Source organism: Hipposideros armiger, unplaced genomic scaffold (genome assembly GCF_001890085.2).
Source record: "Hipposideros armiger isolate ML-2016 unplaced genomic scaffold, ASM189008v1 scaffold_144, whole genome shotgun sequence".
In the NCBI taxonomy this organism is placed as follows: Eukaryota; Metazoa; Chordata; class Mammalia; order Chiroptera; family Hipposideridae; genus Hipposideros; species Hipposideros armiger.
In genome coordinates this window covers 1,375,467-1,447,555 of record NW_017731494.1, presented here as the reverse complement: position 1 = coordinate 1,447,555, position 72,089 = coordinate 1,375,467, and positions in this window count along the sequence as shown.

The window sequence follows — 72,089 nt, the reverse complement described above, 5'->3', positions numbered from 1 at the left end:
CTGAACTACTATTACTTAAGTCGAATTCCTTTTTACCTTTCAAATTCTTTACCTGATATCCATGAATCTATTTCCCTCCTCAATTTTGATGAGAAAATGTCTCTGTTCTAATTACAAAATCCTCCCATAATAATATTCTTTAAGAATACTTCTGATTATATTAATTTGTGTTGAAAAGAATTTAATGTTTCTTCTCTGCAAAGAAAATAAAGTACAAAGTCGTTGACCTGATCTTTAAGTCCTTCAATGATACTGGTCCCAAATACTTTGCCAAACTTTTTTTGGAGGGTTGGGGCATTCCCTAATGTGCTCCATGTTGTTTTTGCTTTTTGCATCTCATTTCATGTCTTTTTTCTCTTTCGCCACATTATCATATGATTCAAAACTCAAAGCAAATGTCTCCTTTAAAGTTTCTTTTAAAGTTGCCACATGGAATTAATCTCTCCATCCTGTGAGAGTTCACTATAATTTCATATATATAATTTTTATAACATACATATATATTACAGTTTAGGAGATTATACACACACACACACACATATGTGTGTATATGTGTATATTTATATAATATATATACATATATTTGAATTTATGTATGTATATATGTGTGTGTATAACATCAGATGAATATATATATACATGCTTGTGTGTGTATTATATATATATATATATATATATATATATATATATATATATTTATATGTGTAAACTACAACCTTCTAGAAGAAATGGCCTTGGTCTGATTCTTCTTTCTTATGTCACAAAATCTCTTGCACAAAATAGATGTTTGATAAATATTTGTTTCTTAAATTAATGTGTTAATAAAGTGGGTAAAATACCGGCCAGGCTACGGATTTTTAAGTTGCAATTCCTCTACAGGAATTTTAGCTTAAAAATGATTTATTGTAATGAGCTTTGAGATTTCAGACAAGTATGTATTATTATAATTCTATTTCTGAATTATAATAGTTTTCCAATTGTTAGAGAGCTGGAATTTATTTGACCTAATAGACCCTTCAATGTAAGCCCTCCGCACTTCCAGTGAGCAGAGGTAGAAAGGCACTCGGGGTTTACTACGAGTCCTGGAATCCTCCTGAGAAGTTCAGTGGCAAGGTAGCTAATTCTGTTGTAAGAGCTCATGGACGCCAGATGCTGCAATTGAGATGAGTTTCCAAAGGTTAATGAATTATACACATGACTATAAATAGCATGTTCTCCTTCAGCAACCAGTTTTTCTGGAGTTAGAGAGATTTCAGATCAGTACTTTCCAATGGAGCACTTTTGTGAAAGAACTTTCCCCATGAGTTCGCCTCAAGGGAGGCTGTTGAGTCAGTAAGCATTCGGTGAGAAATGAGTGCAATGCAATGACTGTAAGTTACTGGTGGTGACATGGTAGAGATATCATATCTAGAGATCTTTATTCACCCTGAACATACTTAGGGATTTACCCTACAAAGCTCCAGTTCTTTCATCGTAATGTTACCATTTTTGTTTATTCCATGTTGAGCATAAGGTGTGGGATACTGTAATTTGGTCATCTCAAACTTGACAGTGCATCAGAATTACTCAGAAAGCTCATTAATACACTGCAGGGGAGAGAGTGAGATGGGGGGCTACTCCCTGGGTTTTTGATTCAGCAGGTCTTTGGTGAGGTCTCAGAACTTGCATTTTGTGGCATTCAATAATTTGCCTTTCCAGCATGCTTTCACATGATATTGATGCAGCTGCTCCAGGAAACCACTGTTCCAGTTCCCTTGTCTCCAAACTACCACATATAGAAATTACCTAGAGAGCTTTAACATTACCAGTCCACCCAAGCCCCTGAGATTCTGAATGGTATACAGCGTGGTCTGGTCACAGGGATTTTTAACGGAGCACATTCATAGTTGCAGAAGTCATCCACTGTACTAGCTTCTGGCGGGTTATTTTAGGTAGAGATTAGGAAGTCAATCTCCAGAGTTGAACAGGGACAGGATATGACTCACAGAAATTGAGAGAAGGCTTCGATGGCAGTTTATTGCTATTCCACATCAGAAAAGCCCCAAGTGGGACAATAAAAACTCCCATAAGAAAATCACGCTATCCACATAGAATAGCTACTGCTAACATTTTTCACCCCATACCATCTATTAAAACCAAACATACAGTCATTATCTGGCAGAAATTCACAGAACAAGTTTCTTTAGGTCAGTAGTTCTCTAACCTCGAAGTCTTGTTAAAACATGGAGTGCTGGTTCCTAACCCCAGAGTTCCTGGGGATGAGGCCCAAGAATTTCATTTATTTCAAAGAAGTTCCCTGGTGATGCTGAGGCTGCTGGCTAAGAACCATACTCCTGAGATGAATTACTCTGAAAATGAGAAGTTCAGCAAGACCTCTGATATAAAGGCAGTTCTTAGTGTGTCAAACTACCAGACAAATTATCTTGGAGATCTCACCCAGTTAGTTCTGGGTTAGCCAAGAATCATTAGATAAGGTCACAGGGATATATGCAAATAAGATAAAGACATTGTATACTAACTAATCTTCTATTAAGTAAAGTGAGCACATTAAAAGCTTGGTGTTATATATTACATACTGAAGTTTTTCCTTGGTTAAAGTTGTTTTTGATCAATGTCAAATTACAGGCCTATTTTTTTAAATCAAAATCAATGCATGTAATAGTGACCTTTTTGCAACAAGAATGATTAATTTAGGTTAAGTAGTTTTAGTCTAACAGGTTATACTCATACTCTAAGTATGGTCAGAGATCCCCTAAGCAAGTAATTCATTATTGTACACGAGTACAGCAATCGCTTTTAAAATGGTTAATATGTAACAAGGCAGGTTTACAGTTCCATATTTTTATTCTCCTTTCCCAGTCCATACACTTACTTCATATTTTGTGAAATTTTCATTAAAGTATAATACAGACTGAGAATGGCATGAACGTTAAGGGTATAGGTCAATGAATTGTAACAAATTAAACACAGCCATTTAAAGAGATTTAGAAGATAATGCCAAAGTCTTTCCATTTAGTTATCCCAATTTGTACCCCACACAGCAGTAGATAACCAAGCAGTTCGGGGGTTTCATACTGTTGCAAATTCTTTTTTTTTTTAATGGGGGAATTGGGGGGATGGGAACAGTACTGGGGAATTGGGGGAAGGGGAACAGACAAGTTGCTGTCGCTTTGTTCTTCAGTCTAGTTGTGGAGGACGTTGCTTCACTAGCCCAAGTTGGCACCATCATTGCGCTCTTCCCGGGTGAGGCAGATCAGTCGCCAGCTTCTGGACGGCTGCTCACTGCGGCTGCTGGCCGCTCACTGCGGCTGCTGGCCGCTCACGCTGGCTGCTGGCTACACACGGTAGCCCATGGCAACCCACTGCCACAGGGGCTGCAGCCTAGCTGTCGCTGGGGACTCATGGCATCCCAGCTCCAGGTTGAGCTGTTGTTCAGCATCTTAGCTGTAGAGGGCAGTGTCACTGGCTCTCATATGTGGGAGCCAAACCGGGGCCCTCTGGCGTCCCAAGCCAGTTCTTAACCATCGCGCCACTCGGCCGGCCCCTGTTGCAAATTCTTGATCCTTTCTCCCATGTCAGTCATTCTCATGGAGTATAGTAGCATTGAATTGTGGTTTTAATTTGTTATCTGCCTTTGGGTAGTCTCTTTTTGTGAGTCTTTTACTTTTGCGTTGTCTTTTACTTTTTGTTCGGAAAGTGGTTAATTTGTAGTTTGGTACAAGTACTTTGTCACCCATATGTATTACAAATATTTTCTCCCATTCTGTGGCATCTTTTTATTATGGTGACTCTGCCTTCCCAGTGCTCTATCTTCTATTCTGCTTTTCAGAGATTTACTGGCAAAGCATTGTAGGTTCCCACTTCATGAAGCTTCAAAATCTGGCAAACACATAGAGGGAAAAACACTGCCATTTGTTTGAGGCCCCTGAGTCACCAATTTTGCCACCAGCCCCATAAAGCCAGCAATGGTTTGTAGCTCCCTTAGCCCCATAACCCCAGCAATAATCTTCTGCTCTGAAAAAATCTCTAGTACTCATTGCTTGAGCATGTCTTAGAAGTGATTAATCTTTTAAAAATTTCCCTCAGCTTTTCCATTTGTTCTCAATGAGACTGTTGAGCTTTCAGAGTCCGTACTAACCCACCTGAAAGTGGATGCCCATAATGTATACAAAATCTTAATTATAAAGCACCTCAAATACTGGTTAAAAATAAGTAAATATGTGAGTGGCTAGCTTTACCAACTCAATTTCTGACTTGAAAGTGATGAAGAAACCATGAACTAAACCACATATTAATAGTCAGAAATAAAGAGGGTGATTTGAAAAGGAAACATGTAGGGATTAGATTATAATTTGAATTGTTTATTCTTGTTTCTGCTTGTGATTTCTGCTTTGTTTTTGAGGAGTAAAACAAAGCAGCCACCAGGAAGCCAAGACACTCAGATTTAGAGACTCCCCTGTTAATAAAATTTGTCATTTCATCTCTCAGGACCTCTATCTTTTTAATCTCTGAAATGAGAATTTTAAGCTAAATCCTGGAGGGTCTTTTCACATTCAAAAAGTTGGTTTCTGGGGCCGGCTGAGTGGCTCAGTTGGTTAAGAGCTCGCTCAAGAGTGTGAGCTCTGAGCAACAGGGTCGCCGGTTCAATTCCAGGCCTGAGTTGAGCTGCCACTGAGCTGCCAAAAGGTGGCAAAAAAATTGGTTTCTGCAACATTTCCACTTGTTTCTCGTTGTAACTTATTTTTGAGTATAAAGAACTAGAACCAAATTTAAAATATTAGTTGTCACTTTGGGCAAAAGAAGAATCAAGTAATAATAAAATGAGTAATTTACTGCTGACTTTATGTAACTGATAATCCGGTGTGTTCATTGGGGACATTTTTTATATACAGAGTATAAGTATACTATTATAATTAAGAGCAACACCTCTGGAGCCAAGTTGCTCAGGTTCAAATCCCAGCTTCAAAACTCACTAGATGTGTGAACATGGGCCAGTTGCTTAACTCCATTAGGAACATTTAATTTTTAAATGAGCTAACCTATGTAAAATGCCCACTACTGTATCAGGCAAATAGGAATTAATAGAAAGTGTTTGTTTAAAAATGGAAAAAATTATAAACACACACACACACACACACACACACATTTTTACAAGATACAATTCACTTGAAAACATCTTCTTGCTATTATTTTAAATTGACAATTAGTAAATAATTGTTCTCAGTGAAAATTTCCTTTTTTTGTTTTGTTTTGAGAAAATTGAACATAGCCATGAAAACGCATTGCTACTCAAAGGAGCTTCACTAAATTTGCATATCTGGGGCCAAATTTCCATTAATCATCCGTCGGCTTTTGTTTTCTTAGTTCCGAATATGTCTCCATTAGAGTCACAATGTCAAGGAAAAGAAAAAAGGAAAATAGTCATTCTTCGGAATCGTCTGCTCTCAATATTGAGTAATCCTGAAATAATTTTTCCCCTGAGGGGAAAATGAAAAGTTGAGAGAGCTACTTCCATTATTTTTTCACATTTGTCTTCCTATATTTTTTCATGTCCCAGGCAGACCCTAAATTAAATCCCAGAAATACATCAAGAAAGGTAGATCAGATGTTGAGTAGAAGAAGCCTAAATCCTTACATCTATCTTTACTTCAAAACTCCCTACGATGTTTCCCTTATCACATGGTCTTCTTCAGTCCCTTGAAGAATTTGGCATCACAGTCTGAAGAATGGTAGAGCATAATTGAGAAAGTTTTAGGTAGGACTGAAGCTCAGCCTATATTGTCTCAAGTACATATTAGAAACAAAAGTACTTTATTTGGAACTACCAGGCATTTTTAAGTTTTGGGTTTTTTTAAAGCAGCAAATTACTAAGAACTGTCAAGTTTTCTGTTGTTATTGTTTTGCTTTGCTTTGTTGCAGTTTCTGGATTTATTTTGAAATTTACCACAGGCAGTCTTGGGATCAGTAGATTGAAATTTCATTTATTTGAACCTTATAATCATGAAAGTTGAAACGGCTTGTCAGATCATTTTTGTTTCCCAATTTTTCTTTCTTTTTTTTTTTGAGTCCTGTTTCCCAACATCCCAGCATTTTTGTTACAAAATTTTTTACAGTGCATTTCCATGTTCTTAGTTTCCCCTCTGTTTTACTTTGAACATCAGTCTTTATCCCAGAATGCTATGTGGGTCTCACTTTCCTTCCAGCAAAAAAGCTAAAGTTTGAAACTTCATATATATTGTTAAATTTGAATGCAGTGGTTTTTGAGATCCAGACTACCAGGCTTTTGCCTAGAATCTGATCTTATCATACCAAGTTCATATTACCTTTTGTTTTTCTCTTTGATCAAAATTGTACTCTAACAAATTGAAGCTCCCCCAGAGGAGGGTGTGTAGGAGGTACGCTGAACACAAAACGTGAAACAGTCAAGGGTACTAGAACGTCCAGCCTCTGAACAATATGCAAGCGCAGAATGTAATAATATTTATACTTGACCTCAATCGCTTCAGATCATTTTTCTCTTTTGTCATGCACTCCTACCCCTCAGCTTCTGTGTGCTGCTGCTTTTAACAACCAATACCTATGGCTTTCCTTCAACCGATGGGCCTCAAGCTATTGGAGCCAAGTTGCTTTTTGCTCCTAAGGCACAGAGGGCTGGAAGTGCCCAGGACTCTACTGTCCCTAAGAGGCGTTGACTCTTAACCAATTACTGACACATGCAAGGTCATGAAAACTCAGCTCTCTTGCTTCTGGATGCACAGCTCTTAGCCTAATTTACACTGTAGAGATACCCTGCAAGATCAGACTGAAGCTTCCCCTTCTAGAAGACCTTGCCTGAGATCTCACTCTTAATTGGCTTCCTACCACCTTGTTCAATTTCCCTCACTCTTATTATTTTTCCCTGGATTACTCTCCTAATAAATCGCTTGCAAAGACATCTTCATTTCAAGGACTGCTTCCAGCTTACCCTACCTAAACCAAAGGAGAAGATACTCTAAAATATTAAGTTATTCACACATATTCTTTCAACAAATATTTACTGAAAGCTCTCTATTTACCAGGCACTATGCTAAGGCTGATAAAGTGGTGAAAAGGACAGAAAATGGAGGATATGGACATGAAATCAATAACTTCACATATAATTAGTTAATGGATAATCATAAAAAGTTCTTTGAAAGAGAACATGTCGCTTTCTAAGTGACATTCTTTAGAGAAAAATGGTTTACACCTATTCTGAGAAGTTTCAATGTACAGATCTGGGTGTAATGGATGCAAGCTACAAGAAGACAGATTTCAGCTGAATATAAGAAAGTTTTAGAAATCAGCCCTGTCCAGAGGTGGAAAGGATCAAATAAGAGATGAGGAGTTCTCATCAATAGAGGGTTTTATATTTAAGCCTCAACATCATTGATTATCATTTTCACGAGAATCAAGCCTCTGTTGGACTAAATGAATTAGATGAAGCCTCCAAGCCTCTGACTCTACTCATTATGGTGACACAGGTAGTGGATTAGAGAGAACAAGAGAACAGATCAGATGACACTGAAGGATTTCAGTTTTGAATGTGAAAGTAAATGTGAGGGGGATGTTCAGTGAAAGAGTCGGTTGTCATAAAAGATAAAACAAAGTTGTCTTGTAGTCTTTGCCAAATTCAAAACTGACCTTCTGGCATCATCAAAGACACATTCATAAAATAAAAATGAAACATATACTTATTGGTAGATTTGGTTTCTGTACATTGAAAATATGGACGTGACACTAGTTTATAAGACCCTGATGGAAAGAAGGGCTACCTGAAATCTGAAAGGGCATTTCTCTTACTTTACAAACCCATTCCATCTGAACCACTGTCTTCTCTTGCACTTCCACAGTACGTGACTATGTCTGTCCTATGACATGTCTTCAGTGCTATGGGGAAGACGACCACTCTGGGTCATCAATAAAGAAGCATACTTAAACTAGAAATAACCTGATACATACCCATATTACATACAATATACATAGCACAAATATGTAAATACAAATTATTTATAATAATAAATATTAAGTAACTATTCCCCTTTATTAGTATGTAAGTTTCTTAAGGGAAGAAACCATGTCTACCTCGTTTTTACTATATCTTCAACACCTAGAGTAGTGTCTGGCACAAACTAAGTGAAACGTAATTATTTAGGAATTAATGCAAGATCAATATTTATGAATAAGGTGGTATATGTGTGTGGCATATATATTATACATAATATACGTATACATAATATGTATATGTTATACATAAAGAAGGGTATTCTTGCAAGTGCAGCTCTTCATCATGACTTAATTTTATTCATTTATTTTAAAAGTAATTATTTCTTCAAAATTAGCAAAGACTTTTCCATGCAAGAAAACTAATGTCAGCTTGCTATGTTCATTGATGCCTTACTTTCAGCTTAAATCACAGAAAGAAAAAAACTATTTTGTTACATTGCCCTATATTAAAAAAAAACTATATTAGTACAATGTTTTAGATGCTATAGAGAATTTAAAAAACAAACAAACAAACAAAGTCTTTTGAGTAAGTAATTGAAAAATATTAACCAAATGGTTGCTCTGCCTAAAAGTTCAATATGAGATCATTTCTGCATTAATGAGATTTAGGTGTGTTTTATATCTTTGTCCCCCCACAGTGTCTTTCTATCCCATCCTTTGTCATCACATCTGGACCCAGCATTTTTTTGCTCTAGTATAAATCATCCTCATTAGGTGAACTAGATTATGTTGATGAGTTCAGTTTGAGATAGATTTACGAAGTGACACAAAGCCTGAAATCTCAATTTATTCTAGTCCTATGTATCATGTCCTATGAGCAGTTTTATGATGTGGTAATTGGGCAATAGTTCAGCATTCTAATGGTCTCAGGAGATTCAATTCCATTATAATAAAGGACATTTAAAATAACTATTTTATTAAAGAATACCCTGACTATCAGCGCATTTATTTTACTTTCTTTTAATATGAGAAATTCTTCAATGCCTTTTTTTTTTCTTTTTATTCAATATCGTTCAAGCTTGGAGCCCTGACTCATCAAAGGGTGATCGGGAAGGCGTCAAGCTCCATTGGACTAGATAAGTTCTGTACATCACTGATTACCACCCTGATGACTTCTTTCTTCAGGTCCGGAAGTCAGATTTGCTTCTTTGTAAAGAAACTACAGGACCGACAGCACACAATGAATCATGCCTAACAACATGCTGACAAGCTGGCAAGAGACAGCCTGTACAGTGACAAATACAGCTGACAACAAGTGTACACATCTGTTTGGTAGGATTTATGACAAAGGAATACAAACAAGGGGGAGATGGGCTCTTTGGTTTTATAAGAGAATTTAGAGCCTCTTTTCATTCTATCCAAATAACAGCAACATAAGGATCACATATTAGCCCTCAAGATTTATTTATTACAAGCACAACCAGATTACAAATGATCTGTGCAGATTAGCATTTTGATTATCAAACTGCAGTTCCAAATATCTGATGAACAGGATTTAGAATAGTTCTTAAACATACTGATTAAACACACATTGATGCTGCTATTTTTAATGCTTGCTTATATTCAGGTATGAATCAGTTTCCATATCCTTCCTTAAAACTTAAAGTAAAATATATAAAATGCATATAACGCCACCAGGCTTTTCTCAGGGAGGCAAAGACGCAAGCCCTCATTTTTAGTTCACTTTTGGGGATTAAATAAATTTTAAAAGTAGTTCAACAGATTCAAATGCCCATAAATAGGTATTCGATTATCTTAGGCAGTAATCAAGGTGCTTCTACAAAACTTATTTCACAGCCAGCTGCTGCCTCCCCCATTGTCCTCTGTCTATTACAAAAATGTTCTGCTTTCAACACAATTAGTCAAAAGCACCATCATTTACTCAGATATGGAACATATTTCCAATAAAAAATTATGTATCCTAATAATAATAATAACTACTACTAATAATAATTTTATTCAGTGACTACTAGGAACAACCACTACCAGCACCATCCCCTACCCCTGCAGGAGATTATGTGTCAGACTGAAAAGGACTGGAGCACAGATAAACTTGTACCAATAGTAACGTTGCGCTGTTTAGATGATTTAGAAGGAAAACATTTTTAGAAACTTTGATTTTTCACAATTCGATTTCACCATCCTATGCATCTTAATCTGAGCTACTTATAATTGTAGTGGTTGATTTTTTTTTCCCCTTTTGGCAATATTATCCTAGAAGATCTTTGAGGGTAAAGCTTCTACTTTTCACATAGTCAATGCTTATTAATAATTTGTCAAATAAAACAAAATTAGACTATAATACTATGGGCCTAGATGTGTGTCCCTACCCTGAATGACCACAACTTGAACTTAGCTTCTGATGAAGCTTCTTCATTGTTGGTATCCTCAGAGAATACAACTTGGGAACAGAGAGAGGTTCTGAGTATCCTGAGCTATCAACAAGAGAATCACGGATTTGTGCTCATCCTCATCATTGTTTTAATCTCCAAATTTTGAAAAGAGATGGCAGGAATATTACTCAGAAGCTTGGATAACATAGAAACATGTTTTCAACCATGGGTGATGTTAGCCACCTGAGACCCAATCAGAATTGCTTATATCCTGTTCACGCCTCTCTCCAAGGTAGAGAGAGAGCAAAATAGGTGGGCTGCTTATCAGGGAAAGGTTTATGTGTGAGAGGATATCCTTCCTGTGGTTTCAGGCATTGAACTTTAACAGTCTAGTCATTGCCACTGGTTGAGAATAAGAACTGGTTTATACTCTCACTTATATTTATATTTAAGTTTGCTTAGAATAATAATAATGGCTTTTATGAAATTTCTATCCAGAAGCTATGAGGAAAAAACCCAGAAATCTTCCTAAACAAAAATAGGTACCTCAACTTCAAATCTATTGTCAATGGCACAGTGCTATATTGTTCAATTTTAGAATTAGAGGATTTTAGAGCAAAAATAGATTGTAGAGATCATTTATTTAAGACCTTTCATTTTCCTTCCTTCATTATTGGCACATGGTTTTACCATCCAGTTCATTCTGCTTTTATTGAGTGAATGTCAAAGTAATACTTTATAAAATTTCATGTATTTACATAATTAGCATAATTACATATAAGTGCCTAATTAGTGTAAATACATGTAATTATATTATTATAGTATGCCATAATATTATAAAAAAGCTTTTTCTAACTTGATAAGCCAAACATATGTATCGTGGAGGCAGATAATTTTTGATATCCAGTATCTTGCTCTTCTTAATTGATTTAACCAAATATCAAATCTTAACATGTGTATTTGAAAGATATTATCTTTACTTTTGACAACTATTACATAATTCTCTTTTAAAGAAAAAAACAGACTCTGAAAAATAAAATATTATTCCTCTATCTTTTAGTTTAGATTTTACATATATATATGTAAATTTTTTACATAAAATTATATATATATGTAAATATTTATATGGAGAGAGAGAGAGAGAGAGAGAGAGAGAGAGAAAGAAAGAAAGGAAACAATCTGAATCGAAATAAAAAACAGCTTTATATACAAATTACCTTTGGACAGATATTAATAAACCTGTGAAGTCTGTGACTTTACAAATAATAGGTTGTTAATGACAATGCTGGATAGATGTCATCTTCACTATAGTGGTACTCCTAATGCACCTGATAAAAACATTCAAGTCATTTTAAATACTGCACCAAACAAAGAGAAATAGCCAATAAATAGAAGAACCCACACCTGAAGCACTATAACCTCTTTCTGCCAGTCTCTGCAAACACAGTTCTAAATTGCCAGGAGAATCATATCATTCTTCTACCAACACCCCAGAATGATGCCCATATCAAGTATGTCTCTGAAATTGAAACTTGAATTTCTTTCTTATTAACACCAAAATTCTCAGCCCCTCACATCAACCCTGTCTGAGGATGGTATATATACTGTGGGTGCCAAAAAAATGTATACAAGTGGACACTTTGTTCAACATTGCTCAAGCAGTAGTTTGCTGTAATTATAAGTGTCTGGACACTGACAGTAACCACTTGGAGCTCCTCTTGCAATTGCAGAAATCAAATGTGACTTGTGTTCACCTTTTGTTGTCAGTATATATTGAGTATTACAATTTTAACACAATTTTCCTTTCTTAAAATGTGTATACATTTTTTTGGCACCCTCTGTATATATTTATCTTTGTTATATTTACATGTCTTTGCTTGGTATTGGCAACTGTTAGAATTATTACGACAAGATAATATGTAGAGGTATTTTCTTATCATAGTCTCTTGAAAATCACCTGAAATATCAAGAAAAATATAAAATGTAAAGTAGAATATACTTAATCCCAAATCATAACATATACTGTTGAAAAGAGAAGGTAAAATAGAAAACTCACAAAAGAAAGAAATAATTATTTAATCTTATTGTTTGAAGTCAGGTGGGTACTGAAAGGCTAGAGGTTACTTTGCCCCCTAAAAAATTACACAGAAACTAGTGGCATCAACAGATCACTGAAAATAAGGATAGTGTTAATATCTGTAACATCACCAATTAATCTCCAGGTCCCCAACCTTACAGCTTTTACAATTGGAGAACTGTTCATTGCCAAGCTAGTATGGAGGTTTGAGGTCTAGTTATCCTTGCTGAAATTAACCCAAAAGTTCTGAGCACTAGAACTCCAGGCACAGAAGTGACTAAGGCTGAGATACTGTATAAAAAATAAGAGTATTAAGGAAAACTTTACATACTAAGTCATGCAACATCGAACTCTCTTCCTTTATAGAGTTCCAAAATAATTCCTTAGGCAGAAGACAGGTGGATCCTCTAGGTAAAATTAAATAATCTCAGTGAGAAAACCTAAAATTGTGACATTAGTGCATTGCTGAAACAGAGAGCTGGCCATCCAGTCGGACTTCAAACTATTAGGTAGGACAGTCAGGAAGCCACTCTCCCAACTCTGTCCCAACACACAGAGAATTTGTTATATCACTCTGAAATATCAATGGAAAGCCACATAAGTCATTGAGGAAAGCTTTTAATATGAAGGTGGAGACCAAATCAAAGAAAACCCTACTACACTCCTAAAAAAAAAGGTAAGTCAGTGAAAAATAAGACAGTCCAGGAGCAGCAACTTGCTCGAAAACATTAAATAATATACTCAAGGAGCTAGAGTAGATATTGCATATTGCATCTATGAAACAAGAATAGGTCACAATGCAAAAGGGCACATCAGAGAAAAATAAAAAGATATTGAGAAAAAAATCCACAGGGAGATGCAATATCAAAATACTAAAAAGTACCAGTGATAAAGAAAAACAATTGATTATAAACAAAGGATAAACATCAAAGTCATACTGAATTTCTCAATAGCAAAAATAAGATAGGATATAATAACTGTTGAGTCAAAATGACACCTGCAGAGAATTTCTGTCCAGGTAATCAAGTGTGAGACTAAACTTAAGGCATTTTAATTTAAGCAGAGCCTCAAAAACACACACATTTATGTATTTTCAGAGAGCTTCTCAGAAACGTACAACCAGAAACAAAAGCAAAACCCAAGAAAGAGGAAGACATCGGATCCAAAAACCACAGAGATAGGAAGAAGATTTATTGACAAATGCCACATAAAGTCCCAGAACGACAGTTGTACAATTGATGTACAGATCAATTGGACCATATTAGAGTAAGCCACTAGAGGACACCAATAGAAATAACTCCAGGTCCATGTTTGGCAATGTAAAAATTTGTATTAAGAGATATTTTGCCAAATTATTAGAGGATTTATAGAATTCAATCAGGCACTTTTTTTTGTAGATAAAATAATAAAGCAAATATGAACCAGAAAAATGAAAAGTTGTAAAAGAAAAATAGGAAATGTAAATATAATATAGAATTATAATTCAATAGTAATCAATGCTATCAGAGTTCTAAAATTGAAATGGGCTAATAGGGACTTAACCAAATAATCAATACATAGTCATACTGGCAGGTAAATAAGAAAAAGGGGTGTAAGTTAGCTAAAAATCATCACTTACAATATAAAGTATTAGGTATTGTCTCTAGTTGAGGAATCTATAGATAGAAATATATCCATATCATATAGAAATATGTAGTTGAACTCTAGTAGTAATAACTAAAAAATGTGTAACTGATTGCCACTGGGAGGCGTGGATATATTTATTTATAAGCTTTTTTATATTATCTGACTTTTTAATTTATTTACATAAAATACTTTCATAATATTTTGAAACAATTAAATTCATATCACATTAAAAATAAAAGTCAATAAAATCCTTGAGAATATGATAATTTACATTAGAAATGCTTAACTTAGTATTGGGAAATTAAATTAAATATTACTAAATCATTAGGAAAGATCCTGGAAATTAAAAAGAGTGTGACAGTTACAGTGAAAAATTAAGTAGAAAGGCTGAAATATAAAGACAATCTCACTGAAAGTAAGACAAAAAACATGGATTAATATACCGGGGTGCCAAAAAAATGTATACACATTTTAAGCGGTATTATCTATGTATAACTTTTCGAAGTTGAATTGAATTATGGTAGCAATGTGCAGTATGACGTTCGCTCAAAAGATGGCATTAATAAAATGAATGCTACTGTCACCATGCAACAGGCAGGATAAAGAGAATGGCGGAAGCATGGTTGTCATTTGAGGAACACAAGACCATTTTGAAGTGCTATTTGAAATTCAAGAATGTTGTGGAAGTACAAGAGTGGAGGTGTGAGTATACAACAGAACCTCCAACTTAACACCACTTGACTTTTACCTATGGGGGACCTTAAAGGATGTGGTGCGCCATAGAAAACTGGCTACAGTGGCAGTTCTTCCCGAAGAAATTGAAACAGCATGGGCAGTGATACAAGTGGACACTTTGGTCAACGTTGCTAAGCAGTAGTTCACTGTAATCAGAAGTGTCTGGACGCTGATGGTAACCACTTTGAGCACCTCTTGTAATTGCAGAAGTCAAATGTGACTTGTATTCATCTTTTATTATCATTATATATTGAGCATTACAATTTTAATAAGGTTTTTTTTTCCTTTTTTAAAATGTGTATCCATTTTTTGGCACCCTCTGTATTATTTACTAAAGCTCCTAATATCAGTTTAGACTCTACCATCACATCTAACTAGTCTCCCTCCATAGCAAACTACTCTCAAGTTTCTGCAATAAGCCCCATCTAGTTTCCTACCCTTTCACACTTAGCAGATAAACTTTACTTTTTCACAGAGAAAACAAAATCCACAAATGGGGTCTCTATTTACAATTCTACTTAACAACAGCTCCTCCCTTCACTCCCCCCCCCCTTTCTTACTGTCTCAAAGGAATGGTTATTGATTCTTTCTAGTCCAAAGCATTCCATTTGTGACCAGGATGACAACCAAACCCAGATCCCTTGATCTCTTTACTTTCCTGTACTTCAAGTTCTCCTTCCTCTCAGTTGCCCTTCCGTCTCTTTGCAGACATTGCCACATATCTTAGTTTGGGTTCCACCACAAGCAAACATTGGAACAAAGATTTAACTGCCAGTAGTTTATTTGGGAGATGATGCCAAGAAATACCTGTAGGAGAGTTAGGCAGGGAAAGGCAGAAAGCAAATAAAGGGCTTGCTATCCAGCCAGTTACCATTGTGGGTGACTGGAGCTCAGCCCCACTGGGAAACTCTGGGACTCAGTGTATCACATGCCATGGAGCTAACCAAAGAGGCGTGAATAAACTGGGATACTCATCTGCCATGTCCTTTATTGACACTGGATGAGAGCTGTTTCTGAAGGCTGTGGCACTTCCAACTTTCCCTCACAGTTGAGACCAAAATGCTCCTTCTTGCATTCAAACAAAAGAACACAGAGTTGCAGGTGCCCCAGGAAGCACCTTCAGTGTGTAGAGGTGAATGCCAAAGGGATTTAGGTAGACCTCCAACAGCAAGTGATATGCATGTGTTCCCAGGACTAAGCTAAAAACCTCAGAGCTATTCCTGGCTTGCTTCTTTTCACCTTCTACAACCAGACAGTCATGAAATCCCATTAACTCACCTCTAAAATATCTCCAATCTCCCTCACCCATATTCTTAATCTCTTCATTAGTTCATCAGATCTTCTTTGGAATCTACTCAATATTTTCTCTGACTTTTTATTGCTATCATATCTACAACACAATATAATTCACTCTCAATTTCCTGCTGTAACTCCCCATCTCCCACAGGACCCATGGGAGTTAGAATATTCTAAAAACAAGGGCTCTGGGATCATATAAAACTAGATTTGAATCCTGTCTTTGTTCCTTACCAGCTTTATCATGTTTGGCATGGTACTTATATTCTCTCAGTTTCATTTTCATCATTTGTACATGAGGGATGTTTATAACTATCTTGTAGGATTATTTTGAATATAAAAAATAATATTTTAAATTTGTTTTACTTTGGGAGCTCATTGAATGGTAATTGACTTTAATTACTATGATCAGGATCAAGGCCCTTTATAACATCACCCCTACTTCTATATCTAGATTCTGCTCCACTTTCCAATACACAATATATTTCAACCACTCTAAAATCTCTCTATAATTTGGCCATATCCTTTCTTCCAACTCTAATCTTGTTTGCATTCCTAAAATGCCCAGACTTAAAGAGTCAGCTCAACGCCATGCATGCCGGTTTTGATGTTTCCTTGTTCTCCTAGGCAGATTTAGTCACTCCTTCTTATGCTACCACAGAAGTAAATACAAAATGTATTTTAGAAACATTTTTTTAAACATATGCCTCCCTGATTAGACTATAAGGTTTTCCAAGGCAAGAACAAAATGATGTTTACTTTGTATCGCTAGCACCAAATATAGTGTCTCTACAAGAAATGTCTGTTCAATGAAGAGATGGATAAATAGATGGATAGATGATTAATAGGTTGTAGACAAACAAACACGATAGATAGATCTAGACAGACAGAGATAGATAGATAGATAGATAGATAGATAGATAGATAGATAAATAGATAGATAATAGATGATGTTCATATTCTTACTGTGGACTACATAGTTAAGATGTTATGACTAGTGTTTGTTCTAATATAGAGCTAAAATGAATACTGATTTTCCAAGGCAGGTTTTTAATGTAAAATGCAGACTTTTCAATGTGGCAGGTTATATGTGAAGTATTTTTAAAATCTGAATATGATTGAGTTGGCTTAGTTTCATATGTGCAATTAGCTTCTACTTTCAAATATGTCAAATTATTCAGTGATTGCCAAGATCACACTTAGTAACATGCCCTATAGTAAAGATTAAGAACTCTTACAACATGCATTCCTCTACAGCCAATGAGCATGGCAGTGCAAAGTTAAATTCCATGTGTGCATCCAAGAAAAAAATGGCATAAGGGCAATGCTAATTACTTCGTAATCCGACCAAGGATGTATAAATACACACTAGCTAAGATCTCGTATATATGAAAATGTGAAAGTTTTGACCTTTACTATATCAGAAAGTAGAGCTAAAGGGAAACTCTCAGAAATCTTTTGGAGACTTGTAAAAGCAAACAACCTATTAAAAGTAGCCAATGTATTTATATCGTGTAGGAATATGGACCTTTTAGTGAATTAAGCACAGAAATATTTAGAACTTTCTATAGGAAACTGCAGAGAGATGGTAGTACGAACACTCCATTCATGAAAAACAATATTCTACTAGCCCTACAAAATAGTCTTGCTTTGGTAGAGCCTTGGTTTGTGAGATAATCTAGATATCTGTATTCCCGATGATCAAGAGCTTGCTGGTGAATTTAGAGGCTCAGAGACAATTTGGCTCATTTGAGGAAGGAACATTTTTTTGTGTTTTGAGCATTTTAAAATGAAACAAAATTAAAATATAAACTTTCTCTGTTTTAAGAGTCACTTATATTTAGTACCAAGAAACAATTTTGAAAACCACTGTTTTGTAGTATAAAAGTATCATCAACACAGGAACTGCCATTTAGAGTGATAATGAACTCTGTTTTCACACAATGGGAGTTATTTTAGTTTCTTCCCTTAGTTGCTTGCTGTTTCTAGCAGTTCACATTGTCAGCAAAGTTAGTGCTGGATGAGGAACCTTATTCCTGCTTTTAAAATTAAGTTCATGAAGAGACAATGACTTAGAGAATAAGCCTTGCTCAAAAAAGTGGGGAGCTGTGACTTCAACGAAATTTTTTAAACATATTAAAGGCAATTTGATGATTTAAAGTGATCCTCCTCATCCAATCTAACTTTTCTCTGACCTATATAACTATTTCAGAAGCACAGCAAAATATCCATTAATAATTTAAGTCCTAAAATCACCACACACTAAATCCTAAGTAAAATTACACTTTTCACATCTAAGGTTAGGTCAAGATGATGGGGAAAAAAGAGATTTTTGTGCCCATGTCTCTCTCCCTTTGAAATAATAGTTGATTTAAACAGTTTAATTGTTTGTCTATTTAAAAATATAGTACAATAAATAATATGCTCTCCCACTGCTTTACACACACCTACCTAATATCCAATTTTTAAAAGTTACTAGCAATAAGAATTGTGACTTTTGAAATAATACCATGAACTTTTGCTGTACCAAACGCACCATAAATTTTACAGTGAATATCCTTACCTGCAAAGTTATATACTGATATTACTATGATTTTTTTTTTTAAAGAGGGACATTTTCTTTTGAAATTTGCTTTGAGCAAGTTTAAAAGACACATTTAGCCTTGCTACATTAAAGAACTAAGATTCTTTGGAGTCAAAGCCATGTTACTTGCATTTTTACCCACTTTATTCAGGAAACTTGGCTCTCAATGGCTAATGTCTGTTTCCAAAAAACAAATCCAACTTTAAATCATGATTTTTCCATCAATCTGAGACATCCAAAAAATGCACCATGGAATCTTGAAGGCATTAACATAAGAGATACTTTCCAAAATATCTTCAGCAGTGAGAGAATCATTGAAATAATTCCCCACATTCCAAAATAACTATCTTAATGAGGTCAATGTTTATTAGAAAATCTTAAATCTGGTACATTTGAAAAATAGCTGCATTATGTAATAGTCACAGGCTCATGTGAATAGGCTGTCTGTTCCTTCCTTCACTTACTCTGAGCTTTTAAAATCTAAATTCCTTAACTATGGTCTAGAATACTAGACCACCGGGCCTGGACACGGCGTCCTTCTCTGACCTCTATTAACTTCCTCTATTCCAGATACACTGGCCATCTTCAAAACCACATCAAACGCACTGCTTACTCTGGCGTCTGCTTGCTCTTTCCTCAAAATGGAATGCCCTATTAACAAATGTTCTCTCAAAGCTTGATTTCTTACTACAGTCAGATCACTAACCATCACCAGATTAGAGAGGCCTCCCATGATCACCCCATCGAAATACTTGTACTCCCTTATCTAACTTTATTTTCTTCTTATAACCACATGGAATGACATTGTCTATTTATTTATTATTTGACTCCTACACAGGAATGTAAGATCCATGAGGGAAAGGGGTTTACATGTTTTGTTTACCACCGAATTCACAGTGCCAAAACAGTGCATAGTATATAGTAAATGCACAAGAAATATTTGTCAAATACTGAGTGATAAACTGAATATGGCATTTAATCACCCTACTCACCCTGTTCTAGATGAGGAGAGGGGAACAAATAGTCACAACAAGTACTGTTAAGGGTAATAAAAGTCACATATATATATATATATATATATATATATATATATATTCAAGTAGATGGCACATACCCACAAAAAAAGATTTCTGAAAAGTCAATAAAGTTTCCACAGAGAAGGTTAATTTTGAGCTGAGTCAAGAACCAACTGGATTTTAACTGTTGGACAAAAATGAAAAAAAAAAAATTCCAGGAAAAGCAAGTGGGTAAATACACTTTAACAAATATATAGAGTGCTTTGCAGATAGAAGGTACTCTGCTAAATACTAACAAGACACAATAAGTAATAATGATGCTCCTATAATGATGGATCAATAGATAAATAATTTCATAAATGGAAGGGCTATTTTGATAGCAATATGTATGATGAGCTCATAGAGAAGAACCAGACGTTTCTTTGTCAGGTGCCAGATAGATGGGAAAATCTATGTTTACCTTAAGGAGCTCCACATATTTCATTAACTGTCTATTTCCACACGCCAGAGAAATTCTCTTCCGTGAAACCATCTTAAATGGCAAAAGAGTCAAGTCCCATGGGGGAAGAGGTCTCAGGTACTAAATAAGAATAAAGATATGATATATAAAATTTTAGGCTAGGCTATCCTGCATATGAAAAACAATTATTATTCATCAAAAAATTTGAGGCCTTAAAAAAATAAATGTTTTATGCTAACTATATAATGGTATTAAATATACCAATAGTTTGCATTAAATCTATGCATAATTAACTTGGGGAGAAGAAAAATAATAGGTCATATTTTATTTCTTTCCAATTTTTGTTAAAAATATCTATATCTATATCTATATCTATCTATCTATCTATCTATCTATCTATCTATCTATATACATATATATGTATATATATATACTATATATATATACTGATATATAGATATATATAGATATATATATATACTGGTCTCTATTCCTTTGTGCTACTCACAAAGAACTGTAGGGGAAAAAAATCTTGATGCTAAATAATAACTGTATGGCATTTAAAATGGGGAACTGCAAAAAGCTTTCAATATATCTTTTCAAAAAAGTGATTGTGTTTATTTAAATACAGAAAACAGAGATGAATGAAAAGATCATTGTGGTATAATTTTTATTAGAAAAGAAATATTCTTCATAGCATTTTTAAAATAATTTTATAACCATATGATATATAATAGCATTACACCTGGATTAATAAAGATAAAACACTGACAAACTTCACAACAAATGTGCTCCATGTAGAATAATTGGTCATGGCTATGAAGTGCAGAATAAAACTGACTTTGTAACACACTGGGGTCCTGTTCAGAAGCAGATTATGTCAAATGAAATTATGCATTTCATGAATATGGTCTCATTGATGAATCCATAGTTTAAAAATCAGAATTCTAAGACACCATGTTGCTTTAGCTTTAATTTTGGTGATGAACAGTAAAAAAAAAACCTTTCAGTTACTCCTTTAATTAGTTAACTCATCTATAAAAATTTGATGAAACAATTTGTCAAAAACCTCTATTTAATTGAAATCACTGTTCTATTCGATTAGTATCAGTTGTATGCAGAATCACTTTGCCCATCCTTATGAGTATTTCTCAAGTCTGGAGAAAAATGTACTCTCCATGAGAGTGTCAATTGTGCATGAATTTGCGCTGCTTACTTATAAATTTCTTTATAAGTAATATTCAACATATTCAACATATGCAGTGTTATAATATATGTTGTAAATTATTAAAAAAAGTAATTAAATGCCTATCATGTTTTTGCAGAGAAGAAAATGTCTTTAATGAGAATATGTTTCTGTAGAGGAATTTACTACAAGAATAATTTTATCTCACCTTTCAATAAAGGAAAATGAATGAAGGTAGAAAGTTAAAAATGTTTATAAATCATTTAATTTTTGTATAAAAGATCAAACTTGTCCTTTCTGTTTGTTTGTTTTAGTGAAAATAACTGAGCAAGACATAGCAATTGAACTAATACAAACCAAAAGAGCCAGATTTAGGCATAAATAAGACAAACAGAAACGAGGCTTTACTTTGTGAAGTGAGGAAAAATGGACCAGTGTTGAAAAGGTTCCTACTTATAGAAAAAAGAAGAAGTATGAAGGTCATGGGAGGGATGAGAGGAAGCTATTAAAGATGGAAACTTGGTTTCTAGCTGGTACTGTAAGGATACATATCCTGATAATTCAGATGGTGCTTCAACATCAGCCTTGACCCTGATCTTTCTTCATGAACAAGTCACTGACTTCAACAAACCAGGCATTGCCAGTCCATTTTCTAAAAGGAGTTACTAATACCATGTCTGTCACCGACCTCATTCATGCCAAGGAAGAACACTCATTCTGTAGGTATCTACTTCCTGCAACAAAGGTTATGAATGGACACAGGCAGCTATGTCTAATCGTTTCCTCTCTGTTCATTGTGCTTCTTGTTTCTAGGACCTCTTCCTCAAGATCCTAGGTTACATGAGCACGTAATATCATTCAACCATATGGATAAATTAGAGAAGCAGAAATAGAACAGGCCTAGACCTCAGTGGCGATAACATCCTAGGCTTCCCTATGAATCTGAGCAGAAACCAGTGACTACAGAGTAATTCTTGGCCCACCAAGACAGAAGCCTGAGAACATAACTTCCATTATCCAAACATGCATTATGCCTGGAAAAAGGCTTCAGATGAATAGACTTTTTGAGTGTCACATATGGCTTGCCCAAGGTCTCATTGGGAAATAGTTTATGTCACTCAGGTCTTGCCTAGTCCTCCAGACTTGCTCTTGTGCTGCTCTAGCCAATTTGGAGCCAGTGTGGATAAATCTGTTTCATGTCAATAGGTCTTCAACAGGCTCACTTAGGAAAGCTTTGCACAAGAATGAGAAAAGTAAAAACAAATAATACTCAAAACAAGTTTCCATTGTCCTATGATCGTTGTCTTTGTGTTGGGACTGTATCTGTTAATCTACAGACCTTCCCAGGCTCCTCCATTCCTATCTATCTCTTGCTAAGCGATTTTTCTGTCTGGTACTGTGACTACCTACTGTCCCTTCAACTTCTGACAATGTCTTAATTGCTCATTAATTTCACAGAATTTAATCCTCTAGTTTCCCTCATGTGGATTTTTTCCCCCACAGTATCCCTGGCAGGTTATTTTTAAAAACGACACCCCAGTTATCATGTTTTTGATTTGCCTCCATGATCTCTAACTCATGACTATATTCACCATCTTCCCATCCAATCCTTTAAACACCCAAGCCTCATCTAAGCAGGACTTAATGAATATTGTCCGATGTTAGATCAAACTGTTGTCAATGATCAGTACCAATACTTGTTTAAGGTCTTACCTTCTTCTGCTTTTTATGTTCATGGTATCTTTTGGTGCTTAACCTCTTCTAAATGAATCTGTCACATCAAGAAAATGTTGATGCCAATTGGCTGTCCTTAACACATAATCGCCACCACATGGGCATCTGACCCAAGAGTAACCATTCCTAAACTGGCTAGTGGCTTATTATGGTCTTTGGCTCAAGAGATAGGACCCCCAAACTGATGATGGTTGACTTTTCAATAGGTAAGTAGAAAGAGATACATGGATGTAGCTAACTCACATTAATGATTAAGCACTTGAGAGAAAATTCACTAACTCCTTCTGCTGAAGTTTATGGAGCTCAAGTTCAATTAAGGCTGACCCTAGTTTCAGGGAGGCCCTTCTCTGTTGCCTAACTTTTCCAGAGATTCTGCATTCCCTATCCTTCCACAAGCATATTTCTCCAAAATCCACTTTAACTGATCTGACATGACGGCTTCTGCCTCTTGCAGCCAAAAAGCCTCGATAAAACATTTCTGAAATGAGAATGTATAGCATATTGAAATCCTCACTTTGAATTGAAAAATGAAAAGAATGTTTAAATTAACAAATAAAACCTGGTTGTAATGGCAATAAATAGGGATGGTAGCCAAATTCATAATCCGGTTCTGGATTATGTGACATTAGATAAAAAATGTTCTTTTCTTAATTACACGAGTGTACAGGGGATCCTTATTGCCTCCCTTAAGTTGTCTAGTCAATGTTTAAGTTCCCTATGATTTCTCTTTTACTTTTACAATTAGAAATTTTGCTCTGATCATAAATGCATCACCCATGGTACCATATAACAGTTGCACTTCTTTCGCAAACCATGCTGAACAAGAAAAATCCAGAATCTAGACAGTATGGACTGTCACCAGCATTTGTCCAGAACTAATCTTTCACTGGTTCTAAGTCAGTCACTTTCCAATAGTGACTCCTTGTTCTTTGGTCTCTCATAAAAATATCCAGCTTGTTGTATTTACTAGTGGCTGTATTCTTCAGTTTGCTATCATGTGTCACATTCTTTTCTGGTCTGGTCTCCACTTGGATCTCAACTCTGCCATTTCCATAATTTTAAAGTCTTGTGTAACTTGGGGCCAAAGACCCTCATTCAGGCAGCCATGGTACCGAAGCCCTTTCTCAGACTAAACCAGCACCCGCTGCCCTTACCACTAGGGAAATGGATTTGATAATTTCCTACTTAGTGAATAAACTATGTAAAAAAAGTCTATTGACAGAATAAGTATACAAATTGTGGTACATCTACAGAGGGTGCCAAAAAAATGTATACACATTTTAAGCTAACATCTCTTAAAATATGTATACATTTTTTTATCACCCCTTTTGGCACCCCCGGAATATGACAGAATACCACTCTGCAATAAAAATGAGTAAGTTATTGATAAATGCAACAACACAGATAGATAGCAAAAACAGTTTTTTGTATTAAAGAAACCAACCTAAATGTTTCTATTTATAGGAAAGTCGAGATCAGAAAAAATAAATGTATGGTCATATCCATCAAGTTGCCTTTGGTCCTGAGGGAGAAGAAGGCACTGAAATCGACTGAATATGGCATGAGGGGACACTGGGGAATGAAGGAATGTGCTATATCTTGGTAGAGGTGGGGTTAACTATGAATATGTATTTGTCAAAAGTCATTAAATGGTGTATATATATATATATATCCAATCTGCATTTTGTTGAATTTAAGTTGCATCTCAATAATGCAGGGGCAAATTATAACAAAAATCCATGGAAATGAATTTTGCTGTTATATTCAGTTTTTAAAACAATATGTCTAGCCTGTTTACCAAACTGAGAAAGTGTCAGTCATTCCTATGTGCAACAAATGGAAGTATTTTACCAGAGGTATCCTGGGAGATACATCTTTTATATAACTTTTTGTAGTTTTACATTTTTGTTGCAAAAAGTTATATATACATATAATGAATACATGATAATATAAAGCTAAGAATAGCGGGCTTCTGTTAAATATATATATAATAGTTTAATGTACATAATATATTTATAATAAAATATATTATGTAAATTAATATATAATATATTCACATATATTTAACAGAANATATATATCGGTATATGATGATTTATTTTATTAAAAGTTAATTTTATCACTGTATTGGGCTGGACTAAAACTAAACCATTGACAAAGTTACAATTCACATATATTTAACAGAAGTCTCTATTAAATATACATATATATATATATATATATATATATATATATATATATATCATGGTATATATTTAACAGAATTCTCTATTCTTAACTTTATATTATTGTGCATTCATTCTTAAATCATCAATTTTGCAGTTATTGTCTAATATCCAGCCAGTAAGCATACCATATCCTAATTTGTATTTCATTTGGGAACTTCTTTAAAGGGTCTTTTTTTTTTCTTCTTTTTAAGAGGAGGAAGAATTCGATCTTAGAAGTTTTCATGCTGAGAGATTTACTGAGACAGATCAGACTGCAAAATAATATTTTAATTTAGAACACAGAGACTTTTTAAACCAGTCACTTCAAAGTAGTCCCTTTTCTTGCTTCATAGCAGTGCTAATAAGGGATGTGTCAAAGCAGGTGGGGAGCAGTAATAGGCATGTTTTCAAATGGCATCTTTAATTCCTGCATAGGACTCACTTTAGCCATTGGAGGGATTCTCACAGTACTAAGCTACAACTCAGTAGGCATTAGTATTGGAGGTCTTAATCTAGGCCTTTAAAAAATAATGTATAATAATCCCCCCTTTCCTCTTTGCATGTAGTAAATCATTAACTAACTGGTCATGGTGGGAAATAGTCTCATGATATTACAATAAAAAATGTATATCATTGCAAGGCAAAAATAGCTTTTAAAACTGCTTTCTTTTTCTATAACAATTGAAAATGAGCCTGTATATTGCTCTCTAGAGTATTCGCGCATGACATCTGCCTTTAGGTTATTAGCAGCATATATCGTTAGCCGTTAAGATGGTGATATTATGGTTGTCCAAATGTCAGAATGAGATTGGCGATATGAACTTATTGTTCTAACAGGCTGAGTCCAGTACAATCTTTGAACTTTTATAGTAAAAACAACAACTTGTGCTTATCCACATCTCTTAGTCAATGGTTCTCTTCTAGGCATTTTTGCATGTAAGTGAAAAATCTTTTAATTTGAGCTGAATTATAGACCGGGGTCAAGTGCATGGGAGGACTTGATCACTGGGGGTGCATGCAACCCCTTGCCAGTGCTAAATGACCTCTCTCTACAAAACACTACAAAAATGACCAGTTGATCTTATCTTCCTTCTATAAACATTCAGAGAGCTGTGTTTATCCCAATTTTAGTATTTATCACACTGTATTGTAATCATCTACTTTTTGGATTTTCCTTATTTTCCTCAGTTAGACTTTTATACTTTCTGAGGTCAGTGTCAACCTCTCATTTTAGTCCAATACCTCCACGCTGTCTTTCTTTCTTGGCCTCACTTAAGGACTATACATGAGATTATGAAATATTCTAAATACTTTTCATTGAAATCAGCATTTATAAAAATGTGGAGGACACTGGAGCTCCATGTGCCTGGGGTGTTTCAGGCTGCCTTGGGGTGTGTAGAGGGAGATGCTTTGGATAGTCTCTGGATCGACAAAAGCTCTGTATCTTATCTTTCTCCAGTGACATTTCGACTAACAAGCATTTCCACTGATGATGTTTATTTGAAATCACTACAGTAAAACTGTAACAGGAGCTCTTAAAGTTTGGGGAACTGTGATTTAATTCTCCAAAGTTATCATTCGTATCCCCTGCATTAGTTTTCTATGGCTGCTATAACTAATTATTACAAACTTGGTGCCTAAAACAACACACATTTATTTTCTCACCATTCTAGAGGCCAGAGATCTGAAGTTATTTTTGTAGGGCGAAAGTCAGGATCGCGGCAGGGGCACTGCCCTCTGGTAGGGCACAATTCATTCTCTGCCTCTCCCAGCTGCTGGTGGCTGCTGGCATTCCTTGGCTTCCAGCCACATCACTCCAACATCTACCTCCTGGTCAAACTGCCTTCTTCTCTTATGTGTCAAATACCAACCACTCTGTGTTCTTATAGGGGCACTTGTGATTATATTTAGGGTTCATCTGGGTGATCCACAATAATCTTCCAATTTTATAATCCTTTACTAAATCACATCTGCAAAGTTCCTTTTGCAATATAAGGAAACATTCACAGATTCCAGAGATTAGAATGCAGATATCTTTGGGGGCCATTATTCAGCCTACCATATCCCTAAAGCTAATTAATTGCCTTAAACACATAGCAGTATACATTTAGGAAGTGGAAAGGGGTTGCTAACGGTAGTGGCAACAATGGTAGAAATAGTAGTAGTGACAATTGTAATAAAAATCATAGTGGTTGTTCCAATAGTAGAAATGGTATTAGTAATAATAGCTGGTGCAGCCTCTGCCAGTGTTGAGCACCTACAGATGTCATGCCCTCACGAGCTCCCTAAACATGTAAGTCACTTAATCTTCAACAGAGCTGTAAGAGAAAGGTACTGCATTATTTTATTATTATCACCATTGTCCAGATGGGGAAACTGAGGCTGAGGTCATTAAATAGGTTTCATAAAAATCACATGCCTAGAGGTTAAGCAAGCCTGATTTCAAAACCAAACCAAACAAAACAAAACGATACAGGACTTTGAAATCCAGACAATCCATTGCATCCTTCTAACACTCATGGTAGAAATAATAACATATATTCTAGGGTAATCTGGACCCTATTATTTCTAACTGTGAAAGGTAAATTTTACAGCTTTGGTATATTAAAAACTTAGCCAAAACACACATCAGTATTGCCCTGTGTACAATGTGTTGCTTTTCTCTAGCTGCCTTTAGATGCTTTCTCTATTTTTGGTTCTCAACAGTTGGACTATGTACACTATGACACGTTATAGTTTACACCAATACTTTCTATTGTTACTTTTCATTTGTACATTGAGAAAATTTACCAAATGACAAAGTTTTTTCATCTCTTCGCCTGTTCTATTTTCCACTGCCATTCTCCATCTTTCTCGTGCTTCCTACTTCATGCCAGTTTTCCTGACATAACTTGCTTTTTTTCCATTTTAAATGATCTCCTCTCATTAATCATACACCTTTGGTCTTATAGTCCTTGGCTCTGATGCCCCCCATTTCTGCTCCCTGTTTGGCAGAATTACCTCTATACCATTATGTAACCTGAGTGCCCTGTGGCAGTGAAGACTTCGGATTAGTTGTATTTATTGTGAAGATCAATGATATGTGGCCACATTTGTTTCTGGAGTTGGGCAAGTGGTTTTCCTCTCAGACACTCTGAAGTAACCACAGATAAGTACTTTATTAACTTGGCATTTATGAAACCTTTTTTTTTTCTTTTTTTAACTTAGTGTCTACTTCTTGCCAGACAGAGGTACTCTGGCACACAAGGACAAGTAGTTCAATCTCTTCAGAATTTTACATTGTATTTGGAAAGAAAGACTAGGAAAGAAACATGACAATCCAATGCTATAAACTTTCTAAAAGACTTAAAGCAGTATGACAAGGAACAACTTAACTTGTGACTGAGAATTCCATGTGGGGTGTATATAATTGTTCAAAGAGATACCATTTGCACTAGGTCTTAATAAACTGAGGTGGAGGTCAGCAGATGGTGAAGACAGAGAGGATTTCAGAGGCAAAAGAAACAGAATGTTAAAAGATACACAACTTGAAAAATAATGTTGTTATTTGACAAAGTCAGTAGTTCCATGTGCTGACTGGATCCTGGAGTGGATCAACTGGGGCTGGAAAGAGGCAGGAGATGAGTTAGAAAACAGAAGAACTAAATAGTGAAGTGATCTGTCCGTCATGCTAAAGCATGTTTATTTATCCCTTGTGGTAGACAGATAACGTGCCTGGGAATGGTAAATATAAACATAAAGAATATCAATATAAAGAATATAAATATAAGTATAAATATAAATATATAATATTGATTATAAATATTAATACATATTATATATTTATTATATATAATTATTATATGACCTTTTTCTTGATTTTTTAAGCATGTTTATCTGCTAAAAGCAGAAAATATTTTCTGAAACTTATAAAACATGTAGATGTAAAATGCACATTAATAGTGGCACACAGGGTAGGGGGGAGGTAAATGGAATAAATAACAAGAAATAGGGGAAATGAAGAATGTTTGCTTTCCTGTGTATGGAAGCAGAACAAACCTATTGTAAAGAATGGGAGCATCACACTTAACTAAAATGCTAGGATAGAGCTAGCAATGGTTTTGTATGTTATTGCCACTGAGAACACCATGTGCCTTTCTGGCTGTGAGTTGGCAGACAGATTTACGCTATCCCAGTAATATGGCCACTCCATGAATAGTTAGAAGTAGATTGGGCAATTAGAGTAAGAGAGGCTATGTTTGACACGCAGCTCTGTTTACGGTGTATCCTTGAATAATCACTTAAATGCTGCCACTTCTACAAAATAGGAAGAAACATGCCTAACACGAATGCTTTCTTTAGGCATTAGGAATGATATCTCTAAATGCCCAGCACAGTACCTGGAATATAATAGGGTGATTTGCAATGTGCATAATAAATACTCAAAGGTAAGATGACATTGAAGAAGGAAGGCTTGTGTACCTTTTAGTGAAGTCACATTTAAAATGAGTAGGGTTGATTTAAAGTCAAATTAAAGCATCAACTCCCATTTCTTCTCCTTTGATGACTTAGCATCAGCCCAACCAGATGACTTCAGAACAGCTCTGGCTATGGAAGGACGTGTATCAGATCCTGCAGCAGCCAGACCCAGTCGCAGATGTTTCTTGCTGAAGAACGATCCAAAAGGGCAGTAGAGGGCAAGGGCTGCCAAGTCCCCTCTCTGGTCACTCAAACATGAAAAAGGGAAACCAGAGCATGATGACAGAAGGACCCAGGTGCTACTTTGTGTGTGGAATGGGGGAGGAAGGGAAAGGAGGCCTAAAAAGCCACCTGAGTCCTCAGATTTCCAAGTAGTCACCCTGTGGCTTGAGTAGCCATGTTTGCAGGGCAAAAGCTAAAGAAAGAGAAAGGCTGAGGGAGACCATGTGCTTTGGAATAATCGATAACAAAATCCAGTGCCAAGTGAGGAGCGTGCAGATGTTTGAAAATTGTTTTGTTCTTCAAAAAAATAAAACTTGGGTTTACTAAAACCTAAATTTATATTTACCTGCATGTCACTCATCTTTTTGTAAAACAAAGATAGTTTGTCAAACTAAGATCTTGATTGCTCACAGGTGTGACTTTTAGAATATTTTATTGGTTTTGTAAACAGGTAAAATGTTAAACTAATAGATAGATGCAACATTGCATGTAAAAAAAATAATAAGCAAAAGCCCTACCACGCAGCTCCACACTACGGAATATACAGTAATACCTTGGTTTGGGAGCATAATTCGTTCTGGAAACAAACTACTCGTATTGCAAGACATCGCTCGTTTACCAAGTTAAAATGTATTAGAAATGTTTGCTTGTTTTGCAGAACACTCACAGACCAAGTTACTCGCAATCTAAGGTTTTACTGTATTATTATTTTTCCTGATCTTCCAATTCTGTGAAAACCGCTTATGATGACAATTTGAATGAAAATCTCACTTTAAGAAAATGTTCATTACATCAATTTCTTCTTCCGAAATCAGTATTATCCATGATGTATAAACCCCAAATGGCTAAAGTTTCTCTATGTTTAGCTGTCTTTCCATTTTCCATTTACTTCCACAGAACTTTCAGGCAGACCACACATACTTTTGTATGAGTAAAACTCAAATTCTGAAATCAGGGCAGTGGTTATTATTTTGCATTTGTCTATGTTTTTTGGTCTCCAACTAGTTGCTTTTAAGATGCATCAAGTTATTTACAAATGCATTATTTTTCACCTCCTCATTGGTAGCTTTAATTATAATGCATGCATACTTGAATTGGCGAAAAATGTTTTCAGTTTTCCTTTCAGAAAACATTCATTGTGCAACTCAGCTTTCAGGGAATATGCTCCAATGTCAGAATTTTATGCAAACATCATCATATTGCATATTTTAGTTTTTTTTCTTTTGTTAACTGCAATCTTACTTAAATATTGTGCCTTATAAAATATCTCTGAGACATGTCCTCACTTGAATAGGGTCAGAAACGAGTTTTCAGCTAAAACATTCTGAGCCAAAGTGTCCTACTAGCAAAGCTATTTTCTCAAAATTAGTTAAGCATCTGAAGAAGTCATTTTGACTCTTTTAGGTAGATGGAGCAAAATCTCTAAGCATAGACTTTTTTTGCAAGGAGAGTTTACATAAGCTGCTTGGAAATTGTAAATGTTTATTATTTTATTCTAATGTTTTTTAAAGGCAAGTATGCCCAAAGAATAGATTTTTAAAAAGATAAAATAATTTACTTTTATACAATTAAGAAGAGGGACCCCTTCACCCACATTAAAGTCAAGGGGATCCCAATGTCTGACTTTCCTTCCTTCCGCTAAACAGTTCTGAACTCCTTCCCATCATGTATTAGCTCAGGGTAGCACATAATTTGCTTAATCCAATATTTCTTTGCCTAAGTAAAAGTGACACTAACTTTTCATAAACTCACCTTGAGGATTAAAGAGAAAATTTACTTTATTCTTAGATCTTTCACAAGCTTAGTAAATACAAGACTTACTAGTTAAATAGTAAAATACATTTTAAAGTAACTTGATTGTAAATGTACCAGCCTAGTGGGGAAAAAGCAACAAGGCATGGAAGCTTGTTACCTGAGATCAGAAATACAGCTTTCCTTCTCTTCAGTTTCGTGGTAAAATGTCTTCATTTTTGAATTGTTTCATTAGTCAGTTTGTCATTGTTTCCCCAAATGTACATTTCCTCTTGTCAGTGCTAATTCTTAATGATATTTCACTTCCACTGAAGTTTAAAGAGGCTGCACAGGGTTTATAGCAAGTCTTCCCCAGTGCAATGTTCAACATTTCTTCTTCTCTCCAATCTTAGACCAAGGCTTTGTTGGTATTGTCTGTGAAAAGGCATGAACCTTAAAGATCCTTTCTCATAAAATCAATTACAGGGCTCCACTCCAACCTCACAAAGCTTTTATACCATTTTACTTTGTTACATGAATGATATAAAATTTTTAAATTTTGAACCTTGTTGCTTACATATAAATTAAGATAGTGAGCTGAGTGATTACCAAAATATTTTGTATGGATTATTCAAACAGTGAGTCAACAATTATTCTGAGTATTTTTGTTTTGAACATAAGAACACCTGCCTCCACTTCACTTTATATAGATATCTGAGGTCTGAGACTACTTAATAAAAATAATCAAAATACTTTGCAACTCAGTTAAGTATGTCAGATTGGGATTTCAGTATCCCCAGCCATGCATATGGATGACTTAGTTTGGATGTGTGATAATCCTCTTGTTCATCTTTAAACAATCACAGTAAAAGCTTTCAGCCCAAGGTACACAGGCTTCCCAGGCAAGAAAAAGCTAAAGGAATTCACTATCAAGCCATTATTATGAAAAAAATGTTAAAGGAACTTCTTTAAGAAGAAGAGGGAAAACAAACAAACAAACAAAGAAGATCGACAAGACAAATAATAAAATGGCAATAACTATGTACCTATCAATAATCACTTTAAATGTAAATGAATTAAATGTTCCAATCAAAAGACATGGGGTAGTTGAATAGATAAGAAACAGGAACCATGCATATGCTGTCTACAAGAGATCCATCTCAGAGCAAAGACACACATAGACATAGGAGCACCTAAATATATAAAACAAATATTGACTGACCTAAAGGCTGAGATTGACAGTAACACAATCAAAGCAGGGGACTTTATCTTGGTTGTCAAAAATTCTGCTCGATTTTATTTTATTGTAATAAATACTCTGAGCAAGTTGGAAAATAAGTAAGTAACTAAGTAACTAAATAAGTAAGTAGGTAAGTAAATAAATAACTTGTAAATGAATGTGTCATTCTCAACTCTCCAATAGTATGAAAACTTTACACAAGTCTAAAAGAGAGCTTAAAAATTAGTATTTTTTCAGAATAACCAAGAGTAGTATTTTATACTCCTCTGTTTCAACATGGCCACTTTGTCTCATGACCTACCTTGCCCCTCCTTCAAAGCTCATAAATTTCTGACTGTGAGGGCAAAGATGCCTGTCTCATTGAGACTCTGTGGAGCTGTGTTCTATGAAGTAGTCTTCATGTGCGTCTGCACATGTTACTCTGTAAATTGTATTCTCAAAGGAGGAGGGAAAGGGGCCCTTTAAATTCCATCTCTGCAAGTGGAAAACACCAGGCTCAGCAAACCCAACTACAGAATTCACAATTTCTCCTCACTCTAAAATCAGTGTAATGAACTTTATGACAATTATGACTCTGACAAAGGCCATGCATGTCTACAACTTGGGAAATAGGAAAATGGTGGAAGTCATGCTGTTCCTATCTTTACCCTTCTTAACCAACCAAGTGAAGCCAAGAAAAATTTTTCAAGAGTTGCAAAACAGACAACAGTCAATTACCTTTATAGGAAGGCTGAATTGTTTCATACGGCTTCTTTACAAAGTATTTACTCAACATGATTAATTGCTGATTGAAAATAATTGTATGTAAAAGCAATTGCTTATTCTGGAAAGCAGAGGGGATACAGACAGTAGCTTCTATTTTGTCCACTTCTTTTGCTTACAGGTAAGTGGTTATTTGCTTGTTAACAAGGCTAATGTAACTAAGATGAAATATGGTTCCCCTTTGGGGCATCATACCTTTCTATAAAGAAATATCAAAGAAATTTAAATGTGGTCTCAATTAAATGCACTGGCCCAGATTCCAGGGCTGAACTGGATTCCTCAAATCATAGTTCAAATGTTTCAATTTTCCCATGCCGCCTATTGTTCTGCAGGGGAATGGGCTAAGCTAAACTCCAACACTGGTGGACTTTAAAGATGCAGAAATAGCTCCTGAATGATCATCATAATAGAGAACAGTTTGACGTGCAGAAGGAATTGGACTTAAACTTCTTCAATATGCACAAGCCAGATGTTTCTGCACAGGTTCCTTTGAAAGAACAATCCCAACAAAAGGATAATAATAAAACACTCACATGAGAATGATGGCTGGCAAATTTCACCCAGGAAATACTATGAAGTTGAAACCCTCTTTTTGATTAAAATAGCAGCCTTCAATAAACACCACATTATATCTTCAAGCTGCTGCTGTTATTCTTAATTAATGTTGTTTACTTCTGTGTTTTAAATTCACTGTGATCAGTATGCTTTGTCTTTTTTGCCTAACATTTCCACTTTTCCAGGCCACAATGCCAATGCTGCTTCCCTAATTATTTGAGATAGTGTTATTTAACATCAACTTTAAAAATGGAGGCACATAGGCTGTGTGTGTCTTGGTTCCAGAGCCTTACAGGGTTGATTTGTATAGAAATACAAACCATAGGAATAACATTTCAGTGAGAAAAAGATGTAGAAAAATATTTATTGATGATTAGAGGGTGAAGTCATTGCCTTCACATTCATCCTGCTGCAAATGAAGTTCACAATTTAAAAAAAACAACCCTATAAATTTAGCCATGAGGATAGATAGGCACATTCGAGCTGTCCCTCTGGGTGGGGCAGATATTTGAATTCCTGAGTTGTTTTCTACCCACAGAGAGCACACCATAATATCAGCCTTCACATATCATGGTACGTTAAGAGGATACCATATGTGGCTAAACTAGAAGTGTCTTCATGGGCAGATATAAGCAGTAGGTATGTTAATACTTCTCTACATGTTATTCATAGGAAAAAAATCATCAGTGTTCCGAAGTGTCTCTGTCTTTTATGCTTCCATGTAGCAGTTAATATAAATATTTAGACCTTTACCTAAGGTGCTTATTTCTACAATGTGATAATGTGTAAACTAGTTCGTGATTGTGCAGTTTGATTGCGACTCCTCTTTAAAATTGACTGAAACAAGCTATTACTCTTAAGGAAGGCTCTTAAAAGGCAGACATTTCTAAAATGCAAACTAATGGGAGGATTACTAGGCAAAGTGAAACATTATTTGTATAGGTATGTCCTGTACTATTAGTGAGAACATGAGCATGTAGTTGATCTCCTCGAGTCTTCACATTACTTCATATAGTTACCCGCTTGAATTGTAAATATCTTTTCATTCTGGTTGAAAACCTCTTAGCAAAACAGTAAATCATGTTCAAGGTAAACATGTCACTTTCTTACCTCGGTTTGTCATTTTGAATATTTGTCATCAGGGAGGCTACAGTTTCCCTTATAGTACTCACACTTAGAAAATTCTGTGTTTTAATGCTGTCCCTCCTCAATAAACTATTTTTTTTTCTGAAATGAATGCCTGCAAAAGTCACTCTAGTATACTTACTAGATGGCTCATAGTGATATGAAATCTCCGTTTTTCAAAAACACACACATGCGATTCAAACCAACTTTTTTCTGTCTTTTCAACATCTTAGAAGCTTAAGCATAAGAGGGAAGCAGCAATAAAATAAAAGTAGCTTCTGGACCAAGAGGTGTCACTTGGGGTTTATTATTTCCCTAATGATCAGCCTTATATTTCCCTAGTCAAGTGCATGCAAACATAAACAAGCTTAATTTTCTTGGCAACTTCTGAAATTTTGCATATTACTTCTCCCTAGGTTTTAAGCCAATCTACCATGGTGAAAGGAGCATTGAGGAGTCAAATAACTTTCCAAAATCAGTAGAATACACCTAATCTTATTAGAGCAAAAGAAGACCAACTTTATTCAATGTTGGATTGATTAATTAGACAAGAATGGATTGCCATTTAATTAACTTATCATATCTGCCTCCTATCGGACATGACAATATTTCTTGACATATAGAAATTAGAGATTCTCTAATTTATTTTCCAAAAGGAAAAAACTAACAAAAAATGTGTATTTACTGAGTAATTATAATTTGGAAGACAGATTATATTCAGTTGCACTTGGGAAAACATAATGGGCTCCCACGTGTTGAACATCTACAAGGTGAAAACCACTGTTCCCAATTCCTAAGGATGTAGAAGAGAAAAGATTAAGCAATGCAACAAAAAGATGCTAAATGACGCAGGCTGTAAGCCAGTTCTTTCCAATTGAAGCTTCTGTGATGATGAAAATGTTTGACATTTGCACTGTCCAATGTTATGTATGAGCCACATGCTATTGCTATTGAGCTCTTGAAATGTAGTTAGTGCAACTGAAGAACTGAAATTTTATTTTATTTTACTTATATTTAAATAGTCACATATGGCTCATGGCTGCCATCGTAAATAGTGAAGTTCTGAGTATTTCAGGAGTAGACAGGATAATTTTCATCCAGAGGTTTGGGAAGAGCATTCCAGGGTAAGTTTCCATACACAAGCATAAAAGTGAGACCAAGGAAACAGAAAAATAGCCAACTTGAGTAGAACAAACATTACACACACACACACACACACACACACACACACACACACACACACACACACACACACACAAAGTTTCAGAGGAAGAAAAAAGGAATAAAAGCTGGGTTTGGGTGCTTTTCAAGTTCAGCCTGGCTACAGATTTTTCAAGCAGATTGTTAATTCCAGATAAAAGTTTAAACAGTGTCATCAAATTTCCAAGCTCCCATCAAAAGTGTGTTTTAACTTGACACGGTTAATAAGTTGTATAAGTTGGAACAATTAAGTTCTCAAACTCATCCAAGAAAAAGTGCTACATACCTCATTGCTGAATATCACTACAGTCACATTCAAAGTACTCCCCTTGGAAAGCTATACAACAATGCCAGCACCTAGTCTACCCTTCAAAGCAATTTTGGAACTCTTTTTCTGGTATGGTCATCAGAGCTATCATTGTATTATCCTTGATGTCCTGAATATCATCAAAATATCTTCCTTTCAATAATTCCTTTATCTTCTGGTAAAGAAAGAAGTCTTCGGGGCCAGATCCAGTGAATAGAGAGGGTGTTCCAATACAGTTATTTGTTTACTGGTTAAAAACTCCCTCACAGACCATGCCATGTGAGCTGGTGCATTGTTGTGATGCAAGAGCCATGAATTGTTGGTGAAAAGTTCAGGTCGTCTAACTTTTTCACACAGCATTTTCAGCACTTCCAAATAATAAATGTGGTTAATTGTTTGTCCAGTTGGTACAAATTCATAATGAATAATCCCTCATATATCAAAAAAAGTTAGCAACATCGTTTCAACAAGTTCACGAACTTAATTGTCAAACCTTATATGTATATCAGTCTTTAGAATATCTTAGTTTATAATTTCAATATATATATATATATATATATATATATGTTATTCAATATTATTCAAACTCTAATATTATTGAAGCAAATATAGCTATAGTTGGAAGAAAGAAGGAAGTTTTAAATACAAAACAGTTTCCTAGGGTTAATCAAATAAATCAAAGGGAATATTAACAATGAAAGCCTTTGGTTTTTAAAATATCAGATGATAAGTGATCTAATAAAAATCAAAAGTTTTTAGACTACCCTAATTTAAGAGTCCTTAATTGTTGAAATACAGTTAACTGTATTATTTTTAATGCAACATACCTGTGCAAACAGGATTGTCATACAACATTAAAATTGAAAGAAATCATACCAAAAGACTCAATATTCAACCCAACATAAAAACTTAATTCAGTAAAATTATTTATACTGTTAATTATAAAAGAAAGGAATGACTCAAAAGTACTGATATAATTAAGATGCTCTTGGTGTTACGTTTCATATCAATATATAAAGTAAAGTATTTTATTTTGACACTTTTATTCATAATGAAAATGACAATTCTTCTAATTGTTTTTTATAATGTTTCTTAAAAAGCATATAAATCAGGGTTCAGTTATTTCTTATAGCAAATGATTCATCTGTGAGATCATTTATGTTGTCCATTTTAATCCAAACGGACATTACATCTCATGAGCTTTGCTTGATATTTTGCCAAAGTTTAAGTATGTTCTGTAGTTAAACAAGCTTAGGAAATGATTCCCCGCAGCATGAAGCCTGAGGCATAGTTATGGGATTTTGGCTACGTGTTTGGTCACCACAAAACAGCACTGGAATAATTCAGGTATAGAATTTTGTTAGGACTGAGTGCTTGATTGCCAAAACATTAAAAACCAATCAGACATATCATCATTGCAATACACTTGCATAATGTCGATAGATGAATAAGATATTCAAGGAATTAATTAACTTTAATACATGTGTGCACACACACACACACATTCAGGGGACATAGGCAACAGTAAATTCTTAATTGCAATGAAGAATAGAATTTATAATTATGATAAATGTATATCTAGAGAAAACCCCAAACTTAGTGGATGTTATTTATATAAATAAATATATTTAATATTTATAAAAGCAGTTTAGCACTTACTATTTTCAGTCACTATGCCAGGCACTGGGGATACCAAGATGAGCTTTTCCGATTATCACCTAGGTCCAATGGCTCTCAATGTACAGTTCTCAGACCAGCAGAATCAGTATCGCCTGGGAAATTTTTAGAAGTGCACATTTTTAAGCAATACCAAGAATCACTGAATCAAAAAGTCTCAGAATGGTACCCAGTAATTGGTGTTATAATGAACCTTCCAGGTGATTTCGACGCATGAGCACCAATGACCTAGCACATCATTCTAAACTCCCAGGTGAAGAAATGTAGGAGGTGATTTGGGAGTATCTATTAAACTAAGGCTTGCTAGCCATCAGTCTCCACTACATCAGTAATTCTGCTTGGAGCCCTCTCATGGGCACATTTGTTTGCCTAGTCAGCATGCATTTACTTGTTTTTATTTCTATCAGACTAATGGTTATTTTAAAGAATCCTCTCCATAGTTATATGGCTCAAAGAAAAAATGGACTTACTCTAAGCTTCTGTGCCAGCTCATAATTTTTATTGAAAAATCATGTTAATTTTGTCTTTCATAGTGATGGGTATAGAAAAAGGTATGTGGTCAAATTCTGGTCAATTAGATAAAAGGAAAACTTTGGGAAAAGATTTTCTCACTCCTGAGAAGAATTTATGAGAAGATAGAGTATCTCTTCTTGTGGCTCTGCCAGTTTTGGATAAGATGTCTGGGACTCCTTCAGCCATTTTGTGACTGGGTAAGTCCTGAGGACAAATCCAAAATGCTGAGAATGTTACAATAATTAAATGTAAAGAAATCATAACATCCATGATATCGCTAAGCTGCGAAGACAATTTGCAACAGCCAACCAAGTATATAAGGTCCCTTTCTTGTTGTCCTTCCTCCCTAGGGACTTTGGGATAGTTGAGATAACAAACGTCCTTATGGTTTAAGACACTGAGTTAAAGTTCCTTTTACTTAGATTTGAAAATGCCCTTGACACAGGACTTTTAACATTGCCCTATTTGGACTCCTTAATATCTGTTTACACCCCATATTTACACATCATAACAGAAGTAAATATATTTCAAAAAATACTAAAAGAGTAAAATCTTTCATTTCACCCTACTTCCCTTATTATTCTTTAAATGCAATCACTTTTAACTCTTTCTGTTTTAGGTTTTTGATGGTCATTATAATAATTCTAAATAATATTCTTAGCATTTATTGATAGAGGAATTTCATATATCTTATGATTTCCTGCTATAAACTATAATTATCCCCCTTATACATCTTCAATTTTCCTTTGACTCATCTACCTCCATATTTTTATATTGCATTTTAATTTTTTTCAAGTAAAATTCTGTGTTCCTTCTATGGTTTTGGATCTGATATTTACCTTTTTGTTGGGTTTCTCTTATTGTTGTTTTGCTAGGCCAGAACATTAAATAATGTTCTAAAGATTTGTATAGAACTAAACATCTACTTTTCATAAGTAAAACAATTACTTTTTGTGGCCTCATCTATGATTTATAGTTTCTAGATTCACTTGCCTCCCTTCATTAGTTTCTGGAATTTAGTATCACTCTTAGAAGTCTAATGCCAATGCGAACATTTTGTCTTTCTAGGTATGTGGATTTCTTCTCTAGAAGATTTTAGAATATCTTTTTACACTGGAAGGTCAGAAATTTTTAATGTACCTAATTGTGAAGTTTTCTTCATGTATCCATTGATGCCTTTCTTCATTTCTTCTACAACAGACCTCAGTTATCTATTATATAAGTCAGACTTTCCACATTTTACTTGCTTTGGTAATCATATTTTTAATTAGCAAGGACTGCTTCCTCTTGTTCTATACTTGCTTCTTATTCATTGTAGCCTGGTCTTGTATTACAGGTATAATTTTCTCTTAACTATTTCTGAGAATATTTATTGTAGTTGGTAGTATGCTCACTTAGCATTTATTTCTTGTATTTCTTCCAGTCAAATGTTTTATTATCTAAGATCTATACCTTTCAACTCTACACAAAATATCTTTCTATCAAATAGGAGGCACAAAAGTGGGCCATGGTATGAGAGTGATTCCTTTTGTGAATTGGGCTTCCCTTTATGCAGCATGGGATGAGAGAAGGCAGGCCCTAGGCTCAGGGCTCCCATAATTCCCTAAATTAAGAAGGACTTCACTCCAAGGGGAGTGGCTTTCTTGTGCTTTACCTCTGAGTGAGCTGCGGGGCTGCCTTTATTGATTTATTTTTCTATGTTGAATACTGCTACTCTACTCTTCCTGCTCCAAGCCCAACATCTATACAATGTGTCTCCCCCTCTCTTCAAAAAGCAGCTTTCTGTTGTCTTATTTAGGTCAGGACAAGTGCTGTAGCCAGAGCCCTGTAAACTTGGATGACAGAGAAGAAAATTGGGAGGATTTACATTCCCAGTATTCACTATGTGCTTTGGGCAGCCCTCCAATTAGCTATGCTAACTGCTGCCCAGCAGACAACCTCTATTATTACTCTGGTAGGACTGGCTCACTCTGAACTTAATGCATTTCAGAAACAATGGCTTTCACCTCCATTTACAGCTTTCTCACCTGGATATTTAATCTCTTTTTTCCTCTACCCCCATAAATGCAACAATGCAATCTTATCTTTTTTTCTGCCTTTCAAAAATCTGCAAAATCTGTCATCTGCTGGTACTACTCATGGTTTTCAGGGCTGACATGAATTATTTCTTGAAAAAAATATTTATAATATTGTCACTTGTATATTAGGAGAAATTATAAAAGAATATGTGCTATCAATACATGATGTTGAAATGTGCATATACACATACACACATGTATATATGAGGTCTGACAATTAAGTTTGTGAACTTGTTGCAATGATGTTGCTAACATTTTTTTGATATCAGAGGGATTATTCATTATGAATTTGTACCAATTGGACAAATGGTTAACAAAGTTTACTATTTGGAAGTGCTGGAAAGGCTGCATGAAAAAGTTGGATGACCTGAACTTATTGCCAATTCATGGCTCTTGCATCAGGACAATGCACCAGCTCACACAGCACTGTCTATGAGAGAGTTTTTAGCCAGTAAGCAAATAACTGTATTGGAACACCCTCCCTACTCCTCTTATCTGGCCCCCAATGACTTCTTTCTTTACCTGAAGATAAAGGAAATATCGAAAGGAAGACATTTAATGACATTCAGGACATTGAGGGTAATATGACGACAGCTCTGGTGGCCATTCCAGAGAAAGAGCTCCAAAATTGCTTTGAAGGGTAGACTAGGCGCTGGTGTCAGTGCATAGCTTCACAAGGGGAGTACTTTGAAGGTGACCATAGTGATATTCAGCAATTCAGTAGCGCTTTTTCTAGGATGAGTTCACAAACTTAATTGTCCAACCTCATATACACATGTATGTATAATATATGCATATAAATACATGTACATTACAGATCATTTGAACTAATTTATCACATTAAGTGAATTTTCCTTAGGTAATTATAGTATTATTAGGTATGATTAGATAATTACATCAGGGGCAAAATTCTCAAATTTGTTAGACATGGAATCATTTTTTACATATCATTTTAAGTAAAGGAGTATATAAATCAGGGTGATGAGATCAAAGTGATGACACAATATAAACCAAGGTAGATTAGCACAAAACCAGTAATTTTTAAGAGATATTCTGGACAATCCTGCAAAAGTTAAGCAAACTTTAATAATAGAGAAAAAAAGAAATACCAAACTGTGATAATACCATGTTTTTCCATATGCATTAAGTTCAATCCCAAAAAAGATTATCAACATTTTTTTAAAGTTTGTTTTCCCTATTCAGAAAAATTTTTTTTTCAAAATTCTCTAAAATACAAAATATATAAGTATAATGGAAAGAGGCCAGTTAATCCCTCATGTCTAGAAACCCCAGCACTACATGCAGCTGTATAGAACTGTGTGTACATGAAGGCATAGTTCAGTGCCAAGAACAACCAGAGAACACCAGGAGCTGTTGCAAACCTGGGCCATGTTGCAAAGCAAATGTGGTCAAATTTTTTGGTGTCACTGGTTGCTAAGCATCTTGTAGAGTAAATTAGCCATGAAAGTTTATTTAATACACTAATTGACAGCAGATAAGAAACTCGAAGTGAGCCCATTCCATTCCCTTCTCAACTAGGGCTTGAAAGCTGTCATAGAAGGCACCAGAATTCTGTGGACCATATGTGTCTGAAGACACAGAGCAAATATTGGATTGTCAGAAAAGTCATGACTCATTTTTGCAATGAAAAACATAGAAAAAAATACGTCATGACTTTTCCAACAACCCAATACTTAGATGTTCACACCTGAAGCCTTTTTGCTAACAGTCTTGACAAAGTCATACATTAAGACTCAGCTATCTTTTTTATTTTCTAAGGGGCCCCTCAGGTGACTTAAACAGATGGATGCATGTGCACATGGTTACATAAAGTTAACTTTAACCTAAAGTAACTGGTACATACTCTGAGGCAATTTTCAAGTTTATGTATTATTATATACTTTACGTTAAATTTTGTTTATTTTTGTTTTGTTCTTATAAAATCATACGTAAGACTAAGAGGCTTGCCCTACTAAAACATACGTAAGACAAGAAATTTCAAAAAATGGAACAAAAAATGGTATGGCAATAAAGGCCAGAAGTACCTGATAATTTAAACTGGCAAGGATATAAAAATTGGAACTTATTTTTCCCAAATATTTGCTTGTTAATTATTGTACTGTTTAAATTATATGTGAAGTGAACTGGGCAGCAGGAGCCAGGTTTCACATTAATCCAAAAGTACATTCCTCAGCACTTCATGACTTTAAATAGCCCATTCATTATAGGCAAGGTTAGATTTATAAGAACTGGGAGAACCATTTTCTTGCCCCATATTCCTTCCTTGCCCTATAAATAGAAACTTTTTCAGTGCTTTCATCCTGTCAGGGAAGTACTGGGAAGGAAACTTCCACTACTTTTCCCATCCTTCTTACTCCCCCCCCCCCCCCCCTGGAAGAAGAGCGACCTTTCTAATTGGTACACTGGCAAAGGTTCCAGCAGCGCTGCCCCTCGTCCTGTGTCCCAGCTTTCGCTCTCATTCCGCCAGTTTTCTACTTGTGAGGTGTGTTCCGCCCCTCCACTCCTGCTTTCATGCGCGAAGCCCCATGAATTCGAATAAGGTCGAAGCCCCATGAATTCGAATAAGGTCGAGGCTCTCTTAGCTCTGACCTGCTGGGTTCTGGGGTATGCGAAGGGGCACTGATTCTCTGTGTGGTTTAGTAGGTAGCTTTCTGTTCAAAATAGCCAACATTCCCAACAAACGGGCCCCAGGCTAGATGGGAAAGCAGATGAAACAGGAAATCTCACTGCTCTCAAAGTCCAAATTTCTTCACCTAATATACAATTAACAATATTAAGGGGGATATTATATTTTAATTCTCATCCTTTTTTTTAATGTTTTTTTCTCAATTTAACTACAACTCAGAAGAAAGGAGTAGGGATAAATAATAACACCTCACCAATCTCTAACAATCAATAAGAAAAAAACATTTTTAATCAGTGGCATTGACAAAGATCCTTTGCAAACTCACAAAGAAAGATTGTCTTCGACAACTAATGGTGTATTCAAACTAAAAAGCTTGTGTAATTTAAATAAAAAATAGGCAAACATCTCTACTCAATTTTAACTTTCAGAATATATTAATAAAACTACAGGTGCCTGTGTTTCAAAGGGTCATTGAGTGGCAGAATTGTCTCTTATTTGAATTACTACAGGCCAACAGGATCACCTCCTTGCAAATTTGTTATGGGAAAACATAACTTGGTTTAGAAGTACAATTGTGTTTCCCTTTTGGGGTATAAAAGGAGCTGCATATAGCATTTTGAGGGTTAAAACTCTAATGCTCATTTTGCTGGGCAAGCTGAAAGAGCCTTCGGGAAGCCTCTGCCCATAGGCCAGTATTTGATAGAAAACCTTGTGCTTTAGGGAGTTTTAAATGTCTCCAGTAACTTTCTGCAATTATCCCTTGTTGAATTAGCAGAATCAACAGGGCACCCAAAGAGGCCCCTGTGAATTTCTGCTTGCTAACTTGGGTTTTTGGTGGGTTTTTTTGTTTGTTTGTTTGTTTTTAATTTTTTAAACCTTCCAGGGTTGTTAATCCTGCAATGTTAAAGCTAAAATGGCTGTTGTATGTAATGCAATGTTGTACAATGCTTTCCAGGTCCGATAGCTGACTATCTGCAATGTTCTTTGTTTTACTAACCAGACCACTGGGGCAATCCCACATCCTCCCTATATTTGGTATGTTTTCCCTGTAGGCTCAAAGGCAGCCATTTAAGACACCCTTAAAAGTTTCAATTACATACAAGACCCACTTTATCTCTGAGATTGCAGGACCATCAGCCATTCCAAGAGTTGACATACCTAGAGACCAATCAGGCAGTCACAGGAGATATTAATTGTGGCTCTGCTATTTCAGCAAGAAACAACTGTACATAACTGGGAGATATTCTCTTTATACGCTGGTCAACTCCATCCACTGCCTTGAGTTATACCTTTCCACTTACCTAGACATTCTTAATTTAGTGGCAAATGTCAGTTTTCTAAGCATTAATTTATGATTTAGTAAACATTATGGGCCAAAAAATAATCTTAGGATTTATACATTTATTAGAAGATTCTGATACTTTGTCAGAAAAATTCTGAAGCTTTATTTTTAATGCCCATCCTATTGATTCTGTAGGGGTTTTTTTATTGCTTTCCAGAGAAATATAAAAATCTCTGATAATTGCAAGGTATTAAGTCAGTCCTGAAGCAGAGAATGATGGGAGAATGCATTAATCACATACATTCCTTCCTAATGTATTTTATTTGCTCTTATTCTAAGCTGCACCTGTGAGTCAGAAGGAACTTAGGGGAAAATTATTACTCTCAGATTTTGCCTTTGTAAATAATTTTCTACAGAGAAAACACCATCAAGAGAGCATGCTCCATGATACTTCATACTCATAACTTATAACAGAAAAATATATTTGAATGATTAGTTGCTAGGGAAAATATATTAAGAGGGAGGAAAACTCTCCATTTAGCTCCCTGAACTCATGGCAACCCAGCTCTTTTTCCAAAAATTCTTTCCAAACTTCAAGAAAACAAAAGCAATGTTGTCATTATTTACCTAATTTTACCTCAGCTCGCATACTAGTTTAGAGAGACAAAACTTGAACTACAGCAGTATTTTGTGTTACAACAGTCAGGTGTTATGCTCTGCATAGCCTTTGAGACCTTTAGTACTCATTGAGTCAATGTGTAAAGCATGTACATGCATTCATGGTGAAATAGTTGCTCTTCTAAGTGATTATGGATGTTTCTGGTTGATATAACTTTTCACATCTATGAAATTTTCTTTTTCTGAGTATTACCTCTGACTAATTTCATGTGTGTGCTACATAACTGGCAATAAGACACAATCAGTTTTATAATTATTGTAATTATGTTGAAGTTTTCATAAATTAATTATGGAGGGAAAAAAACCAAAAGATTTTTGGGGCGGGTACAATTTTTAATGTAATCGTAGGTCTTCTAGGATCATTTTATCAATTTCTTTTTATAAAATTAATTAATCATTAGAACCAAATCACCATTTACAGAAATTTACAATGTGCAAAATCCCAAGTACCATATTAGTTTTTACTGAATACCTCAAACATGTCCTGGACTATAATAATAATATATATGCCACTTATGACCAAATCCACCCTACCACCACAGCAATCTTTTTTACATTGGTTAGCATTTTTTTGTTACTTTGTGTTGTAATTATCTTTTTACATACCTGTCTGACCCATTAGACTCAGAGATCAGATGTAAAAAGGTTTACCACCTAATAATAGCCTTTTTCAAAGGTTTCTTTGGTTAATGAATAAATGAAATATCAAATATATGCATCATTTTACTTCCTATTGAAATAAATAAAATTTGTATTTATTGCATATGTTACACTGTATTGAGTTCACATTGAAATACAATGTTATTTCCTCCACTAGTGACTTCTGGAAGTAAGGAAAGCATACATATTCTCAAAGATATTAAGATTATTTGGCAAAATGCTTTGTCATTGATGTTTCACTCAATACTTGACCCTTCTATTCTCTTACCTCATCCTTAGTCTGATCACACATTTGTTCTTTGCCCTAGAACTTGCTCTCACAATTTGAGAGTAGCCTTAGAAAGCCTTTTCTGGTTCATGCCTATTACAGATAATGACTCAATGATTACACTTAAAAAAAAAATCCCATTATCTTTTCAGCAAATTCTCCCTTACTTCTCTCATTTGAATTTTAATATATATGAAACACAGATTTTTGTGTTAATTCTTAGAGCTCATCATTTTAGTCAATTATTAATATTCTCTAAGTATCCATTCCTTCTATAAATCTCCAAATACCCCTTGCCAAAATCATGGGAAACCAGTATATTTTTATATAGAAGAGTATGACTTTGCTTTGTTCTAAATAATGTATCTATGATTATAAAAAATATATATTAATGCTTCAAGCACAGAGAAAATAAGACAGATACATTTCCAAGGACTATTTTAATAGTGGTAGAATAACAGTTAATTCTCTCTGAACCACTTTCTGTCCTCTCAAGTTTTAGAAATTTGATTAATTATAATTTTTTCTGAGAAGCTCAATAAGGATGTATACAACAAACTTTAGTAACTATCTTCTATTTTCTTGATCATTATTATTTTAAAACATTTTTTAAAAGGAAATACAAAACATTATTTTGAAATCCATTATCTAGTCCATCACAGATATTAAGCTTTGCATAAAATCCTCTTTGTACAATCACAACACATTCCTATCTTGACATAAAGCTTTACAATTCATTTAAATAACCTGACTCCATTTTAATAATAGCTGTTCAATTGATTTTGGAAAGAAATTATAATTTAACTTAATTGAAATAATATTTTTCCTATTCAATAGTTAACAATAAGTCTAAATACTTGTACTGGTGGAATATATCTGTACATTCACATCAATTTCAGTTTTTTTATGATTAAACTATACAAAGACAATAGCAAGTCTAAACTATAGAACTCTTTGCTATAGATGGAATGGGAAGTTGCACTCTCATATACCTTCCAATAAAGATTCCAACTTGTGGAGAAAAGAATCATGCACACACACACACACACACACACACACACACACACACACACACACACACTTAATTTACAGTATAATATAATCTGTTTAGAAAGAAGCAAATCTATAAAGATGAAAACAAAAATGGTTTGGGATGTGAGGATTTTTTTTTTCACTTTCTCTATTGGTACTTTTTTCTCTATGAAATCCATATTGTAAACAATTATAAAAAAAAGATATGCCAAGAAGATGACAAGAATGTTGAGTTCTCTCCTGCATGAGATTATTTAACCTAAGCCACCTCAACTGTGAAAACTGGGGATGCAACTTTGACAAAACATTCTGAATGTGACAGCAAAATTACTTTGTGATGTTTATACATTTTTCATAATGTTGTTCCCAGTAGAACTGATTTCTATATTTCTTACAGCAATGGTATAAAGAATCAGCCTTTTAAAAGAATCAGGATTTGCTGACACTGCTTTTGGAGAGCCCTGTTAGCTCAGAACAATGCTGTGGTTAAATGCAGCATAGTAATAACTTTGAGGAATTAGGAGGTATCAAGAAAGGGAGTCGTATGGCCCTATGTGTTTATATTTGTGTAAAAGGAAAGGAGAGAAAAGAAAAGAGGAAAACACTGGGGTAGACAGAAATGAAATGAGACAGCCTGAGCAGAGGACTCAAACAATGTGCCACTGAGTTCAATAAATCTATACTTATTTTTCACATCCTGCAAGGTCATACATGACGCTGACATTGGTCTCCTAGCAACCCATTCTACTAACCTACTTTTGTCCCAATCACTAGAGAATGGGTTTGGTGCTTTGAGCTATGTTTCATCATGAAGAAGAAAGAATCAAAGTGATGCTAGGTAACTAGTGATGGGTGGAATAAAAAAGGTGTGTGTACACACATAGACACATACCACTTCTGGTCTCTTTCCTATCTAAGTCTACAAAGTTCCAAATCGTCTTTCTACAAATTTCCAGAATTTAAAATAAACTTCTAATTGTCACAAAATCACTGCAATTTTTAAATCCAAAATAGTAATTTTGATGTAGCACACATAATAACTTTAAGACATTAATATGTGAGACACATAAAGTAAAATATATGTTGATATAACTAGAACCAGGATATAATTGTAAAAATAAACTAAGCAAAAATAAACTAAATTCTAATATAGACATTATGATTTTTAAATTTGAAATTATAAAAGTAATTCTTTTATAAATATGTATAATTATAAATTGCCAACTTCTCACATTTTGTGCAAGTTCAGAGGCAATATTTTCAGAACCAGTTTCTTTGATGCTAAATTTTATAGGCTATGTTTTCTCCTGAGTTATATTTCTTCTTCCTTTTTTAATCCATATTTTTATATAATCCTTTGGTTCTGTGATTCCAAGTTTTCACATAACTTTCCTATCGCTGCAATTCTATTGTTATCTTTCTTAATTATCTTTGATGTCTTCTTCTTAGCTCTGTGAAAGATGACGAATATATTTTATCATATTTTGTCCATTTGATTCCTTAAGAGGGCAAATAACATTGATCAGTAGTTCTTAGTGAGAGCTGATCTAGTTCAACATGAATTTCAACTCAGGAACCTCTTCTCCAAAGTCACTAAAGCTTAGACAGTATGCACATTGGAGGACAGCTCATTCATGTTTGCTTTATTTGACATGATTTATGCCTTTAGAAATCATGCCATGATATATTTTGAGTTATTCAAGGGATTGCTTCCACAGTTTCAATGCTTTGTTTTTCAGAGATGTTTCCTCTTTAAGATTAAAATTTACCCAATGTTTATATTTTTAATCTCTTGATTTTAGAGTCTGATTGTCAACCACAGCCACATTTTCTCAGAGCATTTTGACATTTGCTTTCCCCAATGTAGAGTATACATATCTAATGAATGTTCTCCCTTTTATTACTATAACTCAGTATGACCAGCCCTTAGAAAGATTAGCCACATGTGTTCTTTATATAAGAATCTCTATATTGCTATGAGAAGAAGGGGAAAATGGTGAAGGGTGTAGCAACATTTAAATGACAGTAGTAGTCAGGATGGCCTGATAATGAGTACACACCAAATTACGTGTACTCATTTATTACTCCTTTTAATTGGTTGTTTGTGGAATATTACTTGGTAAGCTAAATGAAGAAATACAGTCATAAAAAGGCATCACAGAAGAAGAAGTTCCTTTTGGTTCCTAAGTCAAGAGTCTATGACTTTGAATGGACAGTCCTGGAATTTAATCACAAGTGAAAGTCACCCTCAGATGTTTTATCTTAGAGGGAATAATGATGAAATTGTAAAAGCTAAGAATGAGCAAAAAATGTAAGTGAGCTTCATTACTTATAGTAGAACTGTCATTAAAAAAGGTGGAATCCAGTTTAGGTCTGCAAGATGGCACACAAGGAAGCTAAAGGCCCTCTTCCCCGCACTGAGACACCAAGTTAATAACAATGTATAAGCCAGAATGCCTCTTTGTAGAAACAAGTTGAGAAGCTATGGTATGCAGGCTGCTGTAAAACCAAGACAAGATTCTAGTGAAAAAAAAACCAAGAAAATTTGTGGCATTTGCTGTGCTTGTCCACGGCCCTATCCCTATGCAGCATAACAGGAAGCAATGAGAGGAAATCACATATACTGGGGCTTCTCTTAGGATGGAAACAAAAGAGTGGATCGTAGTTCAAAGCTCTGGCTGCCTGAGAGATTCAAGGATTCTCTCAGAGAATATGTGGTTCTTTTTGTATGAAGGGCTTGAAAGAGGAACATGGAATAGACAAATGGAGTGGAGGCCACACAGGTGGTCAGTGGAGATGGTGGAGCAGAGGAATGGAAATGCAAATAGGAAAATAAGGGAGTTAGGATGAAGGAATAGCATTGTTGAGAACCAAAGTTAGAATCTCTGACTTTAAATGTAATGTCAGAATGAGTCTGTGATTGTGAAGATGGTGACAATACTAATGATGATGAAGCATAAAGTGTGAATGTAATTAAGGGACACATTGCATGTAATATTGACCTGTGACTGTATACCTAGTAACTGGAGAAAGAAAAAGAATGAGCCATGCAAGATTCATAATGATAAAGCAATCATTAACATTTCAACTTTGGAGTTGGTCAGACATGGATTTGCACTCCATTCTTTCTCTTCCCAGTTGTGCAACCTTAGCAAATTACTCAATCTCTTTAAACCTAAGTTTCTTCACCTACAAAACAGATGTATATTAATGGTCACAATAAATTTACCTTGCTCATAGTATTGAGACAATTACACAGAAAGTATTAAGAACAAATTAAATGCTTGATAAAAATTAGCTATTCTTTTTTACTAGTAAATGCATTACTATTTAGGATATTTACATAACATTCTGTTGTTAATTTTTTATTATCAATATAGCAAATGAGATGAAATATGTGAAACTGCTTTGTTAACTATAAAATTCGTAGTGTCACTTTTCATTAGTACATTAAGAGGTTTCCCAACCCGGTTCTTGAAAGAATGGAAAGACAAATTAGCCTCCTTTGCAACTAGAGATGACTGTGTGACCTAGTTCTGACTGATAAAATATAAAGCAAGTGTACTTAGGGGCTCTGGAAAAGCTTTTTTTCTTATACCCTCCCAAAATATCATGAGAATTAAGCCCATTCTGCTTCTCTCTTCCTTGCCCTCTGTAGTGTGACAAAATAATGCTGAAGCTGTGCCAAACAACTTGTGACCATGGGGAAAAGGCCACGAGAATAAGACCAGGTGCTGGTCAAGGAACTTGACTTCACTGAGTCACTGAAACGCCCCCACTATGACGAGAGGACCAACCTCATGTCTTCTCGTCATGGGAGGAATTGCCATTGGTTAGGTCACTATTAGTAAGGTTTTCTATTAACTGTAGCCAAATCCATTTCCAACAAGTACGACATTTTTACAATAACATTTAGCCTCCAAAGCTTATAATTTATATAATAGTCCTTGGTTATTACTTACACATTGTTCTGAGTTTGTAATCATTACTAATCTGGGTTATTCTCTACCAGCCCAGACAGTAAAATAGCTCTTCTCTGAAAATATAGTAAGTGATCACATACTGTTAGAAACAGCATTGCTTTGTAGCCAGGCACATTTAGGATATAAACCCAGTCTGCTACTGATCAGCTCTGTGATATTTTGTCATATTTGTTAAGCTTTGTTTTCCATAAGAAAAGGAGGCAAGATAATATCTATTTTAAAGGGTATTAGCAAGAGTTAAAGGAAATATTTTTTAAATGCATAAAAATGTACATAGAACAAGACAAATGCTCAAAAGTTAATTCTTTTCTAGCCTGATAATGATCCTTAGGGAGTCATTGTGACAGTCCATTCCTTCCCTGGCTGGAAACATAGCTAGTTGGTGAATTATCTGCTTTCCTATATTATTCATATCTAGTTGCAAAAGTAAGGTAAGTGTGATATTACCATGACTTACAGCATGTGGCTGAAATTCCAATAGTTCTGTTATTAGTGTAATATTGGTTTTAAATGAAGTGATTGATGATTATTAATACTTTCTATCTGAGATATAACCAATTTCCTAATATGTGTATAAAATAATTATAATAGTACTTACCTTGGGTTTTATGAAGATTAAATTAGGAGAGGCAAATAGAATACCCCTAATGATTGCTGGAATCAGCTAGTTATTATTGTTAATTGAACTATAGTTAGGTATCTGTATCATCTTTCAAAATAGACTGTATGCAGTGTTTTTCAATATGGGCAATATCAACATTTTGGACTGGATAATTCTTTGTTGGGGTGGGGGTCTGTCCTGCATAATCTAAGATATTCAGCAACATCCCTGTCCTCTAACCACTAGATGCCAGTAATATCTCCTACCTCAGTTGTGAAAACTAAAAATGTTTCCAGGCCTTGCCAAAATGGTCCCAAGGGTACAAAATTTCCCCCTGCTGTAAGAGAACTGCTGTAATTCATCAAAATGCATAAAAACAATACCGTGGATCTATGGGGCTTACAGGAAAAAAAAATGTTAGTTGAATTGATTTGAATATGTGTAAGAATAAGCATTTAAAATCTATATTAGTGATTCCACTAATACTAACTATTTTCTTTTTTGGCACCATTAGCAAGTTCTTGTTGATTCATAGATCTCAGAATTGAATAATGAAGTTTTGAACATTGAAATTTAATTAGACATTAAAATTTATAAGCACTTACAGAAATGTTTAATCGACATCGAAAGCTGAAGACATAACATTTAAGTAACATAACTAAAATAGAAAAGAACTATTTTAGAAATGATTATATACCATTTTATACTATTGACAAAGCAACCACAGGATGATTTCATGTAAATTCTCTAATCTACTAACTGATTTTTAAATACTCAAAAAATACAAGTATCCTTGTTAAGTGAGACTACCCATTGTATAATTTTAAAAATTCTAATTTAGCTTCTGTTTAGTCAAAAGGCAAAGATAGAAAATCTCCGAGAAACTAAAATATGCAGTTTTATTGAATTGATATGTATTCATCGCAAAGATTATAAGTGAACATTCTAAAATGATAGTGGCTACTGAACATATCTGCAATTTAGATAAATGCACAACTAGTTTAGGCATGTTTAATTGGTACATCTAGAAAAAAAATTTTTATATCCTCAAATACAGAATTGATTTTTTTTCTGTCTAATTTTCTATTTTTATCAAAATGGAGTATAAAATGTATCCTAAAGGTGATCAAATATATGGTGATGAAGAGAGAACTGACTCTGGGTGGTGAGCACACAATGTGATATATAAATGATGTATTACAGAACTGTACACCTGAAATCTACGTAACTTTGCTAACAATTGTCACCCCAATAAAGTTTAATAAAAAAAAATTAGAGAGGAAAACAGTCTTTTGTGTTAACTTTTAAAAACAAATACAGTGATGTTTCTCTGACTTGACCTCTATTATCATTAAATATTCAGATGATCTCTTCACCACAGGAAAGAGAAAAAAAATGTCTGAGTGTGAGTGTTTGTGTGTGTGTGTGTCCCCGTCACCTTCCAGGTCTAACCGGTAATTAATTAGCTCAGTGTCTCCAAACCCATTTCAAGATCTAAGTACTGAAAACCTGTTTAAAATAAAACCTTCCCTTTTAAAAAACTATGAAAATTTCCATGTAGGGTAGAAAACAGTGTTTTACACCAAAATATAAATTAAATCATTTTCTTCTCTCTAAGGTGGGAGAAGTTGAGAGAGTATGCAGGAAGAGAGTTTTTTGAAGATTAGGCATATTGGGGATGGAACACTTGAGCAAATCAATGAAATGACAGATTTTTGAGCCAAATGTTGTTTGAGATCCTATAGAAAACAAACAGAAGTTAAGAGTGTGGCACTGTAAATTCTACTTATTTATATAATTCTTAATTTAGCTAAGGAAAGAAGAAAATAGAACTAATATTTAATGAATGTGTAGTATGAATGCATTATGTAATGTAATCTCCTGCAATCTAGTTATTGGTACATTTTCTGAATTTTACCGTTTAAGAAATTATAAGAAATTATGACTTCAACTTCAACTAATTTGAGCAAGACAATAATCCAAGCTATTTACACTATACCATGGTAGTTAAGAATACTGTAAAAATCTCACCATAACTTTTTTGGGAAGATAAAGGTTTTTAAAAACATATCCACCAATTTTCATTAGAGTCACAGATATGGTGCTGGATAAACGTATAGATTTTTATTTTAAAAATAATAATATCATGTTTAGCATTCTGAACATTTTGCTAATTAAGAATTATTCAATTATTAGTTTCTGGAAGAGATTATACATACATATTATGGTTAGATAGGTTCCTGTTTGACTCTAATTTGCTTATAAATCATTGAAGACAGTATACCACTTTTAATTATGGGATCAAATAATACTTATTTTTAATAAACAAAATGCTTAATAATTAACAATGTATTTCACTTATATCTACTCATGTGCTTCTCATAACAGCTCTGGGTAAGCCAAAAATATTGATTAATTTAATGATTGACAAAGTCTCATAACTTCAAAAATTATTCAGAGGGACTTGTAGTAACATACAATATACTATGATGACCAGGATTACTGTAAATATAAAGTGAAGATGAATATAGAGAAAATACAGAGGGTGCCAAAAAAATGTATACACATTTTTAAGAAAGGGGAAAAAAGTATTAAAATTGTAATACTCAATATATACCACTAACAAAAGATGAATACAAGTGATGTTTGACTTCCGCAGTTGCAAGAGGTGCTCAAAGTGGTTACTATTGGCATAATTTTAATACAGTACTTTCTTTTCTTAAAATGTGTATACATTTTTTGGGCACCCCCTGTAATATTAAAGGGTAAAGCTAACAAACAAAATCCATGCCAGAAAGCCCAACACACCTCCTAGAAATTAGTCACACATTCAAAATTGGAATTTTGAGAAAATAAAACAAAGGGAAAACAGCTAATATATGATTCAGAGGTTATAAGGTATAACAACAAGTTATTCATGATGAATTAATTATTCTTGTTTAAAAAGCAGAATTTTTTGCCTTTCTTTTTCTCAAATAGGATATCAAGTAAAGCAGTAAACAACAATCTCAAAAGCCACCTTTCACTAGATACAAATTGGGTTTCTTAAAGATATTTCTCGTAATGCTTCTCGGGGTAGGAAGATGCTACATATTTAACATATATTTTAGTGGAAGTGAGTGTTCAGTTTTCTGTGGATGATAAATGTAAAGATTAATGTGACCAAAATTTAGATTTGGCCAAAGCTAGAGTAAATGGTAATATAAAGAACTCAAAGTGTATTGTTTTACCCCAATTACAAAATAGTTCCATATAATATGCTATTTCTGTCTAGATATACATTATCAATGACTGTGCCACAGCATTTTTTATTTACCTGCCTGTATACTAATTGCTATACCCTAGGGATATGCAGAATACTCTCCTCATTCTTAAGAATAGCTTTATCAGTAAGGCAAAATAGGCACATAAAAAAATTAACTCTAAAACAATGAACTATAATAACAGGGCATAAAAATGGCTTGGAGTGTTTGGAAGAAGAGGGAAGAATAGCATTTATTTTTCTTCTAGAGGGAAAATTAGATAAGTTTTCACAGTGGTGTAAATACTTGTGCAAGATTTTGAAGGATAAAACAAATGCATCTGATTTTCAATAGAAGAAGAGACTTGTAGAGGAAATACCAAGAACAATAGCTGTTGAAAGATTACAGCATATTCTGTGGAACCTAGAATGTTCTGGTGTAACCCAACTGGAGGTTGGATAGAAAAGTAGAAGATTATGTTTAAGAAGATAGACTGAAAACAGACAATGAAAGGACTTGAATGCCTGCTGAAGAGCTTGAATTTTATTTTGCAAGCAAGGGCGAGATCAATATAGATTTTAATTAGGATTAAAACAAAAATCAATTTTCTCATTTGCATCATGTGAAAGATATATCCTAGTGGTGAGAAGACTAGTTAAGAAATTTATTAAAAATAAGTTCAGATCATATTTTGAATTTTAGCAATTAGTACATAAAGATTATACTAACTGGTGTAGGTTATGCTTGCAAGTCTAGAATAACTATTCCTGATCTACAACAATTAGATTCCCAGATTGAACACACTCTGGATAGCATTACTGGTCTCCCCATATATCCTGAAACAACAAACAATTAAGTGTTTGTGGGTGTGGTGGGGGATAATGTTGGACAGAAACCCAAATGTCTGTGACCTAAAGGCAAAGTAGAAACATCCAGGACCAGGAATAGGAATAGGCCTGTGGGAGTTGAGCCTCAAAAATAAATTAATTAAATAATAAAAGGAGTTAGGGCTTAGGGCTCAAAGCAAAGTCAAACTCTCTTTCCGAATTGTCTTCAAATTAAGTAACAGAACTGCCAGTGATTAAAATCTTGCATGATCTCACACATAGAGCGAGAGAGACAGGCAGAGAGAGAGAGAGAGAGAGACAGACAGACAGACAGACAGACAGAGAGACGCACATACAAACAGCATCAACAAACTGATACAGAAATGACTGAAAATCAAGATAGACAAACAGCATATTTGATTGCTCATGACTTTTCAATAGTGTTATTTATTATCCAATACAGAATATAGGATTATATGAAATGTTTAAAGATATAATGAAATAAATTATAGAGATGAGAATAGTTGACCATGATAAACATACTTCAGAAATATTAATTTTCATAATTAAAAATATAAGTGGTGAAATAAAAACCCCAGTAGAAATAAAATAGAAAATTAGTGACTTAGACTATGTATCCAAACAATTTACCATAATGAGGTAATGCGATAAATAAAAATGGCAAGTTAAAAGAAATAGAACATAGAGAGGGAAGGCTTATCATAGAACTACATGGAATACTTAAATAATTCATAAGTTAAAAAGGAAGAAATTTATGGATCATGGAAAGTTATAATATATTTTGAACTGAAATAAAAATAAAAAGAATGTACCACAAAATTTGTTGAATGCATCTTAAGCAATGCTTAGAAATTTATGGTATTATATGTTTATATTAGAAAAGAAGAAAGGTTCAAATAATAATCTATTTTAAGAATGTATAAAAAGAAGAGCAAATTAAACACAACATAAGCATAGGGAAGGAAATTAACAAAAACAGAAACAGAGGTCAATGAGGATACAAAGCCAAAAATTAATAGAGAATATCAATAAAACTAAAAACTAGTTATTTGAAAGGATCAATATAATTGAATATTTTTAAACCAGAATGACTAAGAAATAAATGAGAAAATATAAATTACTTATCACAGAAAAAAAGAGGAAATCATTACAAATTCTATAGACTTTAAAGAATAAAAAGAAAATATTACAAACAATTCTATGCCTAGTAATTCACCAACAATTTCATATAACTGAATTACTCAATTATATGAAATGGACTACGTTTTCTAAAAATGAAACTACCAAAACTCACTCAAGATGAAATAGCTAACCTGAAGAGTACTCTAGCTATTAAGGAAATTGTATTTGTAATTGTTGAATTTGGTTTTCTTGCATTTCTAACTTGGAGAGAGGCACTGATTAGCCTCTTTATCTGCATAATATTTTCAAAGATCTTTGTACAGCAAATAATATTGGAAGATAGAGATGATGTCTCCCTCCAGACCAAAGGAAAAGCATGTTTACTGCCTATTATAAAGATTTAAATTCCCTAAACTCAGTATCCATCTCCTATAATGCAATCCACTACACACACAGGTCTCATCTGGATCTTTTTGTTTCACCTTGTAGGAAATGGGGTTCAGGGAACTGAGGGGAAAATGCTGATAGTATGGCATTCTATTGTGAGAAATAAACTATGCTTCATTTGTGAACCAAGATTCTCATGTCTCCTACCAGCATCCATGAAACAGTCAATGTAACTTATTAACTTGCAAGTAGTACAAAATCTCAGACCTTTCATAAAACTTGAAACTTAAAATCTACATCATTTCACTTGAATTTGCAAGATATTTAAGAAATAATATTACCAATTCTTCGCAAAGTTCTCCTGAAAATAGAATAGAATGGACATTACTAAGCCCCTCTATGAGGCCAGCAGTATCTTGATGTCAAAATAAGTCAAGGATATTACTAGTAAAGAAAATGGCAGACAAATATTTCTCATGAACATAGACACAAAAATTATTAACCAAACATGAACAAATCAAATTCAGCAATATGTAAAGCAAATAATATATCAAGACCAAGAATCATTTATCTTTGGAATGCAATGCTGGTTTAACATTCAGAAGTCACTTAATTAATGTAATTCTCTACATTAACAGATTAAAGCCAACCAAATATATCATCTCAATCATAGCAGAAAAAGCTTTTGACAAAATTCAATGCCCATTCAAGACAAAAGGTTTAGAAAACTAGAAATAAAAGGAACTCCCTTTACTTGATAAAAAGCCTACAAAGAAATCTTTACCTGGCATCATATTGAACAGTGAAAGACTGAATGCTATTTCTATAAGATTGGGAAGAGGTAAGGATATACACTCTCATTCCTAATGAAGAATTCTATAATTTTATTATTAAATATTGGTGGTTTTGTTTGTTTGTTTGTTTGTTTGTTTATTTCTTTTTCAAGAGGGTGAGTGCTTGGGCTGTGACCTGAAGAAGCACTTCCTAGCCTTTTCTCCCTTCCCTTACATGAGAAAGAAAGGCTAGAGCAATATGGCGGTTCCTAATTGCCTTTTCCTCTAGGTCAAAAGAATTGGAATAGCCAGAATCAGTTTGAAAAGATAAACAAAATTATAAGATTCACATTGCCTTATTCAAGACTATAAAGCTACAAAAATCAAGACAGTGTGGTATCATAAAAGAATAAGATATAAGTAAATGGAACAGAATAGAAAAGCCTGGGATAGCCTCGAGAGTTGCAAAGGTAATTCAGAGAAGAAATTATATAGTCTTTTCAACAAGTGGTACTGAAACAATTAGGAACCCATATACAAAGAAAAGAAAATAACCTTAATTATTACCTCATGCTAAATAAAAATTAATATTAAATGGATAATAAACCTAAATGCAAAGACTAGAACTGACCTTTAAGAAGAAAACTAAGAGAAAATTATTTTGACTTTGGGGTAGTCAAAGATTTCTTGGATAGACAGCAGAACCATAATAAATATTCAACGTCATCAAAACCATATTGTCAAAAAAAAAAACCCAAAAAAACCTGAAAGACTTTGGAAGACACATAAAAAAAAATAAAACGACAATCCCAAGAACTCCAGTTTCAGCTGAGCCAAGTAAAACAAGCTTGAAAGTCGTCACTTTTATCCTCAAAATAAGAAAAAAGCTAAACAAACTGAAAAGCCAATGACTTCTTAGATCCAGCAGGTAACTGAGAATACAAGGCAAACTGCCACCTCAAAACGAGAGACAAAGACAAATACAGAGAAGCATAGCTGACATCAGCTTACCAGAAATAGAAGCTGCTGGAAGCAGTAATTTGTAGAAACACTTAAATGGTAATTGATGAATTGCTAAAGGCTGAGGGTGAACAAGCTTGAGAGTTATAAACTACTGGGGAGCCAGTCCTAAGAGAGCTCCCCTACTTTTATGGGTTTTACCATCAGAAACCCCACCAGGTCCTCAAGGTGAAATTCAGAGAAAAAGTCCCTTTTGTATCTGGTAGGGGAGATGAATATTAACTATTTTGAGATAAGCCCAGAGTAATCATACCAAAGGCATTCCCTCCAGGTAAAACGACTTTCCCAGAGCTTAACTGGCCTGGAGGAAGGGCATGTAGAAAATTCCATAGTGTTGTAGCTTTCCTCTCTCATGTAAACAGAGGGGGTAAAATGGCTAAGACACACTGTATTAGGTCACAGCCCATATATTCACCCATTGAAAAAGATCTGAGATTTAGTTATGAGATTATAGAATGATTCTGCTCCCCAACATCTTACACCGACTACAGTGTAACAACAGTGAATTATAACTGAGTGGGCTACAAGACACAGACCCTATTTAAGAATATATTCATAGATTCATAGGAAATCCTAAGGCAACAGAGGAGAAAAAAAAAAAGCAGAAAGAAAGAAAGAAAAGGAAACTAGAGGGAACACCTGTATCTATAAGAAACATTAAAAACAGCCAAAGCTCTTAGACAGATTAACATAAACCTCACACTAAATGCCTGATCATATTACCAGAAACAACATGTACAGATTTCAGTAAAAAATTAAAGGTATCCTAAAAGGCAAGAAAAAACATGGTCTGAAGAGACAAAGAAAGCATCAGAACCAGACTCATATATGACATAGATTTTGAATTCCCAGATAAGGAATTTAAAATAATTATGACTAATATGTTCTGACCTGTAATGGAAAAAGAAGACAAGATGCAATAACAAATAATATAAGTAGAATGATGTAAGCTCTAAGAAAAAATCAAAAGGAAATGCTAGAAATCACAACACTGTAACAGAAATGAAGAATGCCTTTAATGGGCTCATTAGATATGGCCAATAAAAGGATCAGTGACTTTGAATAGAGGGCAATTAAAACTTCCAAAACTGAAATGCAAATAAAAAATAAAAATTAAAAAAATATTTAAGAACTGTAGACCAATCCTATTATTTAACATACACTTAATGGAAATACCACAAGGAGATGAGAAAAAGAAAACCAGAAGAAAATTGGAAAAAATATTGATGAAAATTTCCCAAAATTATTGATGGATATCAAACCACAGATCTAAGGTTCAGAAAACATCAGGCATAATAAATACAAAAAAATAAATAAAATAACTAACTCTATATCATATTAAAATTTCAGAAAAACCAAAGACAAAGGGAAAATCTTGAAAAAATGCCAGAGAGAAAAACTTGAAACACAAACTGACTTATAAAGGGACAAGGATAAAAATTATGAGACTTCTCATCAGAAACCATGCCAACAGGAAAACAATGGAATGAAAAAATTAGTGTTGAAAGAAAAAAATCTCACCAACCTAGAACTCTGTCAGTGAGATTATCTTTCAAAGGTGAAGAAGTAATAAAGATTTTCTCAGATAAACAAAGGAAATTTTTCACCAATAGGCCTACCTTGGAAGAAAAGTTAAAGGCTTTTTTCAGGGATAAAGAAAAGGATATAAGTCAGAAACTCAGCTCTACTAAAAGAAAGGAAGCATGTCAAAAAATAAATGAAAGTAAAATAAAATAACATTTATTTTTCTCATTCTTGTACTTGTATTTATCTAACACAAAACTGTAGGTTCAGAGTAATAATAGTAACTATGTTTTGGATAATTATAGCTTATGGATAATTGAAATGAACAATAAAATATTATAATGGGCAGAAGAGAGGAGTTAGGAATACTCTTTTAGCAGGTACATTCATTACCTTTGAAGTGGTAGAGTGTTATTTGAAAATGAATTTAGATTAGTTGTAAATATATATTATAAATTCTAACTCAACCACTATATTTTTAAAAGTGTAGTTGATATTCAAAGAGAGGGAATAAAAGAAAATCATATAAAATGCCCAATGAAAACTAAGAAGACAAAAAAAGAGTCAATATTAAAAAGAAAAAAGAGACAAAAAAAGTACAACAGATCGAAAACACTGAAAAACATGTTAGTTATCAATCCAACCATAATAATCACCATAAATGTGAATGGTCCAAATATACTAACTAAAAGAGATTGTCCGAGTAAATAAAAAAAAATAAAAAAAAACAAAGCAGACTAAACTACATGTTTGTTTATAAGAAAGCCATTTTAAATGTAAAAATGCAGATAAATTAAAAGTAAAGGGATGGATAAACATATACCATGCTAACACTAATCCCTAAAAAAATCTACATTAATTCAGACAAAGCAGACTTCAGAAAAAGAAAAACTATCAGGAGCAAATTGGGGCATTACATAAGGATAAAGGGATTCATTCTTCAAGAATACATAACAAACCTTAATGTGTATGCACAGAACACTATATCATCAAATACATAATGGAAAAACTGATAGTACTAAAGGAAGAAATAGACACATCTAAGACTATATAGTTAGAGACTTCAATAACCCTCTATCAATAATTACAAATCCAGCAGGTTTGAAAATCAGTAAAGATATATTTGAACTGGACAGCACTATCAATCAACTGGATCTAATTAACATTTATAGAACACTTCACACAACAGCAGAACCACACATTCTTCTCAGGCTCACATGGAATATTCACCAAGGTAAAATCTACCAATCTAGAATCATGTATTCAGTGAATTTTCCTTCAAAGGTGAAGGAATAATAAAGACTGGCCATAAAATACACCTTAACAAATTTAAAGCAATGAAAATATAAAGTATATTCTCAGACCACAATGGATTTAATTAGAAATCAATCACAGAACAATGGCCTAAAATCCCAAAATATTTGGACATTAAACAACACACTTTTAAATACCACATGAATCCAAACAGAAGTCTCAGGATAAATTTGAAATATTTTGAACTAAAATAAAATAAAAATAAAATTACCAAAATTTGTGGAAGCAGCAAAAGCGGCCCTCAAAAAAAAAATCTATAGCATCGAATGCATACATTAGAGAATCAATAACCTAAGTTTCCACTTTAGAAATCTAGGGAGAAAAAAAAATCAATTTAAGGCTAAAGCAAGCAGAAGAAAACAAATAATAAAATTAGCACAGAAATCAATGAAATAAAAAACAGGAACTGAGAGAAAAACCAATGAAACCAAAAAATTGTCCTTTGAAAAGAACAATAAATTGATAAACCTCTAGCCAGGGTAACCAAGAGAAAAAGAGAGAAGAAACTAACTGCTAATATCAGGGGGAAAAAAGGGTCATCATTACTGATCCCATGGACATTAAAAGGGTAATAAGGGAATATTATGGACAACTCTTTGCCCAGAAATAAAACTTAGGGGGGAAAAAAATGGAACAATTTCATTAGCACCCTCCAAAAATAAAAGTCAGGTATAAATTTAACAAAATATGTACAAGATCAATATGAGGAAAAACTACAAATTTCTTCTGAAAGAGATCAAAGAATTTCTAAGTAAACTGAGAGATATTCCATGTCCATGGACAGGAAGATTCAATATTGCTCAGATGTTATTTCTTCCCAGCTTGAACTATGGATTCTAAGAAACCCCAATCAAAATCCCAGATGTTTTTATGGATATCATCAAACTGATTCTAAAATTTATGCCAGAACAACAACAAAACAAAACAAAAAAACTAAAAACAAAAGTCAACACACAGTACTGAAAAAGATTAAAGTTAAAGTACTAACACTAAGCAGCTTCCAGACTTGCTATAAAGATACAATAATCAAGATACTACAGTACTGGTGAAAGAATAGAAAAGATTAGAAACAGATCCATATGAAACTGATCTTTGCCAAAAGAGCAAAGGGAACGCAATAGTTTTTCACAAATGGTGCTGTAACAACTGGACATTCAGATGAGAAAAAGAACAAATCTAGACAAAGACCTTACACCTTGTATAAAAATTAACTCAAATTGGCCATATAACTAATTTCAGGTAAAGTGCAAAACTATTATTTTGGAGAATAACATAGGAGAAAGTATATGTGCCCTTGGGTTTGAAGAAAAGTTTTCAGTTACGATACCAAAAGCACAGTCCATTAAAGAAAATAAATTGTAGTTGGACATCATTAAAATTAAAAACTTTTGTTCTTCCAAAAACACTGTTAAAAGAATGAAAAGACAAGACACAGACTGGCAGAGATTGTTTGCAAAACAGTTATCTGATAAAGGACTTGTATCTAAACTATACAAAGAATCTTTTAACTCAATAATAAGGAAACAACCCAATTTAAAAAGGACAAGAGATCTGAACAGACACCTCACTAAAGAAGATATAAGGATGGCTACTAAGCATATGAAAAGATGCTCAACATTGTTAGGTCATAAGGGAATTGTATATTGAAACAACAATAAAATCTACTGAGGACTCTGGCTTTCGACCCAAAAAACCTAGTAGTGATTTTTTAGGCCCAACCCTACACAAAGATGAAGACTTTACCTGGAAGGCAGCACAGGGGAGAGCTGCTCTCCCAGCACCAGTCACTGCCATCTCTGAAGGCAGTTGCAGTCAAGGATTCAGGCTCCTCTAGTCGGCCATGTTTTTATGGATATTTGCACTGTTAACCCAGGTGCCTTCATCCTGACATCCTTTTATCTTGGCCCTGGGCCAAGGACCTTCTCAGGCACCTCCACAGAGAGAAACTTAAAGACACTTTTCTCCACTAACTCGTACTCAGTATTTTTTCACTCCCAGCCCTCCTCCCTGTCTACCCCCACCAACCTCCAGGTCCATAAAACTATAGGGCCTTTCATTTAGGGTTCCCTGAGCCCTGAGAGGATTCCCACACCTGTGCCAATCCATCTGACCCTTGATGCCTAGTGTTAAGTGAAACAAGACAATTTTAAAAGGCTATACTACAGCTGGTAGTAGGCTGTTTCATCTCTCTTGATGAAATTTGTGTGTATCTGGAAAACAAAAAAAAACAAACAAAAAAAAAACAGCATTTGCCAGGGATTCAGGGATATTGGGGTGAGGTAAATAAATGCAATGGAATTTTAGAATAGTGATACCATTCTGCTTAATACTGTAATGATAAATAAATGATATTATGCACTTGTCAAAACCTATAGACTATACAACACAAAGATCAAACCTTAATATAAACTATGGAATGTATTTAATAATGTATTAAGTTTGGTTAATTAATTATAATAAACAAATGTACAATATTTCACGAATGATGTAAGATACTACTAGAGGAATTGTGTGGGTAGTATATGGGGTGTTATCTTAATATATGACTAATTTTTCTACAAACTGACAACTGTTTTAAAAAATAAACTGTGTTTGTATATGTGTGTATACATGTGTTTATATATACCTATACATATAAAGCCATAGGCTGGGAAAAGTATTTGCAAGACACGTATCTTATAAAACACTTGTATTCAGACTCTACCAAGGACTCTCACAACTCACTAGAAAAACTAACAGCCCAACATTATATGTGCAAATTTTTTTTATCTTTTACCAAATCAGATGTATGAATGGCAAAAAAAGGACATGAAAACATGACCAACATCATTCATCATTATTTAAAGACAAAAGCCAATTAAAACCACAATCAGTCATCATCACACACCTGTTGGAAATGTTAATATGAAACCAAACTTATTTCAGCAATGCTAAGTACTGATGATGGTATAGAAAAGCTGAATTCTCTTTCACCGAAAAATAACTGTAATAAAAGCTAAGTAATATTCTTTTTCACTAACCTGCTTATGGGAAAGCAATATGGTACAGCCACATTAGTAAAGTTTGGCCACTTGTAATAAAGTTAAACATACTTTCCACCCAAACATATACTCTTAAGTATTTATCTGAGAGAAATAAAACCTTACGTTCTCACGAAATCCTGTATGTGAATGTTTATATTAGTTCTATTCCCAATTGCAGAACAAATCTCATACTATAAACAATACATTGTTGCTTTAAAAGAGCCAGGAGGCAGAAATGCATGAGGATGGATGTCTCCCAACTCTCATTACCCTCTCAGCCTTAGCTTTCAGAACAGTTGGAGAACTGGAAGGAGCTAGAATAAGCACCATTCTCAAACAATAATTTAAGGGAAAATTGGTGGTGGATAGATTAACTGACTCAGTATATATTTTGACCTCCTCCTAGTGATATCCTGTATCACAGTGATGGAGAGTCACAGAAACATTTCCCAAAATTCCTTAGATCTAGGATCGTGGTTTAGGTTCCAACAATCAGATGCACTTACAGGTAACGTGAACTGAATTAACTGGAAATAGAAGCAGGGCTCGAGGCTTCCATCTTGCTGACTGGTTTCAGCCGATGTTAACTGGTCTGAAGCCAGCAGCTGTAGCTTAGGTTTCCAAATCTGGCGGGTGGCTTCCTGGTGTTGGCAAGATCATTCACTCCCTTGAGCCCTGGGGGATGGCTTTGAGAAACCAACCTCCACATTCAGTCTAAAGCTTATTTCTTCAGGCATCCAAGCAAATCTGAAAGCCATTTATTTCCATTTAATAAATCCCTTTCTGTATCAACTAGCTAGGGTGAAGTACGTCCTCTTATAAGTTGAACCTAGACTGATATAAATGGAAAACTATACAATCGTCTTTGAATAATACCTTGCTCTGTTTTGCCATATAATTGTGAAAAGCTTCTCTTCCCTTAGTCATAGTTTGCTTCATTTTACAGTGTTCAATAAGGTATAATGTTATTGCTAAGTGGAAACCTGAGTGGATGTTGTCTGTCGGCAAACAAGAAGGCGTCCGTGAAAAGTAGCAATGCTACCCCAGACTCCCGCTGTCCATCTTGCTCTTATTCTATTTCAGTTTTCTTCAGAGCACTTTTCAATATTGGATGTTACATCAATTGGTAATCAAACAAATAACATAGCTATAAGGCATATGAGATAATTGCTGATTGGACCCCCACCTTTGAAGAGAGAAAGATTTAAGCTCTGACCTGTGGTTGATAGGAAATGACTAGATTGGAATGCCTCATTTCAGACTTTTTCACTTCCATATACAACACATATTTTGTTTGTAATAATTAGTCTATTTTTAAAAGTGAAATGCAATGTTTTATTTTTCGGTTGAAATAGCCCATTCAACAACTAACCCTGGAAAGAACTTATAATGGGCAGCCACATAATTCTATAATTTTATAGCAATAGAAATTCTTCCACTTCAAAGAAACAGGTATGAGCAATATGCATGATGCTAAACATTTTTCAAAAAGGTAAAATCGTAAGTCTCACACAGGTATAAAACAAACACATGATAAAAATTTTATTTAATTGACTAAATAAGGAACCCAGTTAAGATGTTATCAGCAATTCAAAGGAAAAGTTAAAGAAATACAAATTTATATGAAGTAAAGAAATATTTAATGAATTTACAAGTGGACATTAAATGACATTTTCCATAAGGGAGAAGGCTAATCAACTAAATCTCCACTGGACACAGTTTATTTTCTTGTGTTTAGAAAATAATTATTTTGTATTGCTACAGTTATCTACAACTTACAGATAGAAAAATAGCACAAAAGCAATGTCAGAGCAGAATCAGATAGCCCAAAAGATATACACTAAATCAGGAGTCACCAAACTAGAGCCCGCAGGCCAAATTCTGGCCCCAATTTGATTTCAGTTTTATTTCCCCCCATTTTTATTTATTGTGGTAAAATATACATAACATAAATGTTACCATCTCAACCATTTTTAGGTTTACAGTTCAGTGGTTTTAAGTACATTTATATGTTGTGTAACCCATCACCATCATCCATTTCCAGAACTCTTTTTAATCTTCGAAAACTGAAATCCTATACCCATTAAATAAATACTAACTCCTAATTCCCCCCTCATCCCAGTCTCTGGAAACTGCCATTCTACTTTCTGTTTCTATGGTTTAATAATGAGTCTATGTTTTACCCATAAAAGAAGCTAAATTAAGTGCAACTCTTTTTATCTTCTTTTTTTCTTTACAGAATAAGTGGAAGAACAAAAACAACATTCTTTCTCATAAATCTCACAATGTGACAGTACTGCAATTTATATAATTGAGAAAATTTTTGATACCACTTACTACATTATGGTTTGGTTTTAATGTATGTCATATATTTATTTGTTTGGCTATATCCTCATTTGGACTGTAAACTCCAAAGAAAAAAAATACCTTTTTTTTTTTTTACCACCATATTCCCAGCACCTAGAACAGGATCTGGTAAATATTTGCTAAGTGAATGAATGAATGAAAATTTCCTCATTATCACAGCCCTCAATCCCTTACACACATTTACATTTAACTAACCTATTGCTGACACATCTTTAGTAAGAAACTTGTTTCTGTCCACACAGGCATTTGTATAACATTTCCCCAACCTGTATTTTCTATAACGTAGCCATTGTAAGAATTTTATCTCAGCTTCCTTAGTTGTCATCTCTGCTAGTTTATGCCAGAAGTTGATGTTGTGCACGGATATTTTGTATGGCTTAAACAATGTCATAGGAGTTTTTTCAACAGATTGGAAACATTTAAAATGCAGAATATTTTCCCTGAAAAATCCATATTTCTGGTTCTTGTTAAAAAACCTTATATTACAAACACAGGAACTACAATTGTTCATGACAGCCATTAGCTGTATCTGAAGAGCTGCTCTACCTGTAGACAGGATTTACATTTCTGGCCTTCTTCCCTCATTTATGTCACCTGCTTGTCCCCCGTAGGTATTTGACTTTTTGACCCCTGCTATAAGTCACTTTTGGCAGCTGTAGCTTTATTTTTGTTCTGATTTGCATTTTGAGAATGTAGACAAAAGTATTGCAACTAGTTGCCAAGGTCACACGACTGCTGTGAAGAAATGGGATCTCTGTTATTGCAACCCCATTAAAACCAAAGGATATGGAGGAAGACACTTAGCATAAAATGTGTTAATGTTATGCAAAATCATATTATAGCCCTTCCACCTTGGAAATATTTGAGTCTCCATTTCACCTGCAATATTAGAATCATCATGTGATGATGGATGAAAGAAGATATTTTTTGATGTATTTATTATGGTATGGAATGGCCTATGACTCCTCTTCGTTTTTATGCTTTATATTTGAATTATACATTCATCTTGCATCACATGTGTGTGAAAATTCTGAAACATACTTCAATTACAGACTCATGGTATTTCTTTTTTAATTCAGTCAATTTAGTAATAAGAGAGCTGTTATATAGACCTCATCAATAATTACACAGAAGGGTCTGTGAGACTAACAGATGCTCTAACAGTATAAACAAAATGTTTTGTTTTGAGTTCTTTTTAACTTTACATATTTAATTTTAATAATATTTTAGTTGAGTTATCATCATTTATAGCACTGCAAATTTAGTTTTAAACACACACAGCATGAAATTTTTATAGTTACGAAATATATAGTATTTCAGGGCACAGTTATCCATGAATTAATTAGTTGTGAGACAGTTACGGCACAATCTGAAATTATGGATAAAAAGGCAAAATTAGGTGCGAATGATCTAATTTAATGAAGTTGTTATCTATATTGGTGAGACAAAATTGTTAGAACCCAAATCATTAGGACAAATAAATTTTATTTTACAGTATTTTTCTTTTAAAATCTCAGAGCTTATTATTTCAAAATAACAATTCACCATATTTGGGTAGCTAAAGTTTCCAAGCCATTTTTATCTGGGTTACCGAGTTCAGTCAAATACAGAAAAGGTTGTTCTCTCAGCCTAGCTGTAACTCAAACTTGTTCTTAGGAACTAGCTGCCATTCTATAATACATGGAAAAAACATACCATATCTGCATTCTGATTATAACCAATCAACCACTTGCTTAGAAGTTCTCTGAAACAAAAATTTACAAACTGTGTCCTTGAACTGTATTTGGCCCTAAAAAATTCATTTTGTATCCACATGGTAGTTTAAGGTTTATTTGAAATGGCTGGCAATATTTCAGTATTTAGAGATTTCTCAAAATAATGGATCTATTCCTTCTTTCAAAACAGAGTGAAAATCAGCATAGGGTCTGCCTGCCCTCATAGAAATAATCTGTTGGAGCAGGGTAGTGATTGCTTGCTTGTTAGCACACCACAGTTAGCATCACTGTCACAGGGTCAACCTCAGTCATTTATCTTTGCAACACTGGTTCCCCTTCTAGTGTTGTCTTTCTAGTAGTTTTCAAATTTGATGTACATGCTAATCATCTGGTAGAACTTTTAAAAGTATCAATTCCTTTTAATTATGATCAATTAAATCATAATCTCTGAGGAAGCGACCAGGGAATGTTTTTAAGCTCCCTGGGTGATTCTAATGTGTATCCAGGTTTTAGAACCAAAATTCTGCAGCGTTATGCACACCTTCTAATTCCCTGGTACTCAAAGCACGGTCATTTACTTCATCTGCATCCCCTAGGAGGCTGTTAAAAGTGCAAACTTCATGGCGCATTCCAGATATACAAAATCGAATTCTCCAGACGTGGAGGGAGCCCAGCAAACTGAGTTTAACACACGTTCCAAGAAAGCACCTCTCCAATTCAATACAACCAATGCATATCTAAAGCAGAACTTCCAGTGAAAGAATCTCATCTTTGACTTTTCCTCTGCTAGTCAGCATCTTTCCCCACGCCTACACAAAAGCCCTAGTATCATTTGCTAATCTCTGATTTTCCAGTGTCTCTCAACCTAAGGCTCTCCTAAGCTTGTGTTCTACTCTATGCTTCAGATTTACCTTTGCCTCTTCTGACCTTATTCAATTGACCTTATTCAAAAAGAAATTCCATTTCTTTTATAGGGGTTGTAGGAAAACAACAATTTGATATTAATTTTATGGTTATGATTACTATTGTACTTTGAATATCTTGCAGAGGATTGGAATTTTCAAAGAATGGTTGTTAATGTAAATAAGTCTCAAATTTCAGGAACTTCAGTTATTATAGGGAAGATTTTGGGGAATAAACAGGAAATGCAACAAATTTTCCTTTCAAGCCTGTTATCTAGTAACTGACTGGACCCTGTATTATAAATTTGGACTTACATACAGTGAAATTCTCCAGACATCAGGATGTCCTAGTCCTGATTCTATGTCTTTGGACTATATTTTCTTTGAGCCTCATTTTGTATATTCATAAACTAAGAAGTTTGGGGGAAAATATGTTGTTTGTTTTTTTTGTAAAAAAAGAACTATTTCTTCAAACAAAATCTTGTGAAATTCCATTATACAAAATAGCTAAAAGAGAAATTAACAAATTTGATACAAAGGGCACAGAGCATGGTTGTTCACCAGTTTTCCCTCCTTCTGACTTCAAACAAATAGGCAGGAAGAAAAAGAAAAAAAAAAGAAAATGAAAAAGCAAATATTCTTGGGAAAAAGATCCCTTGCATTACTTCCTAAGATATTAATAAAATCTAACTCCATGTATATTTTCACAAATCCTTCACATTTTAGCAGCCAGAGATATCAGATTAGAAGCACAGGAGAAACAATTTGTACAATTGAAAATGTTATAATTTGTTCTAATATATTAAAAGATAGCATTTACTGAAACCTTAGTGTATCAGGAAAAGTGTTATATTATTAAAATAGATAGTTTACAAAACTCATAAAAAATGCAATACAAGTATTACTACCTGCATTTTTCAAGAGGAAAAAGAGGCACAAAGATATTATATAATTGGCCTAACATCATACATCTTCTAAGAGGCAGATCCAGTCTCTTAACCAGTGTTCACCTTGATCAAAAGACTGTTTCATCCATTGCTCCATGCTCAGCAATAAACACAAAATGTTTCAGACACACATTCCAGGGTCATTTTTTTTTAATGTTCCTAATTAGTGAAGGAACTTGGAGTATGTTTTACTTTTGTTGGGATACAGCATAGTGAAGGGCGCTGGGTCACCCATTTGGAGTCGTTTTTAGTTTTACCAAATATTCTGAACTTCTATTTTCTCACTTACAAAATAAAGTTACAATTGTTACCTTGAAGAGTTGTTTAAAGAAGGGAATATAATATTTGTAGGCAAGAAGAACGCCTGGCATATAAAAAGCATTTAAAAGTGTTAGTTTCATTTCTATCCACTTAAGTCTGCGTATTTTCCATTGGCTTGACGCCATAAGAATAAGTAAGAGTTAAACATTTCAGTGGAATTGTGACATTATTAAATGTAGAAAGGTTTAATACAAAGATAATACACTTAATAGAATTATAGGAACCTTGTTAGTGCCACAAAATTATTTGCAAAATTGGCACAAATAGAGCCTAAAATAAGGGGAGTGAG